The 60,948-nt window shown below is 40.7% G+C and overlaps 6 protein-coding genes and 2 non-coding genes across 10 annotated transcripts in view; 2 read left to right on the top strand and 6 right to left on the bottom strand.

The window, feature by feature from the left end:
* Nucleotides 1–294: 294 nt before the first annotated feature.
* slc35b4 (solute carrier family 35 member B4) lies at nt 295–7,685 on the bottom strand. The gene is made up of 10 exons (XM_052122824.1): nt 7,148–7,685; nt 6,929–7,042; nt 6,450–6,552; nt 6,306–6,355; nt 6,141–6,222; nt 4,966–5,026; nt 4,738–4,847; nt 4,555–4,630; nt 3,931–4,006; nt 295–2,769 (listed from the first exon to the last, which is right to left on the bottom strand). The coding sequence occupies exons 1-10, from the start codon at nt 7,222–7,224 to the stop codon at nt 2,523–2,525; spliced, it is 996 nt and encodes a 331-aa protein (XP_051978784.1). The 5' UTR covers nt 7,225–7,685; the 3' UTR covers nt 295–2,522.
* Nucleotides 2,577–12,064, top strand: golt1bb (golgi transport 1Bb). 2 transcript variants are annotated; one of them, XM_052122826.1, is made up of 5 exons: nt 2,577–2,715; nt 9,618–9,709; nt 9,830–10,008; nt 11,236–11,317; nt 11,405–12,064. In XM_052122826.1, the coding sequence occupies exons 2-5, from the start codon at nt 9,620–9,622 to the stop codon at nt 11,441–11,443; spliced, it is 390 nt and encodes a 129-aa protein (XP_051978786.1). In that variant the 5' UTR covers nt 2,577–2,715; nt 9,618–9,619; the 3' UTR covers nt 11,444–12,064. The 2 variants fall into 2 exon arrangements, with proteins under 2 accessions (XP_051978786.1, XP_051978785.1); XM_052122825.1 differs by lacking the exon at nt 2,577–2,715 and adding an exon at nt 8,353–8,539.
* A 2,679-nt stretch (nt 12,065–14,743) lies between these two features.
* On the bottom strand, nt 14,744–24,922 carry LOC127640333 (phosphate carrier protein, mitochondrial-like). Of its 2 annotated transcripts, none has more exons than XM_052122823.1 (8): nt 24,828–24,922; nt 24,580–24,722; nt 21,904–22,028; nt 20,716–20,895; nt 17,050–17,231; nt 16,486–16,658; nt 16,092–16,202; nt 14,744–15,633 (listed from the first exon to the last, which is right to left on the bottom strand). In XM_052122823.1, exons 2-8 carry the CDS (start codon nt 24,713–24,715, stop codon nt 15,473–15,475), a joined length of 1,068 nt encoding a protein of 355 aa, XP_051978783.1. In that variant the 5' UTR covers nt 24,716–24,722; nt 24,828–24,922; the 3' UTR covers nt 14,744–15,472. The 2 variants fall into 2 exon arrangements, with proteins under 2 accessions (XP_051978783.1, XP_051978782.1); XM_052122822.1 differs by lacking the exon at nt 21,904–22,028 and adding an exon at nt 21,639–21,766.
* On the bottom strand, nt 15,748–15,976 carry LOC127640762 (small nucleolar RNA SNORA53). Its single transcript, XR_007970131.1, has one exon. It is a non-coding gene; the product is annotated as a small nucleolar RNA SNORA53 (small nucleolar RNA).
* Nucleotides 16,758–16,986, bottom strand: LOC127640763 (small nucleolar RNA SNORA53). Its single transcript, XR_007970132.1, has one exon. It is a non-coding gene; the product is annotated as a small nucleolar RNA SNORA53 (small nucleolar RNA).
* Nucleotides 24,923–25,788: 866 nt separating the features above from the next.
* tmpob (thymopoietin b) lies at nt 25,789–32,110 on the bottom strand. The gene is made up of 6 exons (XM_052123126.1): nt 31,482–32,110; nt 30,898–31,015; nt 30,173–30,334; nt 29,959–30,062; nt 29,712–29,818; nt 25,789–27,850 (listed from the first exon to the last, which is right to left on the bottom strand). The coding sequence occupies exons 1-6, from the start codon at nt 31,710–31,712 to the stop codon at nt 27,514–27,516; spliced, it is 1,059 nt and encodes a 352-aa protein (XP_051979086.1). The 5' UTR covers nt 31,713–32,110; the 3' UTR covers nt 25,789–27,513.
* Nucleotides 32,111–46,698: 14,588 nt separating this feature from the next.
* On the top strand, nt 46,699–47,743 carry LOC127640095 (parathyroid hormone-related protein-like). Its single transcript, XM_052122491.1, has 2 exons — nt 46,699–46,787; nt 47,353–47,743. Exons 1-2 carry the CDS (start codon nt 46,699–46,701, stop codon nt 47,741–47,743), a joined length of 480 nt encoding a protein of 159 aa, XP_051978451.1.
* Nucleotides 47,744–50,475: 2,732 nt separating this feature from the next.
* The window catches only part of metap2b (methionyl aminopeptidase 2b), an 18,567-nt gene continuing 8,094 nt past the window's right edge, over nt 50,476–60,948 (bottom strand). Inside the window, exon 11 of the mRNA XM_052123329.1 lies at nt 50,476–51,413. Coding sequence (XP_051979289.1) covers nt 51,161–51,413 — 253 coding nt within the window. The 3' untranslated portion in view covers nt 50,476–51,160. The remainder of the gene's footprint in view (nt 51,414–60,948) is intronic.

The following is a 60,948-nucleotide window of genomic DNA, read 5'->3' as shown; positions in this document are numbered from 1 at the left end:
TCTGAGATTCTGAATTTGGGGTTTTCATAAGCTGTAAGCCATAATCATCTAAATTATATCAAATAAAGGCTTGAAATATCTTACTTTGCTTGTAATGATTCTATATAATATATTAGTTTCACCTTTTAAGTTGAATTACTGAAATTAATGAACTTTTGCACGATATTCTAATTTTTCGAGTTTCACCTGTGTGTATATATATATATATATATTTTAAATGTAATACTTCAAATAACACTATAATACAAATTCCACAAAAAAGAGAGAAAAAAAGGCAAATCTGTTTTTGTTGGTTCTTTCTCTCGTCTCTTTATTTTTGCAGCTTTGTGTTTCTCTTTAGCCGTAATTATGTACAAAAAAATACCATATAAACACAAAGTTTCTGTCATAAATCCCATATTTATTCCAGTGTTTCTGAGTTTAGTAGGCCATTAGCCACCATTAGAATCAATGCAAAAATGCACTAAACAAAATGCCAAATATTCTGAAAGCACCCTTACATTATTTGAATAAGATTCTACATTAACTTGTTAATTAAGGCAGAAACAAGACTTTTAATACCTATGGTATTTTGGCTGAAACTTTGGTTAGCATAGTGAATTTTTGTACCTTTGGGTGGGCCTCAATAAAAATGGATGGGCCAAGTTTACACCCAATTGTTTTTTAACCAAATTTTCCTTAACAACAGAGAAGTGGCACATTCAAACAGTTCTTTCACACTTTCAGAAATTAGAAAGTATGCATTTTTTAAAAATATATATTTGAAGTCAAAGAATAATCTCTAGTATTCTGGGAGGGCCTGGGTCTAATTTGAGAGGTCCCAGGTCCACCCCGGCCCACCCTTGACTACACCACTGAATACAAAACACAAGATAATTCATATTGAAGATTGTCTTCAGTTTGTGTAATGTTAAAAAAATCTCATCCTTGTTTAAATTATCCTTACGCAACAAACCCCAACCATATAAACATAATATCTGTGGATATTTTCAATAGTATTGGCAGTCTATTTTTCTACAATATTGCTTTTGTTTACCCCAAAAGTCCCCGACAGACTCATGAAATACAGTTCTAAAAATATGCTTACATAAAAGTCATATTTACTTTCATTTTACAACTGAATAAAGACATTTGTAAAAAGTAGATCCACACCAATGAAACCGGCTGTGCTTAAATGAAATAACAATAACTTTCATGGAACATAAACAATCATGTTAATAAATCCCGTACAGTAGCTCCAAGTGTCAAATCTGATTACAACTTTTATCATTTTATCTGTTATCTTGACATGATAAACTAGAACTAGGTAGACCTTCTTGATGTAAAAATGGTTCCAGGGACCACAAGAGGGTTTGTACCGCAACAAAAATCAAACTTGGCACTTAAAACATGTCATGGATTGTGCGTACAGAGAAAGAAAACACTGACCAACACACAATAAAACAAACTTAAGCATGGCTCAAAAACAGCTCATTAAGTTGGCTCAAAACTGTTAAAGCAATAGTTCACCCAAAAAATAAACGATGTCATCATTTCCTCACCCTCATGTTGTTCCAAACCTGTATGACTTTCTTCTATGGAACACAACAGAAGGACTTTGGAAGATTCCTACGAGTCGCTCTTTTTCATGTGGTTACAATGAAACGAGGGGCTGAGAAAAAGGACATAAAACGTTTCGTCTGAACTTGATTCAATCGTGTTGAAATGAGTTTTCTTCAATGAAAATGACCATGTAATTTCAACGTAAATACTTTAAGTAGAGGGAACAAAGCTGAATCCAATCAAATTTAACATGTCGAAATAACTCAAATGAAACTTTTAGTGATATGCTAGCTAGTGACAGTAAATGTTAGCATGCTAAAGCACTTTGCTATGGTTAGCACAGCAATTGCTCAGTGCTTGAAATATAAATTATTCACTGAAAATCTTCCTCTACGGTGAGCTGTTAACCACTCTGACCGAATCACTGAATCAATGAGTTGAACTCGAGAACCGGATCAGTTCGATTCATAAATGAATCACTCAGTTGTGAACTGGATCAACCAATTCACTAAAAAGATCCCGTAAAGGATCATTGGATCACAAACAGGATATATCGCTACTTCTCTCCATGAACGTGTCGATTACGTATGACAACGGCATTGTATGACTTCAGAAGCTTCGCAATATAGTGCGCAAGATGTATGGACTGCTTTCAAGACACCCTTTTGTGCTCAACAAAAGAAAGTCATTCAGGTTTGGAATGACATGAGGGTGGGTAAATGATGACATTTTTGGGTGAACTGTTCCTTTAAGAGCTTCCTGATGCATGCAAGAACTTACAAATGAAACGTGATACCACACACACACACACACACACACACACACACACACACACACACACACACACACACACACACACACACACACACACACACACACACACACACACACACACACACACACACACACACACACACACACACACACACAAACACACACACAGGGGTTAAGGAGGTATTACACTGGTCTTCCTATACAGTTCACTCTGCCTTCTTTTCTGCTTTCTCTCCTTTGATTGCAGTGAGAATGTTGGACAACACCTCCGTGTACAGCAATGTTCCCAGGAACACCACAGCTGTGCCCACCCAGTGCCAGGCCGTGAACGGGTTCCGGAAGTACAGGATGGAGATAATGAGACTCAGGAATTTGCGTAACGTCACCACCAGCGTAACCGTGAGTGACGCGCACTCCGTCGTCAGAATGAACACACCACGAATACAAACGTACCTGAGAATCTGGTTCAGGACAAAGTACAGGATAAAAGTTGTGCTAATGTATTTGTATGCAAATTTATCTTGTTTACGTCTTTTAGCTACACGTTTGAAACAGTGTTTATTGTAACGTTTACCGACTTTCCCCATTGACTTCCATTGTAAGTGCCTTAGTGGAAACCAGATATTTGCCTTTTTTTTTTTTTATAAAAGCAGAAACAAGTCTAAATACATTTTTACTGTAATCAACATTATGCCACAAATGCTGTCGATTGAGCTTAACTTGTATTGAACCCGGAATATTCCTTTTAGCAGATGATGATATGCGAGACATGAAACAATAATAGTCATGTAAATATCATATTAGCTACTACTAAGCAGGGGAAAACAATGCTAAATGCAAATAATAAAATGCAACTAACCAAATAATCATGCATTGTTAGGATAGCCAAATAAAAAGGCTTATTAACTTTTAAAAGGGTGGAGAAAAACGCTTCCCTTTTATTGTTGTCATCAAATGCAGTGCGTCCAATTCAAGTAATTATTTTGTCACTTGGTAGAAGCTAACAAAATTAGGAGGACGCCAACATGGAAGCGTTAAATGATATGCCCTCATCTTTAAAAATATAATATATAAGGACATGTGTTAACCAGTTGGGAACGGCTAGTATAGGGTACGCTATTTTTTGTTGTTTTTTTTTCCTCCCCTTTTTCTCCCCAATTTGGAACGCCCAATTCCCAATGCACTCGTGGTGGCGTAGCGACTTGCCTCAATCCGGGTGGCGGAGGACGAATCTCAGTTGCCTCCGTGTCTGAGAGCGTCAGTCCGCGCATCTTATCACGTGACTTGTTGAGCTTGTTACCGCGGAGACGTAGCACATGTGGAGGCTTCACGCCATTCATCACGGCATCCACGCACGACTCGCCACGTGCCCCACCGAGAGCGGGAACCACATTATAGCGACCACGAGGAGGTTACCCCATGTGACTCTACCCTCCCTAGCAACCGGGCCAATTTGGTTGCTTAGGAGACCTGACTGGAGTCACTCAGCACGCCCTGGATTCAAACTAGCGACTCCAGATGTGGTAATCAGCGTCTTTCCTCACTAAGATACCCAGACCCCAGGGTACACAGTTTTATACATAATATACACTGTTTATAAATCTGAAAGGATACTGGGTGATGACGTTCATCAGCAGGTAAAACCACATGACTGGCATGGACTGACCAATCACAGGGATTTCCACCGGAGCTTTAAGAGAAAGTCAACAAAAGAAATCAAAACAATTTTAAGACGTTTGGATAGGATTTGTCATTTCAAAAAGCCTCACAAATCGTTGCATAAAAAGATGCGTTTTTATTTGCTTAAAGGCAAAGAGATTAATTTTCATTATATGCTGAATATCTCATGGCTTTTACATAGAGAGCATCAGTCTGGTTCCGGACGTAAAAATGTCAAATATTTTTAATGACAACTTATAAACCTTTAAAGACAAACTTGCCGTGAGTTCTAAGGTTGTAAATCGATGGTTTATACTTCAGTTGAAGCCATCGCTCCATGTATTTCATCTTAAAAAAAAAAATAAAAAAATGGCTTAATAGCTTGAAGAACTACACTACCCATAATCCTAAACATGACACATTATACCACAAATGCTGTCGACTGAGCTTAACTTGTATTGAACTAATTAAAATGAATGGGAAAAATACTTCTGGAACCAAGAACAAGCGGCCCGGCACTGCTGCGCTCTATTGCGACAACTAGAAAGCTAAATGACCCCAATATATACGCACACTTACCGCTCTGACTGAAGAGCACGGCGTGTTTGTAGATGTCGGTCGACAGCAGGAGGAACCCAGGTAACGGCAGACAGTGCTGAAAGAGACCCGGAAAGACCACACTTAATCCCAGATACTGAAACATGGCGATTCAATTCAACATGTTGAACTCTCGAATACACCTAATGTATGTAAGGGACTCACATTGTAAAATAAAGCTTCCTTGGAGTGTTTGCCATACTGTTTGTACAGAGTTTCTTGGAAAATACCCATTCTAGCAGACATCAGCAATGCAAAAGTAAGCATCCCGATACCTGAAACACAAGCAGAATTCATTTATCAGATGCTAATATGTGATGACGCGACAACACGACTATTTCAAACCACTATTATTCTGCGTCCTCGCTCTAAAACAAGGAAAACCAACGTTACCAAGAAGCCAATGCAGGAAGGCATGAACTCCCTCTTCCTCTGTGGCGCCCTTCTCAACGTTCTACATTCAAAAACAGGGACATTAATGAATGAAAGTAAATGGGGCCAGTTCATAAACATTTAAATACACACCATTTCAAAAGGACAGCCACAAGACGCAATGTTTACATGATTTTAGTGCAATAAAATCCCACGTTACAGCATTTACCAGATTATATGGTTAACGCTGTTACGTCGTCATGGCAAAGAAGTTGTCCATCCATCCATCCATCCATCCATCCATCTTCAACCGCTTATCCGAAGTCGGGTCGCGGGGGCAGCTGCTCCAGCAGGGGGCCCCAAACTTCCCTATCCCGAGCCACATTAACCAGCTCTGACTGGGGGACCCCGAGGCGTTCCCAGGCCAGTGTGGAGATGTAATCTCTCCACCTAATCCTGGGTCTTCCCCGAGGCCTCCTCCCAGCTGGACGTGCCTGAAAAATCTCCCTAGGGAGGCAGCCAGGGGGCATCCTTACCAGATGCCCAAACCACCTCAACTGACTCCATTCGACGCAAAGGAGCAGCGGCTCTACTCCGAGCTCCTCACGGATGACTGAGCTCCTCACCCTATCTCTAAGGGAGAAGCCCGCCACCCTTCTGAGGAAGCCCTTTCGGCCGCTTGTACTGCGTGACCTAGTTCTTTCGGTCATGACCCAGCCTTCATGACCATAGGTGAGGGTAGGAACAAAAATTGACCTGGTAGATCGAGAGCTTTGCCTTCCGGCTCAGCTCTCTTTTTGTGACAACGGTGCGATAGAGCGAGTGCAATACCGTCCCCGCTGCCCCGATTCTCCGGCCAACCTCCCGCTCCATTGTCCCCTCACTCGTGAACAAGACCCCGAGGTACTTGAACTCCTTCACTTGGGGCAATACCTCCTCCCCTACCTGGAGTACACTCCATCGGTCTCCTGCTGAGAACCATGGCCTCAGATTTACGAAGAGCAACGAAGTTGTAATAACGGATATAACTTTACAAATAAGATTAGGATGCAATTTTATCACACTAATGTTAACACTCTTATTGTTTACTTCTTGTGGCTCTACTTTTGAAACGGTGTGTATTTTAAAGTTTACAGACTGGCCCCATTCACATCCATTACTGTAAACGCATTTGCCTAAATTTGCAAAAAACTCACCACTTGCTTGGCCGACATGATAGTGCAGATGAAAATGCCCATAGACACCAGCACAATGGAGAGATATTTACTCTTGGAATATCTGCATTAAGAGTAAAATAACAATGTAATAACCAAACCTAACTAAACCCAATGTAATGGCTTTGAGCAGAATCTTCAGCGTACCTTTTCTTCAAGATGATAATACCGAGTATCATGTTAGCAATGAGAGATCCCTGGGATCAAAACAAGAGAAGTTGAAAGTTTGAACATGCATTCAGAGAGAAAGTCACAAAAACATCTTTCAAACTCAGGGTGTTTGAAACTCACGGATCTGAAGATCATATGCAGGGGCATTGCAATGTTAAAATTGAGAGCGTAGTTGTTGATCACGCTGATGGTAAAGAACATGGTCACCATGATCACATAATTCCTGCAGAGGTGAAGAAAATCACATAAAAGTCTGAGAGATTTAAAGCACAAGGAATGTAACCAAATGCAATCTATAATTTAAGCATATTGCAATATGTGGAGACTGTATTTCACACAGTTTGATCTGGTGTATATTGCATATTTCGGCAAGTCATCCGGGTATTCTATGTATACAGAAAATGTGCATGCTGTATAATCTGTGCATAATCTGTCAAAGGTGTCTGAACTGTGTGTTGACTTTAAAACCACCTGTAACAGTGACAAAGCAAAGCTTTCACCTTTCACCTCTAATAATCAACAAATATCAGTTTTGTACATGGTCCTCAGAAGCTGAGTAAAAACACATATAAAGGCATGCAAATACATGCACATGTAACCTCATGGGAATCTGTGGCTTTTTGCGTCCGAAGTTGGTCTCAAATATGAATCCCTCCAATGCAATGAGGGCAAACTGGGCGACTGTGACAATGTTTCCACATCCAGGGAAATCCCTGTAAAATGAGCGGTTCCATGTAAGGTATACAGCTGAGAATTGACAACATATACGACGTTTAAATGCATTAAATACACAAATTTATGAGACATATTCAACTCACCGCACCAAAAATTCCAAAAAAACAACATTGCTACAGCACCCAACGAACACCAAAGTGATCGCAAAGAGCGTATTCATTTTTACAGGCTGAAAAACGCAAACGCAAACGCAATACTTATTTATGCTTTAAAGTATCCAGATGTTGACATTGTGAATAATATATAAATGTGGTAATGCTCCTGCACTACTAGTGAGACTCCTCAATAATACACACGTCCACCGGCAGACTTGTTTTCCTGCTTGCGCCGCTGCGGCTTCTGGTGTTTGTAGTTTTTTATCTCCAAACCAGAATGGAAACTGAAAGAACTAAAAACAACATCCCCCAGCAGCGCGCTAGTCGGGGGCTAGATCAAAGTCTCATTCAAGGCAAGTCAGTTCAATCGGTAACCATTTTTGGAACTGTCCCGGCAGCTGATTTCAATGTGGCATAACAGAACAGCTCATATCTATTTGAATGGGGAAATACCGAAATCTCCAAAACGGTTGGTCAAAATTACGAACAAAGAACATAGTTAAAATACCAAATATAATCTGACAACAATAGTATCGTAAATTGCGAGTCTTAAGTTTAGATCTAGCAAAATAATATTAATAATAATGATAATAATTTTCTCAGTATGGATCAGCTAATGCAAATGCACGTAATAAGTTATTGGTTCGTGTTACTGATCTATATATATATATATGTTATATATATAGATCAGTGGTTCGTGTACCCATGAGGCGAGAATTCCTCCTTTTCCACATCCCCCACATTAGGCATTCATTTTAATTCCAGTGTCCCGTCTCAAGATAAACAGTCTCTGGCTAGGTTCATTCAAACTTCAAACCGACAAACTTTGAACGTATTTGCATGCAAGTCGTGTGATTGCGAGGAAAAAGCAGTTATTAAATAGCTATTGAAAGAAAATCACGTTTTAAAAATTAAGAATGTGATTTTAAGTTTTTATTATATAATAATAATAATAATAATAATAATATATATATATATATTTTTTTTTTTAAACGTAAGAATATTGAACAAACATAATTCTCAAAATAAAGGAGCATACACTATTTAATTAGACAAGTAACAAAAACAGAAAAATATAAATTAAATTAATTTAAAAAAAAGAAATCGAATTAACAAAGCATTTTTACAGCTTTTGGTTTCAAATGCAGAGATTGTTTTCAGGCACTGCCTGGTTCCATTGACAATTTTATTAATTGATTTGTGTATATTCAATTTAGCTAAAAATAACAAAAGATTACCGAACTCACGGCGCGTAATCTGAGACGTTTAAAGCGTCATTACGTGTTTCCGGTTTTGTGGCGTTCACACAGAACAGTTTCACTCATCTGAGAATCAGCTGATAAACAGCAGAAAACATGATTTCATTAACGGACTCACAGAGTAAGTCAATTTCACTTCATCTATGCTGAATGGTAGTGACGTTAGTTTGGATAGTAATACCCCATATACCACTTTAAAGGTGGAAATGTTCTGGAAGTGTTGAATGGGAATGAATGGAAATGTGCGGCGTGGCCTCTAACAGTAATCAAATTACTGTAGTATAAATATTATATCTGTAATCTAAGATTAATAAAGTATCTATAACTATTTCTTATCTCTATCTGTCAATCTATCTGCCTGTCTGTGTATCATTGTTTGTTTGTTTATCTATCTATCTATCTGTCTGTCTGTCATTGTTTGGCTATCTATTATTGTCTGTCTGTCTGTCATTGTTTGGCTATCTATTATTGTCTGTCTGTCTGTCTGTCTGTCATTGTTTGGCTATCTATTATTGTCTGTCTGTCTGTCTGTCTGTCATTGTTTGGCTATCTGTTATTGTCTGTCTGTCTGTCATTGTTTGGCTATCATTGTCTGTCTGTCTGTCATTGTTTGGCTATCTATTATTGTCTGTCTGTCTGTCATTGTTTGGCTATCTATTATTGTCTGTCTATCATTGTCTGTCTGTCTATCTATTTGTCTGTCTGTGTCTCTTTCATTGCCTGTCTATCTATTTGTCTATCATCGTCTGTCTGTCTCGTTCATTGTCTATCTATCATTGTCTGTCTTTCGTTGTCTATTATTGTCTGTCTGTCTATCTATTTGTCTGTCTGTCTGTCTGTCTGTCTATCTATCTATTTGTCTATCATCGTCTGTCTGTCTGTCTGTCTCGTTCATTGTCTGTCTGTCTGTCTATATATCTATTTGTCTGTCTATCATCATCGTCTGTCTGTCTGTCTGTCTGTCTGTCTGCATGGTATTATTTGAGTACCTTTGAGAACTATGTAAATATTCAATATGGTAATCATATAAGCCATATAAAAAAGTACCATAGCTTTACCACAGTACAGTGATCGCAACCCCATGGTATTTACATGAAATACTGTAGTATTTAAAGAATACTGCCATGGCAGTAACATGGTATTTCCAAGACACCATGTCCAAACAATTGCACTAATAATCTCCTCTTGTGTTTAAACAGAGATGGGGATGGGGTTGACCGGGTTTGGCGTGTTTTTCCTCTTTTTTGGGATGATTTTGTTCTTCGATAAAGCGCTCTTGGCCATTGGAAATGTGAGTATGTCCTTTAAACAGACAGAAAGTGACGTGCTCGTTTGAATAAAGAAATGTGATGCTCTATCCTCTCCCGTTTTGGTTAATGAACTCCATGTTAACGTGTTTGTTCCTTTGTAGATCTTGTTTGTTGCAGGTCTCTCGTTTGTTATTGGACTGGAACGGACGTTTAGGTTCTTCTTCCAGAAGCATAAAATTAAAGCTACTGGGTTCTTTCTGGGGGGAATTTTTGTGGTGCTCATCGGCTGGCCGATCATAGGAGTTGTTTTGGAAATCTATGGATTTTTCCTTCTATTCCGGTGAGTTTTGGAGGAGAGTTACGTATAACTGTCTGTGATGTATTTTCTGAGATATGAAACACACTAATAATTGCATATGCTGAAAACCCAAATAAGTTGACTTTACTCGATTGATTGATGTTTTTGGCATCCCAAAATTCATATAGAATGAACTTAACTATTTAAGTTTAGGTAACTAGATGTATGAGGGCTTAACTCAGATTTACTATTTAAATGTATCATTAAATAAACATATTTCTCCACAGAAATGCATTTATCCCTGTACTTCAGTTGCACAAGCAGAACTGAAATAGAGTTAACAGGGTCCAACTTGACCAAAGGGGACACAGATCACCCTAATGGTGACATTTTACATTTACATTTATGCATTTGGGAGACGCTTTTATCCAAAATGACTTACAGTGCACTTTTTACAGGGACAATCCCCCCCCGGAACAACCTGGATTTAAGTGCCTTGCTCAAGGGCACAATGGTGGTAGCTGTGGGGTTCAAACCAGCAACCTTCTGATTAACAGCCCTGTGCTTTAGACACTATGCCACCACCACTCCATCACACAAACAATTGTATTTAAAACTATTAAAATGCCCCCATGTGTTTCCTTTGACCAAGGAAACATAATTGAAAGCACAAGGCATTGTGGGTATTCCCCATAGCCTCAGTTTTGTTAAGTGATGACAACATATAAGGGTTTACAGTGTAGAGGAAACATTATTTTATTAACAAAAAAACTCAAAAGATGAAAATATTACTGATTGGTTGAATTACACAAAACATGTTCAGGTCACATTCCACCAAAAAAAAAAAAAAAAAGGATTTTTTTTTTTGCTGTCACATTATTTTTATGATAATGAGGCACATATCCACCCAAAAGCTCATTACTATAATCCATTCAGAACTACAAATACTAGCATGCAGTATAAAGATTTTACATTTAAAATAAAATGTCATTTTTTGCATTACAGTAATGTGTATTTAGTGGGAGAAATGTGCTTAAATGTGATTAAAATAAATTGTAATAGTCATTTTCACTATGCAAAATATTTCTTATTTATTTTGATTTTGGTGTAAAATATGACATCTGACAGGTTCTTCACAGGTTTTCTTGACAGATTGATCCTAGTAGTGTACGTTCAGATTAACTTACACCAGTGCGGTTCTGTGGAATCTTCCAAACAGATCAAAAGTTTGATATTTAATTTTAATTGGCCATCTCCATCGATTTCCAGGGGCTTTTTCCCAGTGGTGGTGGGCTTCATTAGACGGGTGCCCATTCTTGGATCTTTACTCAATCTTCCTGGTATCAGCGGGGTAAGTCTGACATAACTTAATGTATTTTTCACTACCTTATTTTGTCTGACATTGGCCATTTTGACTACACGTCTCTCTCTCTTTCAGTTAGTGGACAAAGTCGGCGAGAGCAACACAATGGTATAACGGTCACAGGTTTTGTTATGTAGTTTTCTATGAGTGGCTCATATTTATATTTGTCCGAATTTGTGCTTCTGGCTGGAGATCTCACTGGCCATTCCTCTTTGAACTACTGAGATCAGATTTTTGATACTTCACCTGTGGAGAAGTGTATTTGGGACTCATTTCCACACCGACTCCAACGCTGTTATTGTTGCTGCATCACACGTCTGCCTCCAGGGGGCGACGGGGACCAGTGCACCTCAAAACCACGACAAGCTGGACAAACAAAGTTCAACCGAGCGAATTTTGACGCTATTTCAGAGAAGATGTTTTGGGTTCTGAAAGATGTTACTGCATTTTTTGTTACGCTTTTATGTGCCAAAGGTTTTTCGTTTTTAAATTGTACAAATTTTTAGGCTAGTTTGTACTTTCTGACTTGAGCGCCCCCTAGTGGAGTGGAGACCGTTTCATCTCTTCTTACTCAGCAACTTTCGTGAAATGCAGTTGTTGTAATAAATGACTGACTTGTTTAAGTATTTGTAAATACTTAATGTACATTTTTTTACAGACAAAGATCCAGTTTAATAAATGGATTATATCCGGTCCAGGTATTTGTTGCCAAACTATGAAACACATCACATTTGTACAAGCAAATTTCAAACAGAATTGGACATTTTAAGCATGTGGGTTACACAGTATACTTCCCTTAAACATTGCACACACTTAGCAAGTATATTTTGTTATACAATCAGCAGTTTTTGCAACAGTCCCGTACTTGCTTGATTTCTAAAAGACATGTGCTTTATCTATAGACTACACCAGTTGAGCTCTGGAAGTAAAAATCCCATTAATGTTCTCCATTGGGGAATTTATTATTAACGATAACCTAAACCTTTAAAGACCTATTGTGAGCAATGAGGTTCATCGCTGGTATATGCTTCTGTTGAAGCCACCAGTCACATTATTTTAACTTCACTTTAAAAAAATAAAAAAATAAACATATTTAATTGTTGGATTTCTGTTGAGAAACTACACTACCCATAATGCTGCTGTGAAAGCTCCGCCAATCAATGAATCGCTGCAAACAAAGTGCGCCAAAAGAGCTCTGCAGCGACCGCTCATGACGCGGTCAAGTTGTTCTCCCTACACTCTCAAGCTACTAATATGTTTGTATATATCTGGATATTTTGCTTACTTAAAATATATTGTTTGTATACTGATAATCAACAGTTTTATATTTTTCATAACGTCACTGGCAGGGCTTCATGGTAGTTTTCGTAAATTACGCTTTTCAAACAGGTTTTACAAACAGATAAAAGCCAACAAATGGCTTAATTAGAGTTGCATATAAAACTGGGTTAGAAGAAAGTAATTTAACACAAAAACGACAGGCTTCACCTTTAAACGCTCAGAGATAGACGCCATGATCAAACACTTAATGCAGTGAATTCAGTGTTTACAGATGCTCCACTGCATTTCTGCGCTCTTCTTCAATTGGGAAACTTCATCACTGGTCAGGGACATGTTGACCACGCTGCCCACTCCAGTGCTGTTTTAACACGCACGGCAAACTTAAAAACACCTCGTCACTGATCCCGAACATACCCTGAAACAAACGTGTAGGACCGTTAAATTCATCGTTGGTTACGCCATTGTTAAATAATCATGTTTGTTACTCGATGCTTCTAGCTTCGGTCATTTTATAGTTTAGAAGCTGATGTGATTCATTTAGTTGACATAACACGTTCATTAACTTTTTTTTTATTTGAGATTAAAATTGACGTTGATGACACTACAGTGACGTCACATGAAACCACCATTGGGTGGCGCCATGATGATTCTAATTGCCCGTTTTCTGTTTGTGGTCTCGAGACACAATGTAAAAACTACCAAAACCAGCGATCCAGATGGATAATGCAGAACACACACACACACACACTCTCTCTCTCTCTCTCTCTCACACGCACACACTCTCTCACTCAATTTCAATTTAAAAGTACTTTATTGGCACGATTGTGTTTACATACAATACTGCCAAAGCATTAATACACAAAACAGATAATTACAAGACAAATAATAATGATAAGATAGTAACAAATAACAATAAAGATAGAATTCCCTCTCTCTCACACACACACACACACACACACACACAGACGGAACTAGGGCATCAATAGGTGGAGCTCTACAGCCATTCAGTAATTTTATGGAGCCAGAAATATGACAAAACAATTTGAATTAGAATTGTGTAAATTTGAATTATAGACTTTTGAATTTGACTTATAAGTGTGATTTTGCCAAATGTAATATTACGTTGTATTTTAAATACAACCTGTTTCCACAGGTTTTCTAAGTAAACGCAACTCATTTTACAGTTAGTACATTTATGCATTTGGCAGACGCTTTTATCCAAAGTGACTTACAGAGCCCTTATTACAGGGACAATCCCCCCGGAGCAACCTGGAGTTAAGTGTCTTACTCAAGGACACAATGGTGGTGGCTGTGGGGATCAAACCAGCAACCTTCTGATTACCAGTTATGTGCTTTAGCCCACTACCCCACCACCACTCTATAGTTAGTAGTACATTGTAATATCTGTAAAACAAATTAGATACATGTATGTAAATGCTTTAAGAACAGGAGTGAATGACAGATCGTTGTGAAATTCTACTAGTCAAAACGCAGTTATAAATTACTAGCAGCTCCATTTTTTATATCAAGAAGTTATTTCAACAGTGCAAATGTAATCCCTATAGTCACAAATTTGCAGTTTCATTAGTAGTAATTCCTCTGCTGATAAATTAGCATTTTAACTAGTGAATATTGAATTGCACATTTCTACAATTCATGTCAAAATGGCCTGTGATGCATCCATCCATCCATCTTCAACCGCTTATCTGAAGTCGGGTCGCGGGGCAGCTGCTCCAGCAGGGGGCCCCAAACTTCCCTATACCGAGCCACATTAACCAGCTCTGACTGGGGGACCCCGAGGCGTTCCCAGGCCAGTGTGGAGATGTAATATCCAAACTGTGATGCAGCACAAGGTAAATCAGTAGAGCATGACAGAATTTCCAACAACAATCCCTTAAATGTGGGGCAGTGGTGGCTCAGTGGTTGAGGCTCAGGGTTACTGACCAGAAGGTCGGAGGTTCAAGCCCCAGCACCACCAAGATCCCACTGTTGGGCCCTTGAGCAAGGCCCTTAACCCTATCTGCTCCAGGGGGATTGTCCCTGTAATAAGTGCACTGTAAGTGGCTTTGAATAAAAGCGTCTGCCAAATGCATAAATGTAAATGTGGTTTACTTAAAGACAAACAAGCATGTCAATATTTGTATAACTTTTATTTTTTTAACTCCGTGACAAACCAATGAGAGCAGATTAATGCATGTTGGTTGAATTACATTGTGTGACTGCACAACCCTTTCAGGCTACTAAAAACCTGCAGTCAAAGTAATAAATAATCATCAAACAGTTCATTTCAGTCATCGTTTATTTCCCCTCATGTTGTTCCAAACCGGTATGGACTTTCTTTTAGCCATGGAACACACACACTGGAGTTAATAGGCAGAATATTAGGAACTGACAGCTTCAGTCACCATTCACTTTCATTGCATCTATTTTCCATAGAATAAAAAAAACTCAATCCCCAACATCTCCTTGTGTGCTCCACAGATGTTTGAAACACGAGAGTGAACAAAAAAAATGACTACTTTAGTTTTTGGGTGAACGATTCATTTAAACGTGAAATTAAACAAACCAAGACCACTTCGTGTATAATATCCAGGTAGCTCATTTATTGTACTATAGACAAACAAATGTCAGAGGTTAAAACCAGACGGCATTCATTCATTTCACAAATCTTATTATATAGACTATTTAGAAGGAATTTCCCCATGACGGGGACCGGTGACCCCTTCACCATTATGATGTATGAGGTGGGCGGGGCAGGGGTGAGCAGCGCTCAGTGCAGACTTAAATATAGAAAACAGAGGTGTGGGACAGTGTCGATGGGACATTAAGGAATGAGGGCCATCATTGGATCTCGCTGACGCTCTACTCGGTGAGGCCGAGCTTCTTCTTTAGGGACTCGGGCATCTCTGGGGGAGGTGGGCGGGGCAGACGGAAGTACACCTTCACAGAATCGTAGATGAACCACTGCAGGGCGGTCAGGGTACCGATCATGATGATACGGGCGACCAAACCCTTCCATACACCTGGAGACACACAAAATGCCCATTTAAGTCAATCAAGCAGATCTAGACCAAAACAAGGAGATTATAAACCACAGCGATTCGTTAACTCTTTTGGTTTAATGCTTTGATAAAATGTTTGTCCGCTCCCCAGCTGATCTGCCCTGGTGTCATCCGGTGAAGGGTCAGGGCAGAGAGGATGCTGGGTAAGCAGGTAGACTGATCTCACACGCCAATGACTCAAGCACCTCTAACCGTACAGCCACAAAAGCTGCTGGAAGCTTCCGGCCTGATCCTGCTGCTCCCATATAGAGAGAACAGAACCAGACCGGAGGAACTCCCTAGAGGTGGATCTAAGGAACGTGTTAACCAAAAAAATTAAAATGTGAGTGCAAAATAGCCATGCAGGATTTGATAGTCAATACCATTCGCTAAAAATGGCATTAAAAAGTTGGAAACATAAAAGACAGATGACGTCTCACCTTTAGGTCCGAGTTTCTTGAGAACTTGCATGGCGGTGCTTCCCTTCTCTTTGTTCAACACGGACACGACCGAGTCAGCAGGGTGAGACACGATGGCGCAGAACACACCAGCTACAGACACAAAACGAAACATGTATGAAACTGAACTCTGATCTGTAAAAGAGTTGTGTAAATATACCCGTGTAGTCAAACGTTTGCTCCTTTACAACACATTAGCATGGATGTCCAAAAAACATGCACCATGCTAATGTATTCAATGTGTAGCTTCGTTCATGAAACGAAAGTAGAAGGAATGTCAAATTGTTCGTAAAACTCATTATGTACTTAAAAGTAAAAGGCGCAAATTCTAAAACAATTATCGTTTTAATAATGCAAGAACAATTATAAGCCTTACCGATGTATCCAGCAACAAATGTGACGACCAGCTGTTCAGATTTGGAGCATTCGCTGCGGGGTTTGGGCACCACGTATCTGTAAAGCAACTCAACGGTGCGCTCAAAGCAGGCGAACTTCATCATGGTGTAGGGGATCTGTCTCATCCACAGAGGAACCACACCTTTGTAGAACCTGACAGAAGTTTCAACAATAGTTGTAAAGTCTTCAAACTGGTTGCAAATCATAAGACCAAACACTCTTTGCTAGTGTTATCAAATCTAGCTTTCGCGTTTTGTCCGCTCCCCAGCTGATCTGCCCTGGTGTCATCCGGTGAAGGGTCAGGGCAGAGAGGATGCTGGGCAAGCAGGTAGACTGATCTCACACGCCAATGACTCAAGCACCTCTAACTGTACAGCCACAAAAGCTGCTGGAAGCTTCTGGCCTGATCCTGCTGCTCCCATATAGAGAGAACAGAACCAGACCGGAGGAACTCCCTAGAGGTGGATCTAAGGAACGTGTTGATATTCCAAGCTTTTTCGTAATGGCCCAGTATTAGAACAGGTTCAAAGTCAAAGATACTCACGCCCAGATTCCTTCCTCTGCGTACATCTTGGGGGCGCACTCTCTCAAGGTGTTGGCGTAGCCGGGTTGAGTCTGGATACGCACTTTACACGCCTCCATAGGGGCCAGAGCAATATCTGCAAAGAACTCAGCACTGGCAGAGGCAGCCAGATACAGCGAGGTTCTCCACATGTATGCATTTTCCTGTTAGTGGACAGAAAGCTTTCATGACCCATCATGGCTATCAGATACCTCAAGGGTTGCCACATCTTTTGAATTGACCAATTAATTTCCATGGCATTTCCTTCTGGAAATTACTAGACAAGGACAGTTTAAAATCATTTCAGAGGTTGTCCTCAAAGAGCAATTAATAACTGACAATTTATTTTAAAGCCAAGGATAACAAGAAAATATATATTCTTTTGGAAATGTAGTACCTGGCAAACTAGTCATTAAAGTTCAGGCTGAGTGACGCAATGCATAAGAGCAAAAACTAACATTTACGAAAGCAATGATTTCCAGGGCACATCTTACAAAACAAGTCTTTCAGGGTTTTACCAGATAAAGAGCGAAAAAAAAATATATATATATATATATATATATACACACACACACACACACACACACACACACACAATGTAAATCACAGCTAAAATGCATTAATATTTAATTTTATAGCATTGAATTTGCACATTATTTGGAAGGCCTAAAACATACACCATGCTAATCTTTTAAACATTTGGCTTCATTCATGAAACAGAACAAATGTGTCATTGTTCACAAAACCAATTGAACACCCAAATTTACGAATAAACATAAAAATACCCTGCAAAGATGGTTTTACAAACAATTTACACATTCATCCGGCTACTGTCCAAATAATAGTCACCATTCCAATTTATTAAACATTTGGCTTAAATCGTGAAACAGAACTAGAGATTGTTCTTAAAACCAAGCTTTTTTTTTTTTTTTTTAAATAAATAGTTGCACTAAATTAAATACAACAACTTAAGCTAGAACAGTTTTATGGCGACTGGAAAGTTACGCGGGCATGGTTTGTACGGAGACTGGGACGTCACGCAGGCATGGTTGTATGGAGACTGGGACGTCACGCGGGCATGGTTTGTAAGGAGACTCGGACGTCACGCGGGCATGGTTTGTAAAAAGGCTGGGACGTCACACGGGCATGGTTTGTACGGAGACTGGGACGTCACGCGGGCATGGTTTGTACGGAGACTGGGACGTCACGCGGGCATGGTTTGTACGGAGACTGGGACGTCACGCGGGCATGGTTTGTACGGAGACTGGGACGTCACGCGGGCATGGTTTGTACGGAGACTGGGACGTCACGCGGGCATGGTTTGTACGGAGACTGGGACGTCACGCGGGCATGGTTTGTACGGAGACTGGGGCGTCACGCGGGCATGGTTTGTACGGAGACTGGGGCGTCACGCGGCATGGTTTGTCACGGAGACTGGGGCGTCACGCGGGCATGGTTTGTCACGGAGACTGGGGCGTCACGCGGGCATGGTTTGTACGGAGACTGGGACGTCACGCGGGCATGGTTTGTACGGAGACTGGGACGTCACGCGGGCATGGTTTGTAAAAAGGCTGGGACGTCACGCGGGCATGGTTTGTAAAAAGGCTGGGACGTCACGCGGGCATGGTTTGTACGGAGACTGGGACGTCACGCGGGCATGGTTTGTAAAAAGGCTGGGACGTCACGCGGGCATGGTTTGTACGGAGACTGGGACGTCACGCGGGCATGGTTTGTAAAAAGGCTGGGACATCACGCAGGCATGGTTTGTACGGAGACTGGGACGTCACGCGGGCATGGTTTGTACGGAGACTGGGACGTCACGCGGGCATGGTTTGTACGGAGACTGGGACGTCACGCGGGCATGGTTTGTACGGAGACTGGGACGTCACGCGGGCATGGTTTGTCACGGAGACTGGGGCGTCACGCGGGCATGGTTTGTACGGAGACTGGGACGTCACGCGGGCATGGTTTGTACGGAGACTGGGACGTCACGCGGGCATGGTTTGTACGGAGACTGGGACGTCACGCGGGCATGGTTTGTAAAAAGGCTGGGACGTCACGCAGGCATGGTTTGTACGGAGACTGGGACGTCACGCGGGCATGGTTTGTAAAAGGCTGGGACATCACGCAGGCATGGTTGTACGGAGACTGGGACGTCACGCGGGCATGGTTTGTACAAAGACTGGGACGTCACGCGGGCATGGTTTGTCACGGAGACTGGGACGTCACGCGGGCATGGTTTGTAAGGAGACTCGGACGTCACGCGGGCATGGTTTGTAAAAAGGCTGGGACGTCACGCGGGCATGGTTTGTACGGAGACTGGGACGTCACGCGGGCATGGTTTGTAAAAAGGCTGGGACATCACGCAGGCATGGTTGTACGGAGACTGGGACGTCACGCGGGCATGGTTTGTACAAAGACTGGGACATCACGCGGGCATGGTTTGTACGGAGACTGGGACGTCACGCGGGCATGGTTTGTAAGGAGACTCGGACGTCACGCGGGCATGGTTTGTAAAAAGGCTGGGACGTCACGCGGGCATGGTTTGTACGGAGACTGGGACGTCACGCGGGCATGGTTTGTAAAAAGGCTGGGACATCACGCAGGCATGGTTGTACGGAGACTGGGACGTCACGCAGGCATGGTTTGTACAAAGACTGGGACGTCACGCGGGCATGGTTTGTACGGAGACTGGGACGTCACGCGGGCATGGTTTGTAAGGAGACTCGGACGTCACGCGGGCATGGTTTGTAAAAAGGCTGGGACGTCACACGGGCATGGTTTGTACGGAGACTGGGACGTCACGCGGGCATGGTTTGTAAAAAGGCTGGGACATCACGCAGGCATGGTTGTACGGAGACTGGGACGTCACGCGGGCATGGTTTGTACAAAGACTGGGACGTCACGCGGGCATGGTTTGTACGGAGACTGGGACGTCACGCGGGCATGGTTTGTAAGGAGACTCGGACGTCACGCGGGCATGGTTTGTAAAAAGGCTGGGACGTCACACGGGCATGGTTTGTACGGAGACTGGGACGTCACGCGGGCATGGTTTGTACGGAGACTGGGACGTCATGCAGGCATGGTTTGTAAGGAGACTGGGACGTCACGTGGGCATGGTTTGTACGGAGACTGGGACGTCATGCAGGCATGGTTTGTAAGGAGACTGGGACGTCACGCGGGCATGGTTTGTAAGGAGACTGGGACGTCACGCGGGCATGGTTTGTAAGGAGACTGGGACGTCACGCGGGCATGGTTTGTAAGGAGACTGGGACGTTACACAATAACAATTAAACGAATAATGCAAAGTTATGCAAGAATGGTTATAAAAAACTGGGAAGTTGCACAAGAATGGTTTAATTAAGACTGCGAAAAGTAACGCAAGAGTGGTCTTACGAAGAATGCAAACGTTTACGCAAAACACAAACTTATTATATTTATGTTTTGAGAACTTTATGCTAATTTATTAAACATTTGGAGCAGAACATTGAGCAAGACATGGAATACTAATATATATACATATATATGCACACACACACACACACACATCTATACACATAATATATTTTTTTTTAATCAGCTTAATTGATCACCAAAATAGTCACTATTTTCAGCCCTTCATATTTCTCAACAGTCAGTTTGTCTCACCTCTCCTAGCATATCTCCATACATGATTTTGAAGACCTCATAGAAGCCGAACTTGCAGAGCCCCTGCATGGAGTAGCCGATGAAGGTGGGCGCCCAACCTTTGGCCAACCCTCGCATGCCATCCTCTCTGATCGTGACTGAGAATCCTTTGAAGATGCTCTTGTATTTATCTGGGTCCACCTAAACACAACATTTCCATTATTGCAATGGTCATGAATCACAACACACAATGACCAATCACAGACTTCACCAGGAACTGGTTGGATATGAACACTGTTAATGGTTTCACTTCAAAAATGGTATTTACATGCTGGATAAACCAAAAGTTAATTGCAAAACATTCACATGGATGTATCAGTGGCAAAGTGTCACAGAACGCGACATAATATTCAATAGTAAAATTAAATAAATAGAAATATATAGTAAAAATAAAAATGTAATAGTAAAATAAAAATTACAATATATAGAAAAAATGATTTCAAATATTTAATAGTTAAAAATATAAGAAATATTTTAAAATATAGAAGTAAACCTAATATCTAATAGTAAAATTAAAATATGTAATATGCAACAGTAAAATAATATAGAATTATAAATCATGTTAAAGTCAAATTGATTACATTAGATGGCTTTGTGTGAGGAAAATAAAGTCAATGACAAAATATTTTGTGTTCCACAGAAAAAAATAACAGAATACAAGTTTGGAACAACATGAGGGTGAGTAAATGGTGACAGAATTTTTCTTAGTTTTTTATTTATTTGCCTTTATTTTTCTTAACTTATTTGAGACCAATTAGAAGCAGCCAACTGATCAGCAATTAAGTTATTGTTAGTCAAGTCACAGCGAGCCTCCCAAAAATGTTAGTGACCCTTTGCCACGGATGTCATCCCATTAACGTGATGAGGGGGAGGTGAGTACAGACCTGGAGGCGGCACTTCACCAAGTCGAGTGGTACGACGGCCGTGTGCGTGATACCACAACTCAAGATGCCCCCAAACCCACAGAGGGCGTAGTATTTCCCTGAGCCGAACTCACAGCTATTGCCTGAATCTGTGATGTGGGGGAACACAGTAACACACACACATGCTCATGCGTCACATACACAACACTTAACATGCTGATGAGGGGTGCACTGGGGTCAGGTCACACACAAGTCTCGGGTGACTCCAGCACACACACACACAGACCTGCAATCGGCACTTGACCAGGTCGAGGGGCACCACAGCCGTGTGTGTGGTGCCACAGCTCAGAATTCCTCCAAAGCCACAGAGGATGAAGTACTTCTGTGAGCCAAACTCACAGCTGTCTCCCTCTGAGGAGAAACAGGAAGCATGTTCATCCACACAAAGACTGAGAGGTTTAATCGAGGGTTAGTGGAAGGTGTTCTGTGATTGGTAGCGCCTAGAAATTTTGAAAAATCTTAAAGAAATATTCCTGGTTCCAAAGAAGTTGAGCTTAATCAAAAGCATTTATGGCATAATGCTCATTACCTCGTACCTTATTTTCATTTAAAAAAGGAGGTTACAGTGAGACACTTACAATGGAAGTGAATGGGGCCAATTTTTTGGAGGGAGAAATGTGAAGCTTATAATTTTACAGAATTGCAACTTGCATTAATTCTTCTGTTAAAATGTGTGTATTACTTGACTAAAACAGTTCAAGGAGCTACATTTTTAAGCTATTTTTGCCCAATTCCCAATGTGCTTCAAGTCCATGTGTTGGAGAACGAATCTCAGTTGCCTCTGCGTCTGTCACCGTCAATCCGCTCATCCTATCATGTGACTTGTTGAGCGCGTTACCATGGAGACGTAGCGCATGTGGAGGCTTCATGCTATTCTCCGCGGCATCCACACACACACCACCGAGAACCACAAGGAGGTTACCCCATGTGACTCTACCCTCCTTAGCAACCTGGCCAATTTGGTTGCTAAGGAGACCTGACTGGAGTCACTCGAACTAGAGAATCCAAGGGTGATAGACAGCATATTTAGTCACTGAGCTTCCCAGGCCCCTAAAATTTTATTTTTTAAATTCTGGTAACCAGTTAATTTTGTCCCGATAATTTTCAAAAAATAAATACAGAAAGAATAAACAAACAACAGGGTGTACTATAGGGATTGCAATTGATTTCAGGTGACCAAATTAATATTACAAATATTTTGGGGGATATATTTCATATCACCCTCCATTAGCACAGAGTACTGTCATTTTAAGAACGTTATTAACCAAAATTTTATTTTGATCTAACTGGTTACCAGTTGGAAACGAGCCTGCGGAACAGCAGAACCAGAACGTATTTTTTTAAATCAGTTCAGAATTAACCAAAAATAAATAATAATAAACAAATCTGAGTCTGTAACATTTCAAAAGTTTTGGCGGAATTACAGAGTTTACGGCATTACATCATCATTGCAACAAAGTTGTAAAATTGGAAATAACTTTAAACAAAATAGGTTATTAAGTAATTTTATGACACTAAACTCATGTTAACATGCATATTGTTTATGTCTTGTGTCTACACTTTTGAAACAGTGAGTATTTTAATGTTTGTGGATGGGTCCCATTGACTTCCATTGTAAATAAATCACTGTTACCCAGATTTTAGATTTTCTTTTCTTTTTTTAAGTGACGAGTCGAAATTAGCTTGTGGTAATTTACTTTATGCCACAAATGCTAATGATTGTTGAGTATCGCAGAAATTACAAATTTCACCGTAATCAAAACAATTTGGCCTAATAAAACAAATTACTAACAAATTTAATACTGGCGCAAAATTAAACAATTTAGACGCTATTTTTACACAACAAGCTTAGCTAACTTCAAAACAGACTGCCAAATCATCATTATATGGTCAATCCCTATATTCACTCTGATAAACAGATTAATATGCAAAAATAAAAAAGCATTCTAAATAGAAACCACATTATATTAAAGACCCACCACAAAGATGTAGACAAATATAACACTTACTTGGATACAAATATGCTAAATGCATTAAAAGACTAGATGTTGGGCAGATGCAGGACGCACGACATTAGATCTGGACGCATTCCGGAGACTACAAAGCCAATCAGAACGCACCTTGTTGCGAACAGGAAGCGTTCCAGAGCTAGAGAGCCAATCAGAACGCACCTTGTTGCGAACAGGAAGCGTTCCAGAGCTAGAGAGCCAATCAGAACGCAGCTTGTTGCAAACAGAACAAGTTGCAGAGCTAGATAGCCAATCAGATCACGCCTGTTTGAGAAGTGCAGTACACACAGGTCATGTGCAGCATTGTACGCTTTAAATAAAGAACTTCATGTCCCATAACCGGCGCAATAACATTTAACACACGCAGTTTACATACTCGCATAATTTCATGCATTAAAAATGTTAACTGATAACGCACTTTCCACCAAATTTTTGTAATAAATGCGTCCTCCAAATTTGTCCTTCATCGCCCTCCATGAAAGCAACAAGGCCCAAGACCCACAGCAGCGATTTTAAGCCACAATATGCGACTATTTCAACTATTCACATGCTAAAATAACCCCAATATACAAATGGTAAATGTATTTTAAAGGGAGCCTAATAAAGACGTAATAATCAAACATGATATCTAAACTACAGCTTGCTAAGAGCTAGTTAGCGGTGCGCTAACTACTCAAAGAACTGTTTTATTTTACCATTTGATGTTTATTTCCCTCCTGCGCGTTGTAACATCCATTTCAAGCATTAATAAAGCGTAGCTGAGGAACAATATGAATATAAATGGTCTTTCGTGTTGCACTGGAGCCAAATAAAGCCGTATAAAAGCAATTATACGATTTATAAACATAATTAAACATAACAAATGAGTGTTTATTGGTCTCCGGGGGTCTTACCGGCAACCGCGGCAGCTGCAAATGTGCGCTTCTGTACAGCGGTGTGTGATTCGGGCTCATCCGCCTTCTGTAGCGTGAACAACGGGGCGCTGAAGGGGTTCGCCCGAGAGAGCTGGGTCAGTGTGGTCGGATACATGGTGGAACTGAATAAATAACGGGCATTGGTTATGCATTAACCTCATGGACTGCCATTTATAACCCTGTATTTTCCCATAAATATTTATGTAATATAGGGGGGAAACTCTTACTTTAGAGAAGTTGTCTTAAAATGGCGCCTCCGTCCTCTCCTCTACCGGCTGCGCAAAGAGACCGAGCGGTGAGCGAGAGCGCTGCAAGGCTGAATAAGATCAAGGAAACGGCTTCATCACTGCATGCCCCACCCACTACTTAACGGACCCTACTATGGTGAAGGCTTTGCTCATGAATATAAATGAGGACATATTGTCGTATTAATAAACAATGAGCTATGAACGCTGCCAGAGGAAATCATTTGAAATTAATAATTTGAACCCTTGTGCAACCTTCGGGACATTGTCCTTTTCATTCTTTTTTCCCGATAACTTTGGCTATGTTAATGCCAACGGCATACATTTTGCCAAAGGTATGTATTTTTGCACGTTCACATTGAAACAATTGAAAAACAGCGTAGACGGATACAAAAACGCATTCCAATTTTATTGGGCGTTCAGTCAAGTGATCTAATTAATATTCATGATCCATGCCTTCATAGTTCGAAGATTCGTCGACTAACTAGACCACACCTACCTACGGCTACTTTCAGCCAATCAGCCGGCCTACAGAGTTAACGTCATTTACTTAGTTAATATTCATGAGCCAAGCCTTCGCCATAGTAGTCAGATTAGGATCGTTCAGTCAGGACAATCGAAAGTCAGGGTTTTACCCGGATACCATTACGCAATCTGAGATCCCATGGAATTTAAAGACACCGGCTACAGTTTTTAAATTAGTTTGATTAAGGCACATTCGTGTGTATTTGTAATATGCAGCAACGAACAATGAAATATTTTCAATGTATGTATATTTGAAAATGCTAAACTAAGATTATGGCTTTCTATTATGTGCATTGGTGTATCTAAAGGTCAAATCTCAGCTTTAAAATTAAAGTTAATATTCCTGGAATGCTGTGTGTGCGTGTGTGTGTGTGTCTGACACTGCAGTACAAGCAAATGTAGAGGTCACCTCTGGGATTTAATTGTATTTTATTTCACACAAGTATTGTATTGAATCAATGTATTCCAAATAACCAATTTTCCACAGTTAGCTGCCTAAATACAAAGTGCAAATTTGACTTTATTTTATGCCATTTACCACCTTTTAACAGGGCACACCAAAACTAAAATGTTAGTTGTGAATCCAGTATATGTACATTTAAAAGAAACCCAATTTGTTTAAAAATAAAAGTGTATCATCGAGAAAACCTTAGAAAAATATTGCAGTTAAAATGTAACTTAACTGATAGTAACATATAAAAACAAACCCCCACAAACCAGAAAATAAACACAAATGTTTTTCTCTGTGAAACAAAGAGAGTCCACAGTGAATAAATACATCTGGACAACTTTTTCGTTTAAAAATCACAGCAAAAAAATAAAATAAAAAAATAGTTTAGAGCCATTGTTCGAGCTTTCCCAGACAGATTGATTACAGTCAATAAGAGGTAAATGTCAGTGGGTTGAATTCTCATTATGGGTTTAAAACCGTATCAGCCACATCACATTATGAAAACATCAAACACACGAACAGAGTCATTATCTATATATCAAAATAAAAAAAGAAGCCGTTTACCAGAAATAAAGCTTCATTTACCACATGAGACTTTCAGGTGAATAAACAAACTTTTTTTTTAGCTATGAATAAAAATAAATATCTTTATGCCCGACACTAAAACCGAACATCATCTGAGCTGGTGGCTACAAATCATTTAAGTGCTACAGAGTGAAAATATTTGATTCAAAAGAATTTCAATCATATTTTTAGGACCATTCAGGGTTTTGGATTGCGAATTTTAAGCACATTTCCGTCCAAAATTATTATAATTCACAAAATCATCCTCATACCTGTAAAGCATAAAAATAAGTGTGTGTGTGTGTGTGTGTGTGTGTGTATATATATATATATATATATATATATATATATGGCAGTACTTGTTCTACAAAATTACATTTATGCTTATTATAATATATATTACAAATTTTAGTCCATCAGGATAATTTTTATTACTATATTTTGTTTGAGATTTTATGGTCACGTTACAGTAGTAAAAATATTGTGGAAGAAAATGTACTTAATCGTCATGAAAATGCTCAAAAACAACCTAAATGGCCCTAATTATAGGTTTCATTAAGCAAAATATTATTTATGACTTATTATATTATTCATGATTAGCAACCCTAAATTGTTAGCTTTAGCGGAAATAAACAAATGGCAAATTAATTCAGAAAAAAAGCTGCAAATGTAATTTAAACCATTATTGCAAACATCCACCTTCAGGTTTTCCCTTCCAGCCTGGATGTGTGAAACCAAATAGTGCTTGTGTGGCCCATATGTTGGCACTTACTGAAAGCTTAGAACAACAAAAACTCATTTTCACATTTTGAACAGGCATGCCACTAAACGCTGGTGTATGTGGCAAATGATTTACTGGTATCAATTATAAAACACTACATCAATTTAAGACCTTTCGTATGCTACAAAGCAGTAAAATCAGAAAGCAAGATTGAAACACGATGCACAGAGTTTAAAGACTACTTAAAACACGAGTCTATTTAGACATGACTGCAAAGTCAAACTGCACCCCCCCCCCCAAACCCCCACCGACGATGTTTTGCTCCTTAAAGGACCAGCAAAACAGGACTAGAAAATTCAGTCTGACAGTAGATGCATGCTGAAGCACAAGTCGACAGAAGGGGACGCTTATTTCCCGTTGCTTTCCCAACTAATATAATTGATGATGGGAGTGATGACATTGTCCTGGACAAAGAGCTGGCAGACACCGATCTGATCCGCCGTGACGTTCTGGAAGGCGTAGTACAGTGACACCGCCAGTGTGAGGAACACAAGAAGCTTCAACCAGAAGGAGAAGGAACAGCGGGGCTGAGGACGAGCCGCAGGTGCTGAGCTGCAAACGTCTGTGACGGTGGATTTGGTCACTGTGTAAACGTTCGGCTGCAGGAGGGATTCCTCAGACCAGAGATTCAACGGATTCACAGGACGTTCAGCCGCACCGCGGATCGGTCTCCGACATGTGGCCCTGTTCACATATAGAGTTGAAGTCAGAAGTTTGCACACACATATGATCATCTTGTGCTGTCTGCTGGCGTTAAGTGTGGTTTGTTCTCTACAGCTGTGTGTTGCCAATGAAGCTGACGTTTCACTTACTGCCCCCTGGAGAAAACAGGTGGTACTTCAAGCTTGAATTGCTCCGGTGGAAGGAAAATTCCTCATTATGGTCCGGGCACATGATTAATTGCGTAATTTTTTTTACGTGTTATTTTTTTAAATAAGTAACCACACGTTAAAATCAACCGCCCTTGTAAAAATGTGAAGTTTGTATTTTTTCCCAAAGCGCTTTCAGATTTAATCCGTTAAAACCTTTTAATAATTTGAGCTTTGAAGTATTCAAAATCATCCTTTTTGAGTTGGGACTACTTGTCAACGTGGATGAACTTCTAGTTATGCATTATTGACATAAATTCAATATATGGAAATTGAACCATTATTAAGCTGTGTACACACTGCGCGTGACAGCGACTCCATCCCATTCATTTTCAATGAGAGCACGGCGACTTCCGGTGACACGAGCTGTCGCGACCGTTGGCGACTAGATGTGGGCGTGTCCAGCGACGTGACATAGTTGAGACAACTTTATTCAAATGAAGAGCAACTAACGGAAGCGACAGCCAATAGGAGAGAAGACGGGAGAGCTCACGTGATCCTTCTCTCTCTCTCAGCTCCTGCAGTAATGGAAAGATGGATGAAAGGCTAATTCTTGCTGTTAGCAATGTTCCAGTGCTCTATGATATGGATATGGTATATCCAGCCGCAGCTCTTGCACCAGCCGGTGGTACTCGCCGTGCTGACTCCGAGATTGAATGGTTTTGTGGGCCCAGACAGACCGGCGTTTGCGTTTTTGCTTAGCCGCTATGGCAAAGAGTACACCTTGTTTCTCGTTCATCTTTGATATGAAGCATTTTATGTACTGATTCCATTTATATTTAGACTTTTCCCTCCAAAATGTTGCTTTTAGCGCCAAGAAAAGCGATTTGCTGTCAAGAGCAATGGAATGACATCCGTGAATGTCATTTATAAACGTTACTAGGCAACCAGTAGTGGGAACGCCCACTAGCGACTTCACCGGCAGCCACTAGCGACCTGCAGCGACAAAGTCACAGGCAGTGTGAATGCAGCTTTAGGGATTACACAATCTGATACTCACTATGGCATCAGCTCCGATACTGACGTTTTTAACATGATCGGTATTGTTTCGACAAGCCTGATCCAAATCCAATACTGTGTTAGTCATATTTGTTACTGTCAAGCTCCAAAAATGACATAAAATCACCATTAAAAGTAGTTCATATGACTCAAGCAATTTAAGTCAAATTATAGCTTTGTGAATCGTAAAAGGCTACACTAAATGCAAGCCGCTCTGTTGACACACACTCATAGCACGCGCTGGGCACATAATGATGCACTCACGTTTTCAGCTCTCAGAGTGGAGCGAATTATGTGAGGTATAATTATGTTATTGAGTTTTTATAAATGGGTTACATTGTTTTATAAATAGGTTACATGTTTATTTTGAAATGTGTTAAGATTTTTGTGTTTTATTCATAAAAATTAGTACACCCAATTAGTTCCACACAGTGAGGTAAAGATATTCTGTATAAACTGAAAACAACAACACTGGCATCGGATCTGCCAATACTGAGAGTTCAGGTATCGGATCAGTAGAGAAAAAGGAGTATCGGTGCATCCCTAACCATTATTGATAACTCTATGTAATATATTCGGCAAAGTCAAGCCTGTAAAAGACAAGTCCTTGTGCACAGTCTGCACACTAGATGTCAAACATGCCATAACACTGCTTGGCACATCGCAAGGATACTCACATTATGCCAGTGGGCGTGGCAGATTCATTAGGGAACATCTCCTTTAAAATATCTCCTCTGTCCAAAGTTGTTTCCTGAACATCAACGGATGCGGTTTCCTCCACCTGCTGTTGAGCACACATGCAAAACATGGGTGCACCGGGAGACAGCTCAGCATTTTTTCAATATTACAAATATTAGAGAATGCAAAAAGGCCTGATGAGACTCTTTATTGTGATGCATGAATTTGTGTACGTGCAATCTTTACTTTGGTGCGCTGTCTGCTGCTGGTCCTGGTGGTAACAGGAGTTTTTCCTCTGCTCCGAACCGGCTTAGTTGCAACGGGAACAGGTTCTGGGATTGGATCGACTTCTGGAATGTCGATCAAAGGTACAGCAAGATTTGTGAAAAACGAGAAAAAATAAAATAAATGTCCTGACTTACTAATGAAGGGTGAAGTTCTCATACTGAACATGATTTACCTTCTTTGTCGCTGTACTGATCTTCTGCCGAATGTGTGTTTCCATTTTGGTTTCCATCTGGCTTGATGGTGACGGCCTCTGGGAAAGTGGTCTCTGGTTCGGGCCCTGGAGGCTGATCCTGGAGATGCTGAAGTTTCTTCTCATACACTTTACGCGTTGATGCTATCATATAGAGGACAGAACCAGTCAGAACATGTGGCTCTTTCCAACAGGACAATCAAAACAGTGATCATGAGTATTGACGCTGACTATCACCCCTGGAGTCTTAAGTTCGAATCCAGGGCGTGCTGAGTGACTCCAGCCAGGTCTCCTAAGCAACCAAATTGGCCTGGTGGCTAGGGAGGGTAGAGTCACATGGGATAACCTCCCCGTGGTCGCGATTAGGGGTTCTCGCTCTCAATGGGGCGTGTGGTGAGTTGTGTGTGGATCGCGGAGAGTAGCATGAGCCTCCACATACTGTGAGTCTCCACGATGTCATGCACAACGAGCCACTTGCTAAGGTGCAAAGATTGACGGTCTCAGAAGCGGAGGCAACTGAGACATGTCCTCCACCACCTGCATTGAGGCGAGTAACCGCGCCACCACGAGGACCTACTAAGTAGTGGGAAATGGGCATACCAAATTGGGGAGAAAAGGGGATAAAAATGAAGAAAAAAAACATAAAAAGTGATCCAAACCAGGGGAATTTCCACATAACTTAGATTGTGGTAACCTAAAACACTCACCAATAATTGGCCCGGGTTTGACACCATATTTCATAAGCTGCACCTTCAATTCTTCATCAGTCAAACCCGCAAAATCCTTCTCGTCAGCCCGAACTCTGTCCGTCTTTCTTGTGGCTTTCTGAAGACGAATCATCAGAAGAAAAACATATGCAAATATTAAGTTTTAATGTGTATATACAGTATATAATATATTTTTTAATTATTTAAATTGTTAAATATTTCTATATCAATGTAGTATTTGTTGAACTGCATTTAATTTAGGCTGATTTTAATAATTTAAAACACACTATTAGAGTGGGTGCTTAATATATCAGCTAAAAAAGGCATTCTGAATAATATTTTTTATTAGCATTAAGGAATACTTTTTTGTGTGTAAAAGTTTTTTTAATTTTCCTGACAGGTTTGGTGAGATTCACCTTTCAAAATGTATGACAATTGCTCTGTAAATGAAGCTTTTATTATTATTAATTTTTATGTTTGACCTATATATCTCTATATTATAAATCCTAGCCTTCTATCACAATCATGCAAATCAGTGTCTAATGAATGCATTTGATTTTCAGAAGCCAGATTTTCGCGCTCACCTTCCCAGAACGGCTCCTGTTGGACAGCACCGGCGCGGTGTCCTCATCGCTGGAGAAAGTGTCCACAGGAAGGGTATTCTTCTTGTTGAGCACGGTCAGGTTCTTCAGATACAGCTGAACATACACGTCTTTCTTGCTGTCAGCGCTGGGCAGAGGAACCTTATTGGCCATTAACTCACTCTTGAGTTTCTCTTTCGTGAGCGACGCCGGATCGTCGTGAAATTGCGCCATGATTGATATTTCCAACAGAGTGCAATACGAAACACAGACTTTTACTTTAAAAATGCGAGTGCAGATGTTCCTTTATTACCAGTTCAGTATTTTAGGATCGAATAAAATTATTTTGCAAGCTTATAAAATATAATAAATCCAAAATTAAAGCGTGCAACTCTGTCTCGCGCTGATCACACACACGTCAAACCGGCTCGCGCCTTCCGTTTGAATGTCCTCGTATGAGTATACGACAAACACAGCTATTCGTTTCGCGCAAAAATTGACTTTTTAGAAGTTTGTACAGCGAAACTTTTGATTAACGAAAAATAACGACGCTCAAACACGGAATTATCAGTTTAACAAGGCGGGTAAAATTAGAAATAGCTTGACGGCTCGGTGCGCGCGCGCGCCTCGGAACTGGCACCGTGCAAGAAAGCTCGACGCTCATTGGTCGACTGATTCAGTAAGGCGTTCTCCTATTGGTCGATGCGCGAGAGCGACAGACTTTGGCCCAAAACAAAGAGCTCGACGCAAAGCAGCTGCTGCATGTTGATAGACTGCAACACCAACAAACACACTTGACTTCAGTACGGCTTTCTTTACAATTAGTAGTTATTTGTTGTAAAGCCCGAGAAAAGAAAGAAAAACATTATGATAAAGGGCTTTAGAGTTTAGTGGAATACAGAAATGAAAGTGAAATTACGAGTTTTGTCTGGGTAGCATGTCCCCCTCACTTTCAATAAAACCACTTCATCCCGCACTTTTTCACATGGCAAATGTGTTTATGTTGTGTCATTCATAAAGCAAATGTCTAAATGTGTAAAAGCAAAAGTTAAAATTCAATGGCCAATCATGTAATTCATTCAATACATTTTAACTGATATGTTTATGTTAATCTTGTGCCAATTGTTCTGTCCACCTCACTTTTGAAATGATTGCTACGCCCCTGTTGGTTAGTATTATGACAAAATACAATATATATTTGGTAGGGGGATGGGTGTGTTTGGTTGTATAATGTCTATAATAATCTATCATTAGTCTGTTTTTCTATATACATGGCAAGGTTAAATGAAATCATATATTACAGGACTAACTCAATATTTCATCTCTGAGCTCAGAGGAAGTGCAGCATAAATTCCTAAAGATGGCAGCATAAGTCATATTTGACCAACAGGGTTTACAGTAATAGGACACTTACTTAGGATCAAATGGGCAGCTCATATTTAGCAGCAAATCTGGTACAATTCCATTATCTTGGTATGACACAGAGGAAGTAATCTAAAGTAAACATATGAAATACCCATGTTAAGCCACATATAATACCAACAAGAATGTACATATTGATTTTTAGATTAGACATACTTAAAAAATGCCTTTAAAGGGCCCAAAAATAAAAGGTAAGGTCACCCCCCCAAAACAAGCAAGTATAACCCCCCATTATTTATACCATGATCAATGGAAACATGTAAATGCTTCATGCTGCAACCCCCAATGTTCAAGTCAAATCTACACCCTTGCACGCAAGCCTCCACTGCATAGATATTCCTATGTAGATCCCTTATTGGCAGCTGTCCCTATGGACCGCGATACTGTTTCCACACAAATCGTTTTATGCAGCGGTCTGAGTAAGGAGCTCGGTCTGAGGCATCTCTTCCATTCACTTGCATTCAAACAGCTCTCCTTGTTGACCGTTCCAAGATGGTGCCGCAATTGACGTATCCAAACCAGACGAATGAGGCATCTATGTATGATTATCTATGCTCCTATTTTCTAAACACCACTGCGCGTCCGTATTTTTTCATATTTCACACATCAGTTCTCACGTGAACTTGCCAACGTGCTCTTGATTTTTGTGTAAAATAGTATTTATTTCTATTTCTTACACACACACACACACACACACACTTTGCATTTCGCTTCAGAAGACATTGATTAAACCACTGGAGTCGTATGAATTACTTTTATGATGACTATATGTGCTTTTTGGAGCTCCAAAAATATGGCACTCATTCACATGCCTTTTATAGACCTACAGACCTGAAATATTCACGCACATCTGGGATGGCATGAGGGTAAGAAAATGATGAGAGAATTGTCATTTTTGGGTGCACTGTCCCTTTAAGAGGCAAGAGAACTGATTCATTGTCACATTAGAAAGATGGCTTAGTTTCACCAGCAGTCCATGTAAAGATATGGCTAGCCGTGCAGTCCACCAATAACGTTAAAGCGACAGCATTGTGAACGCCCACTAGCGGCTTCACCGTATTGAGATTATCCTGAATGGGGCTTTAGGAGCAGCCAATAGATAACTTTCCTATTTTTTTCACGCTTTGTGCAAATATGTCTAGGACTTATCTGGGCTCTGTTCCACTCATCTCAGATTCACAGCCTCTGCATGCGTAATGAACCTGAGGTTGTGTAGGTGTTGCTTCTGACCACTGTCTGGTCTTCCTAGATTCCGGCTTGGTGTGGTCAGGGCACCCTGGATCTCTATAGCGAGAAAGCTGGTGCTTTTGTCCCATGTTGGTCCCTCTCTGATTTTACGTACGTTTCTGGGATATAGCTGAATTATGGCAACGGTGCCCAAAACCGCACAGATTTTAATGCTTAATCTTTTGCTAAAGCTTTCCAAGAACGACCTGCCAGTGAAAGGCAGTGAGGGAAACTTTCTAAATGTTGAGCTCTTAAGAAACACCCGTTCTGTCTTTATTGTATTTCATTTATACAGAAAACAGTCACTGGGCCAAGCACCACATAAAAGTGTCTTTTAAAGCATAACAGTGGTGCCCTTAGGAAGGAGATCTGAGGGAATCAAAGCAATTATCAACATCGGGGTGTATAAAGTGGTTTTGAAAATGGAACGTAATGTAATGTAAACTGTAGCAGGGTGATGACATGTTCAAACATATGAACTGTTCAAGCATGCACGTTTTCCAAATCCAACAATCTTTCAAATTATATTTACTGCACATTTTTATTTAATGATGGAACGTAGCAATCCTTATGCATTGTGAAGGTAGAAGTACCAGCATCATGGTGGTCATATTTTAAGAATCATATGTGTCTGTTTTATTTCTACAGGTTAGAGGGTTTTAAGAATCTATATTCCTCCAGAGAAATGTGATCGTCTTGAAATACGACCATCCTTTTATGCACTATGAATTGGCAGGACTTCAATCGCAGGCGTATGAGACACTGCAGGAGGCCTCGACCCAATGTGGTCACAGCTATATGAGCTGATTATGGTTTAATATGCCTATCTAGAGTGGTTTCTACACTACATAGAAGCCACATCTAAGCAGCATTTACTGTATATGCCATTTATACAGACTTTCTAAGGCGTATAAATGGCATATTAGCAAACTATCGTTTTGGCAAGTCGTTTAGGACATCTACTTTGTGCATGGGTAATTTTTCCAACAATTGTTTACAGACCGATTGTTTCACTTTTAATTGACTGTATCACAATTCCAGTGGGTCAGAAGTTCACATACACTAAGTGAACTGTGCCTTTAATCAGCTTGGAAAATTCCAGAAAATTATGTCAAGCCTTTTAACAATTAGCCAATTAGCTTCTGATTGGACGTGTACTGAATTGGAGGTGTACCTGTGGATGTATTTTAAGGCCTACTTTCAAACTCAGTGCCACTTTGCTTGACATCATGGGAAAATCAAAAGAAATCAGCCAAGACCTCAGAAAAACAATTGTTGACCTCCACAAGTCTGGATCATCCTTGGGAGCAATTTCCAGATGCTTTAATGCACCACGTTCATCTGTACAAACAATAGTACGCAAGTATAAATACCATGTGACCACACAGCCATCACACCACTCAGGAAAGAGACTCATTCTGTATCCTAGTGATGAATGTAGTTTAGTGCTAAATGTGCAAATCAATCCCAGAACAACAGCAAAGGACCTTGTGAAGATGCTCGAGGAAACAGGTAGACGAGTATCTAGATCCACAGTAAAACGAGTCCTATATCGACATCACCTGAAAGGCTGCTCAGCAAGGAAGAAGCCGCTGCTCCAAAACCGCCATAAAAAAGACAGACTACAGTTTGCAAGTGCACATGGGGACAAAGATCTTACTTTTGGAGAAATGTCCTCTGGTCTGATGAAACAAAAATGAACTGTTTGTCCATAATGACCATCATTATATTTGGAGGAAAAAGGGTGAAGAACACCATCCCAACTGTGAAGCATCATGTTGTGGGGGTGCTTTGCTGCAGGAGGGACTGGTGCGCTTCACAAAATAGATGCATCATGAGGAAGGATATTTATGTGGATATATTGAAGCAACATCTCAAGACATCAGCCAGGAAGTTAAAGCTCTGTCACAAATGGGTCTTCCAAATGGACAATGACCCCAAGCACACCTCCAATTTGTGGCAAAATGGCTCAAGGACAACAAAGTCAAGGTATTGGAGTGGCATCACAAAGCCCTGACCTCAATCTGATTTTTGGGCCGAACTGAAAAAGCATGTGTGAGCAAGGAGTCCTACAAACATGACTCCGTTACACCAGTTCTGTCTGGAGGAATGGGACACAATTCCAGCAACCTATTGTGAGAAGCTTGTGGAAGGATATCCAAAATATTTGACCCAAGTTAAACAATTTAAAGGCAATGCTACCAAATACTAACAAAGTGTATGTAAACTTGTGACCCACCGGGAATGTGACTTGAAACGGCCCTGACGCGCATAATGTGCTGATGACGAAATATGCCACGTACCACACAAAAAAAATAACTATACTTTGGCCTTTAAATGCTCATTTAATTATTGGTGTCCGGGGCCCCATTTTATGTTTTGCGGGAGGGCACCAAGAATTGCTTTATGCCAGTGGCTTCAACTGCATGTTGACAACAAGAAATGAATGTCGTAAAATAAAAAAGTATGGCTTCTACACTTACGTTTTCAATGTAACAATGTCTCTGCCTCTATGTAGGACATGAAAAAGACTTGAGGTTATTATTCTTGACCAGCTCCTGAAAGGTTTTTATTCATGGATAATTAGAATCAGGCCCTTGGAGTGGTGCTAGATTGAGAGGCAGCTTTTTCAAAGGCACTGAATGGATTTGTCCTGGCTTGGAAAAACCTAATACTGTATATTTCCCCTGTTGACAGTCCAAACTGCTCATATAGGACACACACCTCGATGTCAACCCTGACTACAGAGAAAGCGAGACTGCATGCCCCGAAGCCTGCCTGTCCGGCTCTGTATGAACGCCGTGCCAAACAAGCTCTCCATTTATTTGTTCAATTATTATGTGAATTTGTGCTGTTTTGTTTGGCCCGTTGTTGACGGAGTTCAGCTCGTGTCAATACTCGGTTGTACTCAGAGGCAATATGAACTGTCAGGTGTTTTTAAGAGTGGGCACAAGGGCAAAGCCGCCACCCACGCCCACCTACTGTGTACTGGCTGGACGGTTTCCACCGAACCAATCCATCGGGACCGTCCTGTCATATGACCACGCATACTCACATATTGCGACTTACCCATATTAGCACAGGAATTCCACCTTGAGGATCTTATATACACGAGCCGACACAAAGAACCGGCATTTTATGCCAAGCACAATTACCCTCGGCACCTGAAGAGAAATCTACCTAGTGTCCCAATGCACACGTCTGGCCCACACAGACACGTTAACATGAATTGAGCTTGGCTGGTCCTTCCTATATTCCATTATTACAGAAATAATCCTCTAGAGTACATCTGCTTAGTATAACTGAATTTCTTTCATGAAAGCCCATTTCTGCACATTTAGGGCCCCAAATCAGGGTATTTCCAAAGTGAAAAACAGACATAATAAACAGTTTCAATTCGACATGTTACATAAAGAACGATTCAGCATTTTCAAATGATGTTTCAGTGACTACAATTGTTGGATTACAAGTTTGTCCAAGCAAATCATTTCACCCGGTGCCACAAAGTTGCTTGCAAAACATAATTCATCATTCACTGAGGACGTAACCAGATAGTTAACGTTAACTACATGAAAACTGTGACCATGGTGACATTTTAGCAAAATTATGTTACATTTTTCACAACACTTATTGCAGCAGAAGTGATAAAAGCGAGTGAAATGTTCTCCCAAACAGCTTCGGTTTTTAAAGGGATAGTTCACCCAAAAATGTAGATTTTCATAATTTACTCACCCTCATGCCATCCCAGATCTTGAATTTCTTTCTTCAGCAGAACAATGTGTGTGTTTGTGTCTTTTGGTTTCAGTTTTACATTAAAATATTATTTATATTGTCAAGCCGGCTCTCGCCTCCTCCTTTCCATTAATCACTTTTCACTGGTGCCGAAACCCAGGAAGAAGGAGGGATACGCCGTAGTGGATTTCTCATCGCTACCATCCACCCCAACAGAGCAGCCGCGGCCATCTTCCGGGGGACGGAGGAGCCCGGCCGTCTGGAATCAGAGGAACGGCCACCGACCACGAGGGGAGAAGGAGCTCCTAACCGACCGCCTGGAGCAGTCAGGGCCGCTGCCAGGGGCGGAGGTGTCCCCTACCAGCCGCTGAAAAGTGGCGGGGTCTGAGTCTGCCGACCGCGAGCGGGGAGTGGCTCACTGCCGACAACCTGGAGCAGATAAGTAAGATAAGTCTAATGGTGCTTTCACATACAATGCGAAGCGAGCGTTTCGCGTGGCGCGATTACATACAAAGTCAATGCAAAGATGCAAATAGATGCAAAATTGCGCTGGCCGGCACGAATGAAGCGAATGGCGCGACTCGAACATGTGAATTCGCTTCATTCGCGTGACGCGTTGTCGGGAAAGCCTATCAGCATTGAGATTGTCCGGATGTCACTGACTTCTGACGTAGTAGCAGAAGAAATCAGGAAAAATGGATGTAAAAATGGTTGTAGGCACCCGGAATCGTATGACACAACGTCATACATGTACAGAGACTGGACGAAAAAAGACATCGCTTGGAGGAAAGCTACTGGTTGTGCTTTATTATGAACCAAGTCGTAGAAGCCCCTCCTCCTGTCCTTTTCCGGAAGAGAAAGGGGAATACTCGCGGGTTTAAACACACATTTATAAACCAGCGGTCAAACTCATGCGAGCAATGCGAGGCAAACATTTTCTTCACGTTGTATGTAAACGCACCATAATACTGTATATTGGCAAGCAGATTTCCTTGAATCCCAGCAAACACTCAAAAGTCCCTGCATGAACACACAAAACACACTTAGGGCGTCACCCTGGGCCGGCCCCGTCCATGAGGGCGAGTAAATGATGAGAGAATTTTAATTTTTTGGTGAAATATTCCTTTAATGCTCTATTGACTTTTAAATCAACAAAACCGACCTCCCTTCCCCAAACCTTAAGCCTAAACCTAACCAAAATGTCATAAAAACAAATGTGAGATGAACAACTCGATCACGTCATTTTCTGGTGCTTCTATGACACTTTTGGCTCTTGATGTTTTGATTTCTTGATGTTAAACGTTCGAATGTATCGCCTTACAAGTCATGCGCTATAGTAAAAGTGTTTAGATGTCATTAGAGAGCATTGTGTGAGGAACAGGGCAAAAAGTAAGTGTTTATGAACTGATAATCTGCCGTTTTAAGGACATAAAAGACAAGGATGTTGTAGCGCCTCTAGTGTTCAGCAGGGATGGCAAAAAAGGTGCCATCCTTACTGCTGAATTCTTCTGAATTCTAACTGGCTGAACATAAAACTGTTCTTTTAACATGTTTTAGGTTATATTACATCACATGGAAGTGCACTCACTAGTCTTTGGAATGACCGAAGCACTGGCCACCTGTAACGAGACGACAGAAAAAGAAGAGTCTTCTCTCTTTCCATTCCTGTCCCTCACTGAACCGGCTCGCTCTGGAAACTTAAACAGCTTTTTAAGAATGAGGAGGCTTTTTCAGTTTGTTGCTAAATTTAGGTTGGCCCTGTGCAGGCGGCAGGTTCCTGAGCCATTTTCAACAAAGATGAGCCGTAGCCCTTGCCCAGTGCTGGCGGGTGGCGACTGCCGGTGGTCTGCTTTTCTCTTATGCACTAGCTTTTAAGTAAACACGGCAATTCTGCAGTTCCCATCGCCAGGGCAGCCAGCAAAAGGCCTTACTGTGTGGCAGCACACACAGCCTTGGTGTGCCTTCTCCTACACCCCTCCATCACCCCAATCCCCTCCTTCTTCTCACTGGACTGAAGTCAACGGGCATCAAGAGCCATGATGTACGATCCCCTAAAATGTGATAAAGCTGCTTAGTAGTTTACCCTCCTGTCCCCGTTGTTCCAGCGATAACACACACCTTTTACAAGTTTCATCTGTGCCATACCACTCAACGTAAATTCTGGGTCTATAGAAGGACACCTTCCATCCACCTCCATTATGCAGTAAATATTTGTATATTTTATGTATAGCTGGATGGTGGAGGGCTAAACAAACCAACGTTTACTGGAAGGGCTCTCCCTCCAGGCGATTAGATAAAATCGAAACATGTTTTTGTAGGCGGTTTGCTTGCCGCTGAAATGTTGACAGACCACATGGGATGGCACCTGCTCGTCATATGTTCAACAACAAGAGATGTGTCGACCTCCATCACAAATAATTGCCTTTATTGTCTTGTTACAGTTTTATATGTAAACGGTACGAGTTTCAAGTGGCCCTGGAAAAAAAGCAATGCATACGGCACAATATTCAGTATATTATTAATGTTTTTTGATGTCCTAAAAATATATTTTTTAAAATAGCTAAATGTGGCAGGGCGGAGGTTGAGGCTGGGTCGTGATTTTACACACCCGACCCCTTATCAGGCTAATCAAGCATCCGAGAGGGATAAAGGCGAGAGAGAGAGAGAGAGAGAGAGAGCGTTTACGGACAGCTGTCCATCTTATATGTGTGTTTGTGTCTTTTGTTTAGTTTTTCATGAAACTATCATTTATATTGTCAAGCCGGTTCTCGCCTCGCACCACCGTCCACAGTCGGCCATTATCCCTCTCAGAGGCTTGATTAGCCTGATAAGGGGTCCCGCCCTCCACCCTGTCACACAAATATATATTAAGAACAATCAAATGCTGACAAACTTATATACAGTCTCCACTTTACTTTGGTTCATAGCCTCAAAAAGTCAAATGCAAGGCAGTAAAAACATTTTTTTTTACAAATTATACACATTTTTCCTTTATTCCAAGGCCGAAGAGAGCAAAAAGTGTCAAAGTGCTCAGTGCAAGTAGAGAAGCGTTTTAGTGTTTTTGACGACGATGATGTAATTAAAACATGTTTTGGCCATTCTTGCACTTTGGCACTTTTTGGCCTCTGAATAAATAATTTATTTTTTAGCTTAAAGGCCGACTGCAGAGGATCGTGCGGGAGAGAGAGATCGTTTAGGAACATGTCTGTCATGTGTGTGTTTGTGTCTTCTTTTAAGTTTATCATTAAACTATTATTTATATTGAAAAGCCGGTTCTCGCCTCCTCCTTTCCATTGATCACTTTACAATATTATATACAGTACAGTACTGTGCAAGTGTCTTAAGCACATACGATTTCAAGTTGGCTATTTATATCTTCAGCTTTAGTGTGTCAGGAAATACTGTATATATTTTAGACTCCCAAACATTCCTTTTGCAAATGGGATAGAAGAACAGGGAGCCCTGCAACAGATGGCATGACCCCCACAGAGCCCCCCCCACTGAACATTGAGGCAGTCTCAGATTACATAAAGAGACAGAAGTGATTGAGACAGCCGAAATATAAGAACTATGGAGAATCTCCAAGATACTTGGGAAAACATCAGCCAACAATCAATCTCCAGGTGTAAGTAGGAGAATTGGTGCTGTTTTAAAAGCAAAGGTGGTCACACCAAATATTCATTTAGCTTTTTTTATGTTTACTTGACTTTGTATGACATTAAGTGACAAATGAAAACTATTTAAGGCCTTCGTTTTGAAAACATCCCCACTATGCTACATAAAAACGTTTCCACAGTACTGTATACATACTGTATAGAAGCACTGGCCAAAATAAATTGTATTTGAAATATATGAATAGAAATATTTGAAACAATTTGTATACTTATACATATACATACAACTTGTTTCAAATATTTGATTTCAAATACAATTATAATATATAGAAAAAAATATATATATGGGGGCAATAGGGCCAATGTATACTTTACAGTATACATAGTATATATTTAAAATAACTTAGTAAGTAATACAAAGTATTCTGCAAGTGAAAGGTTTCTTGTGGAACATATCAAGTTTGACTTTGACAAGTTTCACCTACAGTGCTTATTAAGAGCACACATGTGCCTTTGTCTGACCCCCAGTTATAAATATGTAAACACAGATTCTGCTAACACTACTGTTGTAAAGACGTCCTCTTCATATTGCAACAAAATGTGTCCTTTTAATAAAAGTGACCTATATTAAATCTCTGCTAATGGAGATCAGTAGTGGGAGGTGTGTGGGGTTGGTGTTGGTGTTGGGGGGATTTGGGAGCAGACTCGTCGGTTTCCAAACTTCTTACCTGCTAGCAGAAGGATTTACTGGAACCCTCAGACAGTCTTTCACAGCTCAGGCTCTAAACGGGCCGTTGGCACGGCGGCCACGTTTTCTCTGGCAGCAAACCAAACCCACCGGACTCAGATCCAAAAGTACCTACACAACACAAACCAGTGGGATGTTTGGATGATAAATTGCCGACGTTCTGCAGTAGAACAAAAAACATTGGCCTCGCTGGGGACATCAGTCTTAATAATCTCACAGTGAGATGGCATACTGGGCATACTGGGTGGTTGGGTCAAACCAGAGCTCGCATGTTTCTCAAATGTCATATGTTTCACTTAAGAGTGGCGTTTGACTACAGGTGCCATATCAATGTTTGTCCAAGTGCTGAGAAGGTCAAGTGCCGGTGGTCGATGGGGGAACCGACAAGGTGTTAGGTGACACATTTCATTCATTTAACAATTTCACGGTGAGGACCGCAAAAATCTCTGACTTTCCTCAGTAGCAGAATTCAATTGCTCCTCATGATTAAATCCAGCGGGCGGGGGGGGGATTGTCTGGTGAAACGTTTGGCCTAATGGAAGAAATCGTGCCATGTGTACCCGCACGGTAACACGATAAAACAAACACGAACAAATTGACGGATAGTACACAACCTTGTTGTTAAATTTGTGTCAAATTAAATATGGCATCAACACTGGCTAAGGTGCATTGTGCTTAATTCATCAGTGCACGTTATTCCTAAGGAATGACTTTCCTTTATGGCTGACATCACCGAGGCAGAGTACGTTTCAACCAAGAGGTGCCGGCAAAGTTTTAGGTGGTAAGTTTGAGTCCGGAGAGGCACATAGCCATACTAGTCTTACTCTTTCAACAGAAATAGCCTAAAGGCCAAAGTTTACTTCGATCTTCCACGTGCCGGTAAGTTCAGTACACCCTAGTCTTGAAGGAATATTTTGGGTTCAATACGAGTTAAGCTCAATCGCCAGAATTTGTGGCATGGTAACCACAGAAATGTATTTTGACTCATCCCTCCTCTTCTTTTTTGGGGATGTTTCTCCCCTTTTCTCCCCAATTTGGAATGCCCAATTCTCAATGCGCTCGAAGTCCTCATGGTGGTGGAGGACGAATCTCGGTTGCCTCCGTGTCTGAGACCGTCAATCCGCGCATCTTATCACGTGGCTTGTTTAGAGTGTTACCGTGGAGACATAGCGCGTGTGGAGACTTCACGCTATTCTCCGCGGGCATCCACGCACAACTCGCCCCACTGAGAGCAAGAACCAAATTATGGCAACCAGGGCTGGACTGGGAAGAGAAATCGTTCGGGATTTTACATTGCAACTGGCCCAACAGTTGAGTAGGGGGAGGTGGGGTGAGTGGGGGGCTTATATTGAGCGGGGGGTGTTCGCTGTCCTTTTCTGCATATCGCGGCGCCATTTTGTGGTCCGTTCTGCATCACGCAGCGGCTCATTTTAGCTTATCGCGGCCTGCTCGGTTCTCCCGATGGACATTACACCCCTGATCAACCCAAAAGTGAGTCGGCCACCAGGAAAATGCCCGGTATGCCAGATTACCAGTCCAGCCATGATGGCGACCACGAGGTGGTTACCCCATGTGACTCTACCCTCCCTAGCAACCGGGCCAATTTGGTTGCTTAGGAGACCTGGCTGGAATCACTCAGCACACCCTGGATTCAAACTCACGACTCCAGGGGTGGTAGTCAACGTCAATACTCGCTGAGATACCCAGACCCCCTTTCATCCCTCCTTTTCTTTACAAAAAGCAAAAAAAAATTGGTTTTACAATGGAAGTGAATGGGGCCTGATTTCTGGAGGGTTGACTGAAGGCTTATATATTTATAAAAGCACTTACAGTAATTCTACTGTTAAAACGTATGTACTATGAGCTGTAATGTTGTTTAAATTGCCGTTTTTACAGTTGTCGTTTACGGCGTTACAGCGCCATGTCAACGAAGTTGTAAAATTGGACATAAATTTACACGGGCAAGGATAGTAAGCGATTTTATCACACTAAAATCATGTTAACAACACACATATTGTTTAGGTCTTGTGGCAGTACACAAGAATATACCTTTAATCCTCAATTCACGATGGATAAAATAAAGCCCTACATGTTTACTTTCACTCAGAGGTTCTTCTTATTAATGAAGTTAAATGGTTTTCGAATGTCGTTTCATGTTGAAGTTCTTAAGAAGTCGAGAATCAAAAGTTCTTTATGGTTTCTCCAATTGGTATTCAGCTGTAAAACCAAATTATAATTCATATTGGCACATTTAAACATGCAAAACTATGGACTATTTCAGTTTCGTATATAACTAACTTGATGAGCATTAGTCATGTTGTGAACCTCTTGCCCCAAGGCCTAGAAATTAAGCGGTACTGTTTTGTGGCCTATTTAAAAACCACCTTGACCATTATGTGGGCAGCTGGTTCGCTTAGGAGGCGAGAAGACCCACCCACACGCCGCCCCACCCACGCCGCCCCAAAATATGGGTGAACCTGGGTGAAAAAAGTAAACAGCTTTGGCTGACCACTCTCCCAAGAGATTATGACCATAACCTCAGTGAAATAAAGCAGTGTGGGTGGGTCTTCTCGCCTCCTAAGCAAACCGGCTGCCCACATAATGGTCAAGTTGGTTTTTAAAGAGGCCACAAAACAGACTCTACATAAAACAGGCTCTCTTGGTCCACAGCAAGCAAACTTTTCTTCAAGCCCTTGCACAGAACTTCCATAAGAAGCAAAGGACCAATGTTAGGCGTTCAACATAACGCAGCATATTTTTTGGTGTTGGTAGAAGTATGAGTGGTACGTTTTAACGGCTTTCAGGAAATAACTCAGGTTTTCCGGCATTCGCTTCCTACATGAAAAGGACCCAGTGTGTGGACGAGACCCTAATAGTGGTAGTAAACACAGAGAAGACAGAACAATTTATCAAAAGCTCAAGTCAAAGATCACTGGGTGGTTATTCCAAGCAAATGCTCCCCCTCCTGGCCAAAATGGAGGCCTCCATGTGTGTTGTCTCGCTCTCGCTCTGTGTATGAAACCAGCATACCACCCTCTTTCCAATGAAGGTGTGTGTCTGTGCATTTCGTGGAGAGCGAGCGTGTGTGTGTGTGTCAGTCTATATACACTTTGGCAGACATGGGCAGCAGACACACACACACACACACACACACACACACACAAGCGTGCAGTGCTCACTAATTTTCTCTGCTGTAACGCCTGCTGCCCATACCAGTGTGCAGTGAGCACCAGAGACTTACACGAGCCACCGGTGCAATAAATCTAACGCCCATCTCTCTGGTCCTCTCCCTCTCTCTCTCATTCCTTCCAAAGTTCTGGAAAAGGAAATAAGACAAGACCTTTCTGAGTTCATCTTTTGGACTGGTGGAGTTAAGACATGTTAATATGCCTGGTTTAGGCAGCAGCCGATGATCTAGACTTGGTCTAATGAAGGCACAATCACATTTTGGGGTTCCACAGGCGTAACGTTTCCAGCAGGGTGGCAGAGACATGCAGCAATAACTGATCTACAAGCAGTGGGATTACATGTGAGTGTATTGCATTACATACGTATATAATACTAAAGCCTTAACGAAACATTTGAATGCATCACACTTAGTAATATCGGATGAATATATTAATATCATATTTATAGAACTATACATTGTTCTACCTTGTGATTGCAAATAATGGTTATATTACTTTATAGATTTGATTTATTATTAAATTACGAATCAATTATTAAAATTAAATACAATTTTGTTTACAAATAAATTAATAAAATAAATAGAAAAATATATAATACAATAAAAATGAATAATATACTTATTTTAGATTATGTTATGAAATTGCACTTATTATTTTACAAAAAAAATGCATATTTAAATGCATTTGGATTTATAAAAGGTGTAAAGAAAATTATAAAGAAGGTGGGAATAAACTGTATTATTTATCATTACATGACCGGTACATTATTATTAATAATACTAATAAATAAAGTAACAATTAAAATCAATATTATCTTATAAAATTCCATTTAATATTTTACAGCTGGGTATGTCTGTTTGTTATTGTAGACAAAAATGCATTTAAATGCATTTGATATATATATATATATATATATATATATATATATATATATATATATATATATATATATATATATATATATATATATATCCATATAAATAAATAATACAATTAAAATCAATATTATCTTGTAAAATTGCATTTAATATTTTACAGCTGCACATGTCTGTTTGTTATTGTAGACAAAAATGCATTTAAAAATGCATTATATATATCCATATAAATAAATAATACAATTTGCACTGAATTGTAATATTTTTACATTATAGTTTTTTAAAACCTAATTTCTTTCCATTTATCAACTTCTTTTTTAAGGATAAATTGATATGTCGTGCACTATTTCATATCTCTTATGTTTCTTTACAGGTAAGTGTCTCCTGGGTCCAGGTGTCCAGGTGTCCAGCAGCATGTTAAGGCTCTGGGGTTTTGTTGTGTTTCTGTTGACCGTCCCGATACCGGTCCAATCCAGACCCACTGACAAACTCGGCAACAGACAGTAAGTCATGATCTCCTCATGTTTGAACATCAGGGATTTCTGCTAGAACTCAAGATGTAAGAGACATTCAGAGCCGTGTTGAGACTGCCATCTGCAGTTAATAGAGGAAACTTGTTTGATGTTAAATACTGTATTTGATTAACAAAATCCACTGCATCATTTTGGATGCCATGCATACAATGCATACAATGCATACAATGCTTTGGACAGTATGAAAGCATATGGGGTTTTTTCATGTCTAGTTCAAATGTCAAACTCCCCTTTCAATGTGACCTTATTCTGATTCATGTTTCTGATCTTACTGTGCATGCTTTTTTTTTTATCACACATTGTTGCAAAAATGTTCTCTGCCTCTGAAACAACTTTTGGGCTGATGTCACCAAGCTGTCTTATTTTTTAACCCTCGAACAACCGGTCATATAGAAACCCCTTTTCATGAGCGAATCAATTTCCAATGAATAAAATCAAGTCCCATCCTTCATTCGGAAGCGTGTTTAATCACGGGAGTAAAATGGTATGAGTACTAATAACTATTCCTTTAAACAGCGCCCTCTCTTTGTTTCAGGAGACGTTCGGTAAGTCACGCTCAGATGATGCACGACCGCGGTCGATCCCTGCAGGACAGGAAGAGGCGTTTTTGGATACAGGGAATCCTAGAGCAGGTGCACACGGTGCAGGTGTGGGACTCACCCGGTCAGAGCGAAGGAAGTGACCAGACCCTCCCCTGGTCTGTCGCCCATCGACCCAAACACACTAGCAGCACCAAAAACTTTCCTATGGGCTTTCAGTTGGAGAGTGTGGGGATGAGAGACGACCTTCCTCAGGAGACCAGCAAGACCATGAGATATGAGGAACAGCCATTGAAAGGTGTGACGAAGAGGAAAAGGAAGATGTGTTTGGGCAGATGGAGAGATCCAGACAGGAGGAGAGACTGGGGGTGTGGCTTCCAAATATAAACACCAATGAGAGATCAATAAATTAGCCAGGACCAAATCCACTGGTTTCAACGTGGATGGTGCATTGCAAGGATTTAATGCAAGGGTTTGCGGAAGTGATGCTACGTTGTGCAACCAAAAGTTTGTCGACCAATCACCAATTAATCCGTTGACCAGTCCGTTGATTTCAGATAGGCTGTCAGAAATCAAATTTGCCGTATTCCCGCTTGATTTCAAACTGATCTGGCTCTTTCCACACCTTGAAGAGAGCTTTCTATAGTGTGTAAGCACCCTAAAGGAGCATTCACACCGACATTTCAAGTGTCCATGTAACCGGAAATCATTCATTTTCAACATGAGTAGATGAATTGAGGCGACTGGAGCGACAGAGACTGTTGCCGATGCAACAAAACTGAGCAGAGTGCTAGTCCATATTAATGCAATGTAGCAAGTACCAATGGAAATGCAAAGTGGAGCTCACTTGATCCGATGTGTATGACCTTCTTTCTTCTGCAGAACACAAATAAAGATTTTTAGAAGAATATCTCAGCTCTGTTGGTCCTCACAATTCAAGTGAATGGTGACCAGAACTAAGAAGGTCCAAAAAGCACATAAAGACAATATAAAAGTAATCCATATGACATCAGTGGTTTAATCCATGTCTTCAGAAGCAATATGATAGGTGTGGGTAAGAAACTGATCAATATTTGTACGTTTACTTTTTTTATACTGTAAATCTACATTTTCACTTTTACTTTCAAATTCAGCCACCTACTGGATGGGGCTGGTAAAATGGTTAAAAAAAAAAAAAAAAATTAACATTGATCTGTTTCTCACCCTCATCCTTACCTGTCATATCACTTCAGAAGACATGGGTTATTTTATGCTGCTTTTATGTGCTTTTTGGACCTTTTGAGTTCTGGTCACCATTTACTTGCATTGTATGGACCTATAGAGCTGAGATAGGTTTTCTAAAAAAAATCTTTGTGTTCTGCTAAAGAAAGAAAGACATACACATCTGCGATGGCATGAGGGTGAGTAAATTATGAGAGAATTTTCACTTTTGGGTGAACTGTCCCTTTAAATATTGTTTCACTTTATTATTGAAGATGTGGCCATTTTTTAAAAACCAAAATTTTTGCAGAAAATGAATTAAAATATGGTTTATTTTTCCTTCACTCAAGTTTTACTCTGTAATAAACTCACTCAACATTTCTATTATTTTCAGCACCTTAATTGACAAGCAGAAAGTTGCTTTATTTACAACCCAATTTACAAATATTCCCAATGTCCTTGTATTCCTTCAGTCCCACATATCATATAATATTTAATTTATTTGATTGGAATATTTATTCCCTGAATGTATCTCTTAATGCTGCTGATTTTAATGAGATTTTCAAATGCACTTTAGATAGTTATGCTGATCTACGTTAAGAGTTTTGGCATCTTTTTTATATTTTATTATCCAGCTTGTCTTTTACTTTAGTTCATTACGTATGTGTTTCGAATGTCTTGCTATTTTCAATAAATAATTTGATAAGCAATACACAATTAAGATGTGGCTTGTTGAAGAGGTGTGGAATTACTTTTTTAAAGCCATCATGTTTACCAGTTTTTGCCTGGTGGACGATAAAGCAGGTGAACAAATCCCATAGACTTCAATTAAAGGAAAGACCCGAGCCATTGCTAAACCAGAATATCACAGACTTGGTGGTGGGCCAGTATGTAAACACCAAGCAACTCTAGATATGCTTTACATATGTTTTTTACTGTTATTATTTGTCTGTGTCTACAAAGGATCCTGATAACCGGAGAGCGTTCCAAAGATGGCCGACAGTGAACTGAATTTGCTATTTGACTCAATTTTGGCGCTTTTTACCACAGTTAGCCAAAGGTCCACCAGACTTTTAAAAGTTTTTGTCATAAACATGTTTTATATAAATTTACATTAAAGTGATTGAATGTAAACGTTTTCTCAATGTACTGTCCAATACTAATCCTAAAAAAACGCGAGCGTTCGCGCTTTTCGCGAGGGACAAAGCAGTTGAAAATACCTTATCCGATTAAAGGAATTAATATTCCGATTATAATACCAGTTAAACTCAATCAACACCATTTGTGGCATGTTAAACACCCAAAACTAAACTAAAACTAATTTTCAATCTTGTCACTGCTTTTCGAGAGCAAAAAAAATGGGCACTTACATTGTGGTGATTGTAATAATTAAATTAAATAACCACCGTTTCAAAAGTGTATCCACAACAAAAATAATGTGTTTTAACAGGATTTTAAAGCGATAAAATTGCCTTCTTACCTTTTCTATGTAGTTATCAAATCTTGGTTCCACAAATGTTGAACTTAACTTAATCCAGAATATTCCTTAACTTGTAATCAAATTTATGCGATTACTGGAACGTTGTCAGAAAACGCTGAAGAAACACGTAATATGTAGAATTAAAACTACTATTTAGTTGTTGTACATGTGTATTTTAATGTTTTTTCTCTATTATTAACTTATATAGACATGTTTGAATCTATATTTAAGGGTTGACTCTTCTGAACTTTTTATTACACCCCAATTCCACTTTATGTAAATATAGAATTACTACTGTTTTTAGCAGTGATAGAATTAGCATTTTTATTTGGTCTAAAGATTGGATTCTTTGCAATGAAATGCTAAATTCTACATAAAATTCATAGTTTCATCCGTTGAAGTCTTAAGACAAAGAACATTAGACACAAAATAACTTGTAGATCACAATTTCTTATAAATTTTATTCACACTTCAAAATAAAACACTACAATGTGATTGATTTCAAACAGGCTTTACCTGAATCCAAGCTTAGCCAAAATATATGCTTGTGCATCATCATCTCCGTCGTTATGAGGGCCTGCTCTTGAGTGAGGAAAGCATGTGTCTGAATGATTGTTTATTACCAGCCTCTATGTTATGTTAAAGTCTGTTCTTGCGTTAAGGAAAAGACAATTAATTCAGCTGCTGTAATGATCAGCTGCTTGTTCAATATCTCAATCTAATCCAAGCTACAGACTGAAAACAAAAAGTGCTTGATTAAAAAAACAAATATTTGTGTACAAAAGACATGCAATCGCCAAGGTCGAAAATATCTAATCCAGATGACCTGAAAATGTGGTTTTAAATTCACATTTCACCTTGTTAAAGAAAAATGCACCAGATTGTTTTCGGAGTATACAAAATGGTTTTAGAGCACTTCATGTGATGTGATAAGTACACATCTGTGCCCTTGAGTTAAGCCATGGTTTAAGATTTAAACCTCAATCCATCCATTACACAAACAAATACAAGTGTGTTAAAAATGAGAAGGCACAGCTCATTCACTTACTCAGTCCTTTACCCATCAAATACTCTTATGATAAGAAAGCACAGGAGAGATTTATAAAAACTGTTGACGTAGAGGCTTAATAATCGTCTCCTCGGCTGACCACCTCCTTGCAGGTTGGTCTCAGCAGGATGGTGTGTTCGAATTGGGCCGTGTAGGACCCTTTGGTGTCACACAGAGGGGGGTAGGGGTCGATGATGCCCAGGTCACACAGGTTCTTCAGTGCCATTAAATACTTTGTCTCGCCAAGGCGGTCCAGCCAGCGGCGACAGAAGGCGAGAGTGCCGAAATTCTCGTTGACCACATTCAGCAAATGTTTAGCTCTGGGAAGTCTGCAAAATAACGGTACATAATGCTAATAGTCATGAAAAGGCCTAGATTGCCAAAAGAAATAAATAACAAAATTTTATCTCCATTTATAGCCTTAAATGAATCAAGACAATAGCTAAAAAACTAGGGAAACATTTTAAGATGCATTACCAACAGTAGGGAGAAAAATTATGATGCATCTCTCCACGGGGACCAATGAGATTTCACTGTGGGTGGAGCTAACCAGCACAACACCACAGTAATAAACATCAAGCAACTGAAAAATGTCCTAAAATAATTTGTGATTATTAAAACCACAAAGACTATGTTTTCAAGAGATAAATATATAGTTTGTATGTGCTGCGCACTTCAAAGTGAATGTGTTGTTGTTGTTGTGTCGATGCCAGCTGCTCAAACCATTTAAAGCTCCTTGGCTTATACACAGAAAACACCATCATGAGCATCGCTCGCTTGAATTGTAGCAGATGACAGAGAGCAGAGCGGTCATTCACTTTGTAGCTCGAGGAACATATAGACTTTAGATTTAAATAAATAGCAGCATTTTGCGGTTTAATTCACATTGGGACACATAGTGACCTGCTTTTCCAGAAGAGAGAAACTACCTCCAAATCAAACAGAAAGGTCTTAAAGCTTTCGCCACAATAAAAGCTTCACTTAATGGAAAAAACAGAAATATATCAATACTGTATAGTTATGTAATATTCACTAGAATGCTACTGCTGCTACTAATAATAAAAATGACTTGACTGTTGTGGTGATGTGGGCGTGGCTGAGCGTCTGTGGAGAGCGAAGCCGGGAGAGGAAGAATGGTAAGGATTGACACCTGTGGGAAATTCTCTCAACAGATGTTCTGTGTTACAGTGAGGGCTGGAGAGGGATAAAAAAAGAGTCCAGACCGCTGGAGGCTTTTATCATGCTCTTTGAGCAGACGGCCGAAGCATGGAAGTGGCCGAACACCCAGTGGGCATCCCCCCTACTGCCGCTGTTGTCCGGGGAAGCCCAACAACTTCCTGCAGCCAACCTCCTGGTGTATGAAGATCTGAAGAAAGCCATCCTGCTAAGGGGCGGCTGAAGCCCAGAGCAACAATGACAACACTTCCGCTCACTGATGCTCGGCGAGTTCAGTCGCCCGTTTGCATACGTTCGACAGCTCTGAGACATCTGTCAAAGGTGGCTGCTGGCTGAAGACGAGACGCAGAGGAGGTACTCTTTCTGGTGGTACTGGAAAAGTTCATTGCCCGGCTACTGAAAGGGACAGCGGAGTAGATCCAGTGCCATCGACCGGCGTCGCTGGATGGGGCGGTTCAGCTGGCTGAGGACCATATGGCAGTGTATTCGGAGGCCGGCGAGCCCTCTTCTCTCTCTCTCTCTCTCTCTCTCCTCTCTCCCCAATGCACATCCATATTTTTCAATTATCAAGGATCCTTGTATCGAGTGACACAGGACACTCAAAGGAGGATACAACCCATTTCTGCAGAGCTGTCGGGAAAGGTTATTCAACTGTAAGGTATGGCGGAGGATCAGTGCCTTAACAGATTCCCGAACAAACAAGAACTTACTGTTAAAAACCCCCCTAATTACTGAAATAGCGCCAACCAGCCTCCACAAGCACAATAAATGTATTGACAAAGAGACAATGAACTATTGACAGAGAACCGCATGTGACATCCGCATGCTCACCACGTGCTTATCATGTGGACAGGAAGGGGGAAACTTTGAACGTAAAAATGTGTGTGTGTGTGTGTTTTCCAGTTAAACACAGAACTGCATATTGCTAATGAAATACGTGTAATCCCTGTATGTTGTGTATTTCTGAGGTATATCAAACTCGTTAGAACTGTTTCGTGTGTGTTTTAAACTCTGAGGCCTCATATTTAATAGCCTCAGTGTATATTCCCTTTCTAAGTGTACTAAATATACTTTTCTTGGTATCAAATTAAACCTTACGATTTGGCCTAGCTAAATTCAAATATAAGATCTTCGTAGAATGATATTACGTTATGTTTTGCCATCTTTTGAGTCATTCAGCCCAAAATCTCTTACTGTCATAAACATGCAAATGAGCCGTGACGGAACAAAGGAATCATTCTCCTGCCCAGAGTAATGGAGGCCTTTACGACCTCCAAAGGAATGTTCAGAGAAGTGCTGATCCTCCCTTCATTCTCTTACTGAGAAAGAGAAATGAACCCTGTTAATCCTATATATATATTCTATATATCCATGTGATAAATATTGACATGTATCTAATGTGCCATCTCACATTTTCCCTTAAATGTGCTTGATCTATGTTTTCTTGCAAACTAATGGGTTAATGTTTCAGACTTTGCATACTATGGTTAACCAAAATCATATGTGTGGCATATTTGGTCTCTATAACTTGGTATTTTGAAGATTGAAATGACTGTGTACATGATATGTCGATAACAACAGCATATTAGTATTACCAGTATGTTTCCTATTTTCTTTCTTGCACATGCAATGGGCAATTTTACAACAAAGAGCAATAAACCAAATTCCGCCTAGAACTCAAACCCTTCTTATTGGTCGAGCCAATGAGAGGTGGGACCTGTTTCCGAGGGTATAAAATTGCTGCGCCCACTTCCTCTTCTTAGCTCTTCCTCGCTCACTCTTAGCCTCTCTTGCTTCCTGCCTCTCTTGCCCTCTGAGCCTTGTGCTCTCTCACTCTCTCGCTGAATCATGCCACACTAGAAGGCCCCAAGGACTCCCAAGCGTGTGCCAGGCTACGGCCTCGACTGCCCATTCACCAAGATCCTCTGCCTCCCACTGGTTCTCTCTCATCAAGACAACATCATCAAAGATCAACTGGAGCCTCAACAAATTGCATCAGGACAGTTTAATTCAAATGGGACATGCAAGTATCAAACTTAGTCTCATTATTTGATACATTAAGTATCCTTAACCCCTTTCTAAAAAGGGCGTGTCAGAACTAATATGATGGTTTGCTCAGGCTGTTGATCTGCTGAACTTCAAACAATGCTATAACTTCCTGTATTCTGCTTCAGCCCTCTTTCCCTTGGTAAACTGTATGAATGTATGTATATGTATGTTAGATTAGTTTAAATGTTTAGTCTAGTTAATAAAGTCTTGTTCATGTCACATGTAAAGTTGTCTGTGTCTCAAGCTCATATCTAAAGTCCCTAATCATAGATTTTGACTACTTGCTCTTAATACTTAGTAAGAAAGACATTTCCCTTGCCCGGAAATGTACATTTCTATTAATTAATTAATAACCAAAATTGAGTGTTCACGGGATGAACCGAGTATTTGGTTGTAATGTTAATGTAGCTACATCAAGTTAACCCGATTAACTGATCCAAATATTCATAATTGATTATAATAAGTTATGATTGATTATTAATATTTCATAGAACTGATTCAGCTTCCTAATGGTGGAAGAATATAGAGCTGATTCAGCTACATAATGGTGGAGAATGATGCGGGCATGATTAAACAAAGGTTATGAGCTTGAACCACTGTCAACCTAAAAGTGTGCATTGAATAATTCCGGTCAGAATAGGACATGACATGCGAAACGGCATTTGCTTCACTAGTTGCTGGCTTGTTTGGATCGCGGATAAGGTGATGGCTTGAATTGACATCTCTACTGTAATTGAAAGAGTCTTAACACATTTAAGCATATTTTCAAAAGGTATCAGTGTACGAGTAATATGATTTTAGCGAAGAAACCCTAATTTCAGTATTAAAGTGTAAGTCTGTTTTGATGAAGGAATCTCAGCTCAGCGGCATGTAAACTGTACCAGAATTGATTGCTTAACCTGTTTCTGAGGAAGAAATCTCAGTACAGTGTTATATAAATGTAGATTTGGGCGATGCTCCCCTTTTCACAGTATAAAGGCCTTACAAATTATAGTTAGATTGATGTCCTTCAGCTAAACCTTATGTGTGCGTCTAAAAGCTTAGCTTCCTGGTGATCAGAACTGTGTTTCACTCACTGAAACTCTGAAGTGCATTGGTTCCCATGACAACGACTTGCCACAGGAAGTGCTCACTCCAGATAGCGCATGTGTTTCCTTCCGACGCCATTCTGTAAACAAAGCAGCCTAGGTGGCTAAGCTAACCCAACTTAGCAGCCCCTTAGCTTAGGCTAAGCTAACTAATAGCTTCAACAGTTAGCTGCTAGCATAATTTACATGAATCCGTTATCTACAGCTTGTGTGCATGCAGAGTGACGTGATCTAAACCATTTTCCTTTAACCCCATTTCTGGTTTCTGAATTCTCACTTTCTCTTTCCTTAACTTTAATTCTTCTCATCTAACTTCACCTGCACCTTTCAGGTGCATCCCTTACTGAACGCTGTTCAGCTAAATTTGCAGTTACTTTGTTAATTAAATCTAAAAACTTAATTACATGTAAACTGTTTAGATAGAGAATAATTTTTATAGTTATTGGGAACTTTCAATGGCACGTTGACTAAACTTTATAGAGGGACAAACACATTGTGTGGTCTTGAACACATAACAGCTGTGACCAACTATAGAATGATGTCCAAAGCAAATCTAATTGTTAATCATCAGTGCTATTGATTATTCCCAATACAAGGTTATTCTGCTATTTTAATCACTTCTTCAAGTCTTTTTATTATTTTTACTAATAATAGAAGTCAGCTATTAATTTTCCCATTTAACCCTCTTGGTCTAGTGTGGTTTTATTTCACCATAAAACTGCAAAAGTAACTAGACATACTTTTCTTCTCGATTTTGTGTTTATTTGCAACAAGTTGCTTAAATTTTATGAGCCAGCTACACAAGTAATCTAGACGATTTCTATGGCATAATTTTGAGCACCACTAATAGACACAATCTAATAGGAAAGCTCTTTTCTTCATCTTTCTTTCTCCTCTTCATGTGTTCAAAGATCAAGCCTGTTGTATGCTATCAGTAAGTGCTGATAAATAATTTGACCCAAAGAAACATCTTAAGTCATTTATTAAATCTAGGCTTACGCTCTTTTAGCAAAGCCACTCAGATCCACACAAATCTGAGCACCCTGCTATTTGCAGCTAAGATAGTAATAATCAGGAACACATTTCAATTGTTAACCACACCTAGCAAAACCTAGCTGTACATTATACACCTTGCTGTCTCACTTTGCCTTTAGCTCCAAATTCTGTTTGATCTTGCATTAGTCTCTTGCCCTTACTCTCACCAGAAGTGTGCCAAAAATGTTGCAGATGCTTAGCCTAACTGCCCAGATGGCAGGCCAAAAGGACTGGCTAGGTGTTTTGAGGAACACCCTTTTATCCATGACTGCTGACGACCTTCAGCAACAGAACAAAAAGCAACTGGAAAACGAGGGAAAAGAACTAATGACAGACGACTCAAACCAGAGGTATGAGCACAAATATCTGACTGAGGTTATCTTCCTGGCCCACAACCTCACAGGTTTGAAACAGGAGGTAAACAACCTCAAACGCCAGATCACTGAGTCCCAAGCGGAGCTGACACATGCTAAAAACCGCATAGACCAGCTAGAGATGGAGGCTCAGGACAGACACAAGGACCCTGGCAGAAGGGAGTCACAGGAGGTAATCCACAGACTTCAAACGGCTCTGACAGCTGCTAAACAACAAGAGCAGTTGGAAAAGACAGCTAGAGAGCACCTGGAAAAGGTACTTTTCACAAAGATTCACTGTTAAAAACAGCAAATTCTGAACTCTTGGACAAAGATGCCAGAATCATGGCCTGTGAAGGTCAACTGAATGTGTCCAGAGCTGAAGTTAAAGTGCTGACTCAGCAGCTGGAAAACACCAAAGATGAACTTGACATGGTCCAACGAGAACTGAGACACTCTTACCTGCTGCAAAAGGAACCACAGCAGGAGAGACATCTCACTCCCCACTTGCAATCAGCAGAGAAACCTCCCCAGCCAAGCACAGAGTTACAAAGGGGGAGACAAACCCCACTGCTTAACACGTCATCGGACAGTTTCCTTAAAGCTTCTGCAGCCGCAGAAGGAAAAGGATTGATTCAGACGAATCTTGAAACGACACGTGTAGCGACACTCAAAGACCTCAACCGAATGGCCAGACATATCCCTGCATTTACACCAGAGCTTGCAGGAGACCACGACGTCCACGCTTACCTGCGAGACATTGACTTTCACCTGCAGTCTTTGATGAGTGCAACCATCAAGATAGACTCCATCTGATCTGGATCACGTCCAGCCCAGAGTTGCGACGCTTTCTGGCTCGACAGCCAGAAAACATCCAGTCTAACTACCAGCAGCTGAAACAAGCCATCATAAGGGAATTCTCAGAGTCTAACAACGGACTGATCGCTGCCCTAGACACCAAACAGGGTCAGCATGAAACTCCCTATGTTTACTACCACAGACTCAGACGAGCTTACTCGAGCTCGCAGAACATACCTGGGATGGAGGAGGACACCAGCTTCAAGAGCCTTTTCCTCCGAAACCTCCATCCTATGGTAAGTCACCATTTAGGCATTATGGCCTGCCCCCACACAATGCCTATCCAACAACTGCGTGACCTGACACAGAAGGCCTTTAACAAACACAAGGCCTCACCCAGCAAACACCACAGGGCGTCCCACAGCAGTCTACAACAACATCCTCCTGTACACCTTTCAAACAGGTGCCAAACAGAGGCTGCACAAAGACAGCTAGAAACGCCTGTTACTGAGTTACAAGAGCTGCTAGCACTAGCAAAAGAGCTCCTGGAACAGAACTCCCCTGAGGAGTACTGGGAAGAACAAACCTCTGACTCTTGCCCAACACCACTCAGGCAAGCTCAAGTCAGCACTGCTGCCAGAGCAGAGTAACACTGCAGACTTCAGACACCTGGTGACTGGGTGCCGAACCAAGGGCTGAACGGCCACCTGCTGCCCTTTTGCTACCAGTACTAGGTCAGTCTGAAACTCGCTCCACACTACACAATGCCCATAACCACTCCCTGCAGCCACAAACAAGCACCTGCCTCAAACAGAACTGACTTCATAATGACAGGTGACACACTGTCAAGGCACCTGCTGCCTCTGCACCTGCTGCAGAGACCTGGATGTGGCTACTGTCTACATCACCCACCGTGGAACAACTACCTGCTACAAAACCCTCATGATTCACCTGCCATCCGCCATTGTGATGATTGTCGATCCGATGATGTCTCCAACAGGGACACCACCTGGCTGAAAAAGGGGACTGTAAGGTATGGCGGAGGATCAGTGCCTTAACAGATTCCCGAACAAACAAGAACTTACTGTTAAAAACCCCTAATTACTGAAATAAGCCAACCAGCCTCCACAAGCACAATAAATGTATTGACAAAGAGACAATGAACTATTGACAGAGAACGCATGTGACATCCGCATGCTCACCACGTGCTTATCATGTGGACAGGAAGGGGAAACTTTGAACGTAAAAATGTGTGTGTGTGTGTGTTTTCCAGTTAAACACAGAACTGCATATTGCTAATGAAATACGTGTAATCCCTGTATGTTGTGTATTTCTGAGGTATATCAAACTCGTTAGAACTGTTTCAGGTGTGTGTTTTAAACTCTGAGGCCTCATATTTAATAGCCTCAGTGTATATTCCCTTTCTAAGTGTACTAAATATACTTTTCTTGGTATCAAATTAAACCTTACGATTTGGCCTAGCTAAATTCAAATATAAGATCTTCAGTAGAATGATATTACGTTATGTTTTGCCATCTTTTGAGTCATTCAGCCCAAAATCTCTTACTGTCATAAACCAGCCAGAAACATGCAAATGAGCCGTGACGGAACAAAGGAATCATTCTCCTGCCCAGAGTAATGGAGGCCTTTACGACCTCCAAAGGCATGTTCAGAGAAGTGCTGATCCTCCCTTCATTCTCTTACTGAGAAAGAGAAATGAACCCTGTTAATCCTATATATATATTCTATATATCCATGTGATAAATATTGACATGTATCTAATGTGCCATCTCACATTTTCCCTTAAATGTGCTTGATCTATGTTTTCTTGCAAACTAATGGGTTAATGTTTCAGACTTTGCATACTATGGTTAACCAAAATCATATGTGTGGCATATTTGGTCTCTATAACTTGGTATTTTGAAGATTGAAATGACTGTGTACATGATATGTCGATAACAACAGCATATTAGTATTACCAGTATGTTTCCTATTTTCTTTCTTGCACATGCAATGGGCAATTTTACAACAAAGAGCAATAAACCAAATTCCGCCTAGAACTCAAACCCTTCTTATTGGTCGAGCCAATGAGAGGTGGGACCTGTTTCCGAGGGTATAAAATTGCTGCGCCCACTTCCTCTTCTTAGCTCTTCCTCGCTCACTCTTAGCCTCTCTTGCTTCCTGCCTCTCTTGCCCTCTGAGCCTTGTGCTCTCTCACTCTCTCGCTGAATCATGCCACACTAGAAGGCCCCAAGGACTCCCAAGCGTGTGCCAGGCTACGGCCTCGACTGCCCATTCACCAAGATCCTCTGCCTCCCACTGGTTCTCTCTCATCAAGACAACATCATCAAAGATCAACTGGAGCCTCAACAAATTGCATCAGGACAGTTTAATTCAAATGGGACATGCAAGTATCAAACTTAGTCTCATTATTTGATACATTAAGTATCCTTAACCCCTTTCTAAAAAGGGCGTGTCAGAACTAATATGATGGTTTGCTCAGGCTGTTGATCTGCTGAACTTCAAACAATGCTATAACTTCCTGTATTCTGCTTCAGCCCTCTTTCCCTTGGTAAACTGTATGAATGTATGTATATGTATGTTAGATTAGTTTAAATGTTTAGTCTAGTTAATAAAGTCTTGTTCATGTCACATGTAAAGTTGTCTGTGTCTCAAGCTCATATCTAAAGTCCCTAATCATAGATTTTGACTACTTGCTCTTAATACTTAGTAAGAAAGACATTTCCCTTGCCCGGAAATGTACATTTCTATTAATTAATTAATAACCAAAATTGAGTGTTCACGGGATGAACCGAGTATTTGGTTGTAATGTTAATGTAGCTACATCAAGTTAACCCGATTAACTGATCCAAATATTCATAATTGATTATAATAAGTTATGATTGATTATTAATATTTCATAGAGCTGATTCGCTTCCTAATGGTGGAAGAATATAGAGCTGATTCGCTACACATCATAATCCGATGGCGGGTCACTTAGGGCAGGAAAAGACACTGAACCATCTAATGGCCCTATTCTATTGGCCTGGCATTTGCAGGTGGTGTGCGGCATGCCGTGAATGTCAGCTGGTGAATCCGCCAGCCACCCCAAGAGTGATATTGCGCCCCCTTCCATTGATTTCAGCGCAGAGTGTTGCAGAGGTACTCTTCAGAAGATTCCAAAAGAAATCCTCACTGATCAGGGCACTACGTTTATGTCACGTACACTACACAAACTGTATGAATTGTTGGGGATTAAATCGATTCAGACCAATGTTTACCATACCCAAATGGACGGCATGGTCGAACGATTTAATAAGACCCTAAAGAATATGATTCGTTAGTTTGTGCACGATGGCGCTCGA

The sequence above is a fragment of the Xyrauchen texanus genome, chromosome 49 (assembly GCF_025860055.1).
Source record: "Xyrauchen texanus isolate HMW12.3.18 chromosome 49, RBS_HiC_50CHRs, whole genome shotgun sequence".
NCBI lineage: Eukaryota > Metazoa > Chordata > Actinopteri > Cypriniformes > Catostomidae > Xyrauchen > Xyrauchen texanus.
Note: the sequence above shows the minus strand (reverse complement) of the source record. Positions and strands in the feature narration are given on the sequence as shown.

What these genes read in the sequence shown, in the direction of transcription:
- slc35b4 (XM_052122824.1), bottom strand. Translation starts at nt 7,224, where the DNA reads ATGAATACGCTCTTTGCGATCACTTTGGTGTTCGTTGGGTGCTGTAGC. An exon ending in TGCATATGATCTTCAGATCC is followed by an intron (nt 6,356 to 6,449) that starts GTGAGTTTCAAA and finishes TTTTGATCCCAG; the next exon opens with GGATCTCTCATTGCTAACAT. An exon ending in CTGATGAACGTCATCACCCA is followed by an intron (nt 2,770 to 3,930) that starts GTATCCTTTCAG and finishes CCAGATTCTCAG; the next exon opens with GTACGTTTGTATTCGTGGTG.
- LOC127640333 (XM_052122822.1), bottom strand. Translation starts at nt 24,715, where the DNA reads ATGTATCCGACCACACTGACCCAGCTCTCTCGGGCGAACCCCTTCAGC. An exon ending in TGCAGCTGCCGCGGTTGCCG is followed by an intron (nt 21,767 to 24,579) that starts GTAAGACCCCCG and finishes CCCACATCACAG; the next exon opens with ATTCAGGCAATAGCTGTGAG. An exon ending in ATGGAGATATGCTAGGAGAG is followed by an intron (nt 17,232 to 20,715) that starts GTGAGACAAACT and finishes GTCCACTAACAG; the next exon opens with GAAAATGCATACATGTGGAG.
- tmpob (XM_052123126.1), bottom strand. Translation starts at nt 31,712, where the DNA reads ATGGCGCAATTTCACGACGATCCGGCGTCGCTCACGAAAGAGAAACTC. An exon ending in TCAGTACAGCGACAAAGAAG is followed by an intron (nt 30,063 to 30,172) that starts GTAAATCATGTT and finishes TCGACATTCCAG; the next exon opens with AAGTCGATCCAATCCCAGAA. An exon ending in GCCACGCCCACTGGCATAAT is followed by an intron (nt 27,851 to 29,711) that starts GTGAGTATCCTT and finishes ATATGTGAACAG; the next exon opens with GGCCACATGTCGGAGACCGA.
- LOC127640095 (XM_052122491.1), top strand. Translation starts at nt 46,699, where the DNA reads ATGTTAAGGCTCTGGGGTTTTGTTGTGTTTCTGTTGACCGTCCCGATA. An exon ending in GACAAACTCGGCAACAGACA is followed by an intron (nt 46,788 to 47,352) that starts GTAAGTCATGAT and finishes TCTTTGTTTCAG; the next exon opens with GAGACGTTCGGTAAGTCACG.
- golt1bb (XM_052122825.1), top strand. Translation starts at nt 8,515, where the DNA reads ATGATTTCATTAACGGACTCACAGA. An exon ending in TTCATTAACGGACTCACAGA is followed by an intron (nt 8,540 to 9,617) that starts GTAAGTCAATTT and finishes GTGTTTAAACAG; the next exon opens with AGATGGGGATGGGGTTGACC. An exon ending in ATCTTCCTGGTATCAGCGGG is followed by an intron (nt 11,318 to 11,404) that starts GTAAGTCTGACA and finishes TCTCTCTTTCAG; the next exon opens with TTAGTGGACAAAGTCGGCGA.